This window comes from Alligator mississippiensis, chromosome 4 (genome assembly GCF_030867095.1).
Source record: "Alligator mississippiensis isolate rAllMis1 chromosome 4, rAllMis1, whole genome shotgun sequence".
NCBI classification, from domain to species: Eukaryota; Metazoa; Chordata; order Crocodylia; family Alligatoridae; genus Alligator; species Alligator mississippiensis.
The window spans coordinates 90,444,083-90,515,912 of NC_081827.1; the positions used below are offsets into that span (position 1 = coordinate 90,444,083).

Here is a 71,830-nt window from a genome sequence, read left to right on the forward strand (position 1 = left end):
ATCTCAGCATTAGAAAATGTTTCCCCTGATGTTCAGACAATTTGCTTAATTTTATTCCATCATATTGGCTATATCCACTTTGATTATAGATTTCTGAGGTTTCCAACCTTGCCTTTCCTTTCTTATCTCCTCTCCTTGATTATGATCACTTCCAGGTACTTCATGATGCTTGTTCTGATTTCATTAGTCCAGTGATTCCCAAACTTTCTTAGGCAGTTGGCCATCATTATCCCTCAACATTTTTTGCAGACCACCATCAAGCCTTATCAAGCTTGTTATTGAAAAGAAAGGGGTAGGACACTGGGCTGTTGCCATGTGTGGACCAGTTGAAGACCACAGGTTGTGACTTTGGGGACTGCACTAGACATCTCTTCTGCCACCCTCCGTGGATCAAGCCCCACTATTACATTCAGTCCATCACCAGTGTGTGCAATCTAATTTGAAAGGTTTCCTTCATGATGTTGAGTAGCTGATCAGCAGTTCATCTTTCTGGTGGGCAGTGGAGTGGATTTTGAGGTCTATATTAAACTGTGTATTTGGCAGACAGGACCTGACATATTTCAGAGACGGACTTGAGTACCTGTCTTCCTTGATTGGATAACTGCCTTTTTCCCCCTGCAGCCCTCCTGTTTATACACTGCCTTTGAGCCCTTACTATTGCTGTCAGGGTGGCTTGAGTGTTTGATTTAACTGCTGTATTGACAATCTACTGAGAAGCAGCTTGTCAAGGCGCATGGGTGAAACAGCCTCCCTCATTTTGAAGTCTCACTTCCTTCAAGCCCTTTCCCTCCAAAAGTCTGAAAAAACACATATTCAGATCACTATTACAGACTCTGCATTGCCTTGCCTCCACATACAACTGTACTGTAAATCTTTTAGCAGTAATTCTTTCATTCAACTCTGGGTGGTGAGTGCCTGTTGTAAGATGCTGAGTATCCTCTACTTCTGGTTATCTTGGTCAGACTTGCAAAGAACTCTGTCACTCATAAAGGGTGCTCTGTATCTCATGGGATGGAACTTTGTTTGTTTAACTAATTTGCATCTATTTGTGCACTGAGTGCTTGCTTACTGCAGTATGGAAACAATTTCATAATGTTGACTATAGACAGACATTGCACTGCTGTGGGACCAGTTATGCCGCAACTTCTCCTACAATGGAGAAGTCTTGGGACATGGCATGTCCACACATTGCCCTTCCAATTGGGTTTAGAGTGGTTGAATGCACTGCAACCCTTCTGCCAGTAGGTGGCTAGATAGCACACATCCCAGCATGCCTTGCACTGGTAGAGTCTCTGCAGGTTCCCCTGACTTTGTCAGCTCTGTTCAGAGCACTCACTGAATGTTCACATTATGCGTAGTGAAATTTGTATGGGATTTTGGTATGTATCAACGGGCAGCTAATGCTTCTAACCACCTGCCTGAATTTCAGCTGCATTTGTGTGGCCATTACTGACTGTGCCCCGTAGCTTCCATGACCATCAGTCTTTCTGGACCTGGATGTGGCTGTCAACTTGTGGCAGAGATGTAGTGAGCTCCTTCAGCACCTGGGATGGGTGAGAGGGAGGGGATTATACAGACCACTGAAGGTGGGGGAGGACGGACAGGGTCTTACCTGCCCCTGCTCTCTGCACCCAAGTGGCAGCTGCTAATGCTGTGGATGCTGCTATAGCAGCATGTGCACTTGGGCTGCTACTGCTGAGGGACAGGCTCACTGCACACCAGCTTCAGAAGCCCCCTGGTGCAGTACTCTGGTGCCCTGTATGCTCCCCCTTCTGGCTCAGATATGCCACAGAGCATAGATCTGCCATGTCAAAGACTGAGATGATCTAGTTGGGAATGGTCCTGCACTGAGCAGGGGGTTGGATTAGATGACCTAACGTCCCTTCCAACCCTCATTTTCTATGATTCTATTATTCTGTGACTCAGTGGTGGGGGCAGGGATGTCAGTCTGTTTGCCTCCTTGCCTCCCAGATGCACTACTTCATGACCGTCTGTGCCTTCCTGACTCCTATGGACAGGTGGCTGTTCCTGAGTGGCAAAGATTCTGGGGGTGAGAGGGATGAGTAATTTTGGTGCCCCTTCTAAGATGGTGCCTGGGGGCTGGTACCCTGCTCACCCCACACAGTTATGCTACCAATCTGTGGACCTTGCTGGTCCAAGATCATAAACTCATAAGCAAGACTTATTGGAAAAGGAGATATTGGCACACTTTGGCTGCCATGATTTGTTCCATTCACTCCAAGGGTGTCAAAGCAGTACTTGCAGGTGAGAAATTCACATGTATACTTGGTGCCAAACAATAAGCAGTCTCTATCTACATCTGGCTCCTAATCCACAGGAGCAGCTACTACTGTGAAGATATTTTGACCGCAGGTCAGCACATTGTGTTTAGGCAGAGTTGGGAGTGGTTCCAAACTGGGGAGTGGTGTTTCTGGGTCAATGCAACTGATGGGAGTGATCATCATAGTCACTTTGGATGATGAGCAGTGTCACATGAACTTCTGTGTGTCCAGGAATATCTTCATGAAGATCTATACTACTCCTGTCCCATACATATGGTGGCAGACAATGGCAATGCCAGTACCGTGGAGGATTGCGTTGCCATCTCTATATGAAAGCTCATGCCCCTGGACAGCCTCCAGTCTGTGACAAACCATTTTAGCAAGTTGACAGCTGGAGAGGCAGTGCAGGAGATAGGTCTGGCAATTCATTGGGTGATGGCACCACGTGTGATAGCCTCACCGCCCTGGAAGGTCATGAATGGATTTGGCAGCCTTGAGTTCCCCAACTATGTGGGGCCATTGATGGTGCACACATAGCTATTCTTTTCCCCATGTACTGTGACCTTGAATTCATCAACTGGAAGGGCTATTTCTTGGTTGTGACTTATGCAGTGACTTATGTGGACCACCATGGCCATTTTACACATATAAATGCCAGTTGGTTGGCTGGGGTTCACCATTCCCTCCTCCCTGAGCTTATGGAGTGGAAGAAGTTTGCCCCTGGTGTGCTGGGCATCCAGATTGAGGGAGTGACTATATCTTTGATACTAACTGAGAACTTTGCCTACCCACTGCACCCCTGGCTGATGATACCCTTCACTGGATGCCCAGAAGCAGCTGTTTAACTGCCAGCTCAGCAGCTGCAGAATGCATGTAGAGTGTGCTTTTTGCTGTCTTAAGGCTCACTGGAGAGCACACAAATGGATGCCAGCCAGTACAACATACCCCAGTCCGCAGTCTGTGCATGTGCTGCACAGTATCTTCAAGGCCAAAGGAGAGACCCTACCCAAGCCCCTGCCAGTCAAAGTGGCATGGTCCCCAACTCCTTCAGGTGCTGTGCCTGCGAATGCTCAAATGGAGGCTGGTTGTCTGGCACTGCGTGCGCAAGATGCACTGGCAGATCACTTTGCCAGTCTCTGGGCAGAGGATCAGAACAGTGAATCGTAGAATGATGTAGTGTATACAATTAAATACTGTCAACAAACTCATGCCCCAGCATGGACAGAGGAGCATTGTGAAGAGGGGGTGTACATGGGAGGAACATTCAACCAGATGCTGAGCCATGCTTTTGCGGATATAGAAGTGAAGGAGCAAAGGAAGGGCATGAAAGCTTCGACTCTGCAAGATGGTGGGCTCCTTTGGACTTGGATGGAGGGAAGGGGGAGAGAAAGAGATGGGGAATGAGGAACAGCTTGGGCTTGCTGTGCATGGCTCCTCCCTGCCCTGCTTTTTTAATTGATTCTGGGCTGCCAAAGCAGCTCCTGGGTGGGAGGGAGGGAATGAGGAAAACAGCTGGTGCTGGGACAGGCAGGTGGCAGCACACTGAACAGCTGTTTTTTATTATTTTATTATTTTATTTATTGGCACTTTTCCTGCCCCCGAGCACTCCTGCCCCTACGTACGGTGAGTGCCACAGTCATAGGTTGACAACAGGCAGCTCTTTTATTAAACAGCACAACAGAAATGTGAAAAGAGGAGGTCACCAGACCAGCAAACAAATGCAATGAAAAAAAACCCCAATAACCCTATAAACCTACAGAGGCAAAACCCATCACTTATGCCCCCATGCCCCCATGAATGTGAGCATACCTTGAGTCTAGCACAGCCATAGCATGAGCAGAGCTATGTCCCCAGATGGTGGCAGCTGCCTCTGGACACCTGTTCAGATCATGGGTTACGCATGCCTGATGCCTGGGGGTGCTCCTTTCCTACCCAGGGAGACCCCTGTGGGACACTGAAACCAGGTAGCAGCAAGCTTGTTGCTTGTTTTATTGCACCATTAATTGGTTGTTTCTGTAGCTAGGTTACAACTTAATGCAGAGTGGCCAGAATTACTCACCCTAGGAGCCACATCCAATCCTCCACTGTTCAAGAGCTGGAGAGCTGGGTGAGAGGGGCTCTGAGCAACCCAGAGTGGAGGTGACCCCCCCTCTCCCCTGCACTGCCAAGCTGCTCCGGCTTTCCCCATGGGGAGTGTGCCCTGGGGTAAGCGGTGTGGCTGCAGCCCCCACCCTGGCAGCTAGGCATCTGGGCAGGCAGTCCTGGAGGGAGAGAAGGAGGGACAAGGGTAGGCCCAAGGCATGCTCTCCATGGGGAAAGCCAGGGCAGCAGGATGTACTGAGCTGTGCTGTCCTCCACAGCTGCCTCAGGGAGAAGTGGGCGAGACTTCAGCCAATTTCTGGAGAACCATAAGTACCGTGCCGGTGAGCTGCATGCAGCTCCTGAGCTGCAGTTTGGCCACTGTGGACTTAAGGTATGATTAGCTGGTCAGTCACACCTTAAGTGTAGTGTGCAGATAGGGCTTTAGGCTATTAAGCATATTCTGTTGCCTTGGGACCTCCTAATGCCCCTTGTCTATAAGCACAGGATGCGGGCATCTGGGCCAGTGTCACTCTGATCCATGTTACCCCGCAGGAGAGGCAGAACAGAGGTCTTTGCTACTCAACATCATGAAGGAAACCTTTCAAATTAGATTGCACACAGTGGTGATGGACTGAATGTAATAGTGGGGCTTGATCCACGGAGAGTGGCAGAAGAGATGTCTAGTGCAGTCCCCAAGGTCACAACGTGTGGTCTTCAACTGGTCCACACATGGCAACAGCCCAGTGTCCTACCACTTCCTTTTCAATAACAAGCTTGATAAGGCTTGATGGTGGTCTGCAAAAAATGTTGAGGGATAATGATGGCCAACTGTCTAAGAAAGTTTGGGAACCACTGGACTAATGAGATCAGAACAAACATCATGAAGTACCTGGAAGTGATCATAATCAAGGAGAGGAGATAAGAAAGGAAAGGCTAGGTTGGACACCTCAGAAATCTAGAAGTATACTGCAAGAGAGGGTGGTGTGTGGTAACTTTGATTATAGAGAGGGCAGAAATATTCCAGTAGTAATTGCCCTGCGTGTTTGGCTCTTCTTTGGAATGTCAGGGAATGCCTGGTGGTGTATCTAACTACCCGATACTACCATCTTGCATGGTCCAGTGCTAAAGGGGTGTGAACGATCTCTCTCTAGCTTAACTGTCAGCCAATAACTCACAAAGGCTGCAGACAAGCAGTCACTGCATTGCTCAAAATGCACAGCTTGACCATGCAAAGGGAGCAAGTATGCCCCCTTCCCTGCCTACTCTTGCTTTGAGGGGATGGGCCAACCACTTCTATGAAGAGCCCACAAACTTGCAAGTTGTATGTAGTGTGCTGAAGGATCGTGGTAGAAAGGGCCCATAAACCTTTTAGCAGTGGGGGGTCTGCTGCTTCATGTGAGTCACAACACCTCCTTCCTGCCTCCCCCTCACCCACTGTGAGTGGACACAGGAGCTCCCCAGCCAACCCCTTGTCTTACATCTCCTTCTGTGAAATGGCCCTGGATTGCACAAACTGAGGTTGTTAGGTTGGGAAACCAGAGGGAGCTTGGACTGACTTCTGGGGCAAACATCAGCATTTAGAAGAGCCCAGGACAGTACAACCAATGAGTGGCCACATACAGGGGAACCTAAATTGCCATGGTTATCTGCACTGACCAACCAAATGACTAACCTGTTAATTTAAAAGCTACTTGTTTTCTCCTTTCTCCTTCCTTAGTTTGCAATGCAGTGCTTGTAATAAAGTGCCTTTATCTATCCCTGATGAATTGTTTGAATGGGGGTGAAGGTCACTGCAGCAACTTTCTCAGGGTGGGATCTAGGATGAAAAGTTGAAGGTGCTGGCAAAGGTTGGAAGCAGGGGAGTACTGAATCAGCTTAACATCTGAGCATGAAGCCAGGACTAGTGCCTTATCTTGAGCTGTGGATGTGAGGTCAGGTGCAGCAGGGAGGGTCCCTATTGCTGTACATCAGTCTATGGTGGTTTTGCTAGGGCAGAGGTTTTTAGACTTTTTGAGCTGTGCCCCACTTCGAGTTACAGTTTTGTTCATGTCACCCCCCTCACCCCAAAGAAGCAGTGCAGCCAGGCACAGGCTGCCTCTTATCTTAGGAGCCAGCATGGCTCAGCTTGGCAGGGCAGGCTCCACCTGCCATGGCTCCAGTGCTCCGCTGCAGGTCTAGGCTACACGCCCACCACATTGGACTCCTGGAGGTGCAACAGTTTGCTGGCGAAGCCTGCCTGGGGTTCCCTGCCCCTGCATGCCCCTGCAAGGCTGCAGCAGCTCCAGCTCCTTGCAAACTTGCCTGCACCCCACTGCACTGAGCCTGCCCAGTGTTCCTTCACACCCCACCCCCTAAGGGGGTGCACCACATAGTTTGAAAACCACTGTGCTAGGGGGATGGATGAGGCGTTAAGTGGAAATTCACTTAAATGGCATCAGTCATTGTCTCCCTAAACTAGGACCCACAACACGGTGATGGATCAGTGACCATTATGAATGCACCTCCAAAAGACCATGGTAGTTCTATTAATAGCCCACTTTGACTAAAGTGGTACCTATTAGCACACCATACTTGCATGAGGGAAGGGAGGCATAGCAGGGCAGTCTGTAAGTGTGGCCACAGATCCACACCACAGTTCTGCAAGGCACAAGGACTTGTTCACAGTGCAGCATTTAGATTGAGGGGCCATGGTGGAGGGAGGATGGCTGGAGCCGGCTGGTTAGGAAGATGGAGGACCCCAGTGGTTGGTGTTTGCAGTGCAGGCTGCAATGCTGATCTCAGGTGGCTGGCAAGCACAAAATGATTGGCAGGTCATCATACAGGGCAATTAATAGGTGGGGATAGCTACTTGGGGCCTGTCACCTCTAGGCTGTAGAATCCTTTAATTAGGGTCACAATGGCTGCACAGAGTTCAAGAGGGCTCAGGATTGAGGCCAAATGGCTCATTGTGGGATGCCCTGAGGACTGACCCGCTCAGAGGTGCCAAGTAAGTGGGGGCCCATGGGCCTTGGCCCCCCTCGGAGAGAGGGTAGTCTCCTGAAACACATATAATGTTCCAATGTCCATCATCTTAGCTCCACCCCCCGCACCCCTCCCCAGCAAAAACAGAAGTTGGCACCTATGGACCAGCTTGCTTGTCACAGGAAAATCATTCAGATGTTCTTCATAGTAGAGTGGGACAAACAGTTAATACTTCTTATCCTGTGAACTTGTTTGAGTTTTGTCTTGCAACAAGGAGATCTGAATGCTTGCAGTGTACTCAACGTTAAGTACTTTCCACAAACCTTAAAAATTCTCTGTCTGCTTGATGACAGTATAAGTGGGCATTTAGCCTGCAGTAATATCATAGAGGCAACTGAAAGCCACTTTGCTAAGTGTAAAAATCCTCAGTTGTGGAATTGTATTAAAAATGTTGTTTCTCATGCTGCCTAATGAAATTGAGAAATTGTATTTTTGGGATAAAATTGAGCCAAGAACCCCCCAAGTTTGACTCCCATCCAAACCCCAAGTCCTGAATATGAGCCAAGTAGATCAGATCAGTTGATTTTTATCATCTTGTAAATCAGTTGTAATGAGCACGTTCCAGAATCTCACTTGAGGCAGATGTTTGCTGGGGAAACTTTTTCCTCATGGATTGATCTCCCTTCTTTCCTCTCCCTTCTCACAGATATCCTTATCCACATGCAAAGCTCATAAAACTTAGAGCAGTTGTACAAGAAGGCAGCCGTTTACAACCACATAGAGTAGGTTGAAGAGGAAAGCAAGCCATTTTGTAAGCACTGTAACAAATGGCAAGATATATTTAGACCAGATACCCACAGACCTTGGGATGCTTCTGCAACATAGAATTTGTTGTACTGCATGAGATCACTGGTGCATCCTGGTATCATGTCTTTAACAAAATCTGGGAAGCTGAACAACCCACAGGAATGGAACTTGCCAATTGTGTAGTACTCAAAAAAGGTGTGGGAGTAGCATACCTTTCTGATTCTTCTGGCAATCACCCTGCACCCTGACTGCTTCTATTATCTTAGCTGGCATGGCTGCCTATGTAAATGGTAATAAGATTATGGAACCTGCTTTAAAAAACCCATGCAGGTACAGTATATACCTCTAACACTTATGGAAATGCATTCCAGAGACTGGGTGTGCTTTGCATGGAGTGATATTTCATTTCTTCCTGTTCTACTTTGTCTCCTCTGAGTGATCCTAGAGTTAAACTGAGCCCAGTTGTCATTCCACTGGAGAGTGGAGTTACTCTAAGGATGAATCTGGCCCTTAACCTTTAAATCCCTTCCCATACAGCAGCCCTTTTGCCTTCCATCATTTGTACTGCCCTTTCCTGCCCCTTTTCTAGTTTTGCTGTTATCTTGTCTATGAGGTGAGTGAAATTTGCTCGTGGTAATATAGTGAACACAGACCAACATCTTATGTAAGGGCACTGTCCTATTTTCTGTGTTATTTTCAATCCCTTGCCTAATACAGCTTAGCATCTGAGGGGTTTTGGGGACTGCCACAGCACATTGAGCAGGCATCTTTAATCGACCTGTCAACAGTGGCCCCTGGATCTCTTCTGTGATAATTTACAAATAATTCAGAACCCATCAGCATGTATAAGCACTAGGAATTATTTCTTCCCAAGTGCTTTCCCTGACATGCATTGAGGAGGGATGTCATTTGCTACTGTTCTCTGCTTAGCTACAGCTCATTTTTAGATCTTCTTGTAGCTTCTCACAATCTTTCCTATTGTCAACTAATTAAATACTTCTTGGTCTCTCTGCCTTGAACTTAATACAGATAATGAAACATAATGATCATTGTACTGATCCCCAGGAAGGCCCATCAGGCTTAGTTTTTTCCATTCTGAGAATTTGGATTGTTTGTCCCTACTTGTTCCTGACTAGCTCTCACATCAATTTTCAATCCACAAGAGGGCTTCACTCTAGTCCCTTTGTGAGATGTTATCAGAAGAACTGCAGAATGACACATGATTGTCATTCCCTCTGGCTGATTTATTGCAATTTGGTATCTTGAATTAGTACTTCATTTTTCTTATTAAATACCTCCATCTTCTAGAAATGCCTCACTTTTACTTCCTGTAGATTTTGTTTCAAATGTTTGTGTAAGGGATGTTCCTTCATCTTCTGCAGGGAAATCTGAAGAAAATAAATCACTTTGCCTGTTCTCCATCTCCTTATTCTCTTTGATTGCCTCATAGCAATTTACCAATATCCTTGGGTCTTCCTTTCTCTGTTTTAAAAGTTATCCTATTATTTGTCCTGGTACGCTTAGCTTTTAAGGCTGATTTTGTGTTAGCTCCTCTTAAGGCCTGTTTCTAAGCCTACTGAAATCAATGGAAGAACTCACATTGACTTTTGGTGGGCTTTTATATTTTGTATTAACTTCCCTTGGGGATTGATTCTCATTTAAGACAGGTTGCTTTTGTAGACTACATGCAGTCTTGATTGCTTCTTACCTTTTAAGCTTCCTTTTCTGAGTGTACAAGGTGCATTATACCTAATCAGTATTCAGGGAGGGCCTTTCCTTTTGGGTCTTAATTTCCTAAACATAGTAGGACCAAAGGCAAAATAATAAGAGTTCATCAGGGGGTCAGGTGTTCTGAATGCAGATCATCCCTTCTAGACAGGGTTATATTGTGCTGTCTTTGGTTTAAACCAAATCAACACTGTTTGGCCAAAGCTATACCTACCTGCATTTGGTCTGCTGCCTGAGAAACAATAAATTCAGAAATAGAGTCCAAACAGTACTATTTTCTGTTACCTCCTATCTAGTCTTCTAAGCAATAAAACACCCTGCCTGTCTCTCTCTTCTTCCTTCTCACTAACTCACCCAGTTGTCTTGAAAGTTCAAACAAATTCATTTGAAAGAGTTAACTCACAGCTGGAAGAGATTCCTGAGATGTCTCTGAACCTTAGCTGGAAATTAATTTCAGAACTTTCAGCTGTTTTATAGTTTGGCACGGGATACTAGTAGGAGAAGGCACAACAAGGCTTCAAGGACCTTTCCAGGAACAGGAAAAGACCATGCCCATCTTGTCACATTGCATGCATTTCACCAAGTTGTTTCTAAGACCTTGCTGTGATGTCTCAGCTACTTTATAGTTGGGTAGTTGAAGTCATACGCCATTAAAGTTTAGTATTGTGCTGCTGTCTGTTGATAAGGTTTTTCAAAGTACCCCTGCTGAGAGTGTGGGATTTTAATTTCATGGCTAATTTGATTGGCAACATTTTCTATCAAACTGACTACCCACGGCCCGGATCCTGAATGTTAGTGTGAGTCAAGAGTGGCTGTCACCTCGCAGGGTCATGTTTCATGTTTTCTGTAACTCATCCTCTAGGTCCTTATCTTACCTTCTAATAAATCAAAGAAGTTTAAGGTAGAAAAACCTTGTCAGTTATCTGACCAAACTCATAAATTAAAGATGTAAGGTTATATCTTCACAATGTTGGCACTGGGAGTTTGATCCCACTGACGCATATGGCTAGACTCAGGCATATGCAGAGTGGGAATTTGTCCTGAACCAAGCTCCTGGAGTCATGTGATTGTCATAATTTTGGGAAGTAAAGTGTGAAAATTGAAAGGGAACCTAACTATAGTGTTGGTATCAGCCTGAGCTTGCAGAAAGCCTGACATGATATCCCTGAAAGTAATCCTACTCATGCCCCAAAGAGAAAGCTTATATATAGACCATCAAAACCATCTGGTAAAGTGAACCATCTCAAATACTTAAAAACATCAAACCAAAAATCTGTATTATAAATGGAATTGGTGTGTATTTTTATATCCCTAAACTTAGAAACATTTATTTCAAAATATTTACAATTAGTGTATATGCAATAAACTTAGTATGTTATAGAAACAGAATACAGTACTAAAATATGTCCATCAAATTGACAAAGCCTTGGTAGAAAAAGAATGAAAAGAATGTAACAAAGAAATAGCAAGAGAAAATACTGTTGTTGCTAAATCTGCATCCATAAATTCTTGATGTTTCCTAACTTTTATTTGTGGGCATCACCAAAGTGAACCTTGACCTCTTGACACTCTTGTAAATAGACCATGGAGTTTATTTTTTTAGAAAAGGACAGAAATATGTGGATTGGATACCTTGATGTAGTATGGCATAAAAGTGGTTTACATTTCCTTGCAGACTTTAATGTGGGGATCTCAGTTTACTAACATTGATTTATAAAGCTACTCAATACCTCTGTTTGGTAAATGTTTTTATGTATATGCCTACTTTTAGGAAATCATAGGTGCAAAAGTGTGAAGTGGCTGAGACTATGTCTACATTGTAAATGTTCCATGCCCATCAGCGGTGTCCTCAAACACACCATACTGCTCCATGCACACTGCCATCCAGAGCAGAAGTACTTTAGCTGCATCTACCTGGTGCTCAGGACAGGCTAATTAATGCTTCTGAGTGATAATTTTTGAGGATGTTACTGCCTACAAGTGCCTTGACTTGCCAGGGTCACACAGCTGGTGACAGCACTGGAACAGAATTTAGGAGTCCTGACTGGCATGATTTCTGCTCTTATCACAAAATGTCTTTCTATGAAGAGATCAGTGGGTTGTTGATAAATACCTCATCTTGTGCTACAAATGAAAATAAAATTGATAACCTACAGATTGTTATAATGGCGAAAAGATGAAATTCCGTGAGCCTAAGGTCGTTTCTTCAGTGATCTGAGTGGAAAGCCTTTTCTGTCCTATTGAGTATATAGCATGTGCATTTCAGTTTTAGCAGGATGGGGCTACAAGGGGGGGGGGGGGGGCTCCCTGAGGCCTTCATATAGATGCTATTTTATAAAGTTACACAGAAAAGGATAATGGACACATTTATGTGACTCCTTGGGATGTATACTATTGAGCTATAACTGCATCCTCTGTAATTAAAAGCTTTGCCTGACTCCTTTCTCCCTTCTCTTTCTTTTCCCCTCACGTCCTATATGTTTTCATCCCCCACACTACCTCTTATCCCAATGTGTCTCTGAATCATTCATGAGAATTACAGTCTTTATCTTAATGAGGAAACAGGAAGTTGATGAAATTGCTGTTTAAATTTTTTTTAAACTTGAATTTTGTCTAATTTCAGTTAGCCTACTCTCAGAAATGTCTCTCTTATTTAAATTTTTTAAATAAAAAATGTAACAAAAGGCCTGTGCCAGTGTTTCCATGGGAAAAGAAGTCTTAAACCTCACCATTCCACCCACAATTCACACTAAGAAGTAACAGGAAGGGGACTGAGAAGGGGAAAAGATGCAGCATTCATTTTCTTGGTATCCTACAGAGTCAGTGATGCAGTCTGATGGTTCCTTAAAGTTCAGCATGACTTTGCGAGCAAGGATAACAGTGGCTGGTTACTTGCTGTTCATCTGTAGCTTTATGACCAAGGAATCCACGATGCACTGGGCAGACCAGAGCTGTTTTTCTCTCTAGTGGATTAATTTCTGTGATTTTCTTTTATTTTGATTGCAGTAGCTGTTTTGTCATTGTTTTATTGGCCAAACAGTTCTCCCAGCAGAGTGACTTCTTCTCCTCCCCATCCCTAATTTCCAGCCCACCACCCTTAGCTCGTGTCATCCTTATTTCTTCCTAAGGACAAGGTAGAGGATGCCAATGATGAAGCTGAAGCAAAAGCAGATCCAGGCCAAGATGAAGCAGTAGCCGTGATGAGACGACACGTAATAGCCTGAGTACTGGGAAGTGAAGATGGAGGCTCCAATCAAAATGCACAGCCCTGTGGGGTGGAAAAAAGAAGGAAATGGAAGATGCTTTAAAAACTGCAGGACATCTGAATACTATATTGAGAAGTGCTAGAGCTACCTGGTTAGATGTTAGTCCATGTTTCCTATGAAACGGCTGCCTGCATATTTCATAGGAAAGTTCTGAGACATTTTTTCTGTGTCCAAGTAGATCACAGGCTGATTTGAAATTGTGAGGCTACTCAAGAATACTGAACTCTGTATGCAAGTATTTCTGTTTGTACTGACTCTTGGATAACACAGGCCACACCCTATATCACCGAGCTGGCAATCCTATTCCATCTTGCTAAACCATTACTAGGAGAGGTGGGTGGATCTGTGTCCTCATGACTTTTTGTAACTTGTCATATGGTGAAGGCATTTTGCAGAAGTAGATGTTTTCAGTATTTTAGCAGGGGTATGAGCAGGGTCAAATAAGTAGATACCTCACAGGTGGATTAGGATCTGGTGCCAACAGCTGACAAGAGGAATTTATTAATTTACAATGGGGGGCTCTGGACAACTAACAACTCCAATATTTGGCTTTGCTTGTACAGTCTTATGTAACAAGAATCTGATACAGAGCCAACTGAGTCATAGAAGAGATTCCTGTTACTTTAACAGGTTTTGGACTAGAGATCATCTTTTGCTTATGATTTATATATGGTAGGGCAGGTCTGCATAACTTCCTGGAGTAATAAGTCCATCTGATATTTGTAATCAACATGTACAACTGTACACATTTACATACACAACGTAGGTATTTAAAGTTGGTTTGGAAATGGTATTTTCTATTTAAATAAAGAATTGACCCCCCCCCCGCATTTCATGAAAATCTTTAAACCTTTTCATTTTAGAAAAAACTAAGCGTTTTTAATTTGAGAAATAAATATGTATTTTAATTTTTTTTTAGCCTAAAACTAAATTTCAAATGAAGTGGACATCTGCCCCCCTCCCCACAAACAACGAATCTTATCAAAATATGTCACTTTCTATTGAAAAAAATCAGAACATTTCTGATGAGAAAAATGTTCTGATCTGATCTGCTCTGAAGGATGTATATGGACTGCCTACAGGCTCCATTTTCTCTTTACCGTTGCTGTGCAATGCAGTAGCTGATGCTCTGCATTATTCACAATCACTGCCCAGCTGTCTTAAGTCAGTAAAGTAGATAGGTACATGTGGCAGGGCACTGGTTGTGCTGCCACTTTAAGGTCCTGGAGCTGGCAGCTGGCAGGTGCCTGATGGGAGCAGGCATTTTGAGATCCGGTGCTGCCCATATAAACAGGGCAGCTCTGCTACTGGAGGCCAGGCAACAACATCGCCTGGCTGGAGGGCTGCTAGTGTCATCTGGAGGTAAGGGAGGAGCTGTAGGGGATGGTCAGGAGGCTCCTGGTCCTGGGCATGACCTAAAACTGCACCCTGCCAGGAGTGGATGGCCTGGTGGGGCTCTCAGTGGTGCGGGACCCCCAGGAAATGCCAGGCCAGTGACCACCCTGGTGAAAGGCGGGTCGGGGTGCCTTAACCCCTAGCCCCCACCACTGGGTGGGTTACCCCTTTGTTTGTAGGGCCCAGAGGGCAGACCCCAGGGGAGAGAGAGGGGCTAGAGACTCAGACCTGATTGAGAGAGTACCCCTGACTGGCCCATGCTGGGGCCAGGGCCAGAAGGCTCACAGGGCCAGGGGCCCACCGTGAGGGACACCCAGAGCTGAGGGCCTGGGGTTCCGACTGGCCTGGAGGTGGGCCAGGGCTAGTAGCCAAAGGTCCTGGAGGGGACCACACCCGAGAGGGAAAAATAGTTTCAGGGAGCTAGATAGCCTGAATGAAGGTGGGGTAGGCCACCTGAATGCAGGGATCTTGGAGGGGTCCTGATAGGAGGATTCTGGGGCCCAGTGTGGGGCCAGTGATGATGAGAACAGCTAGATGCCATCTGCGAGGCTTGGGCTGCGGTGTGGGGAGGACAGGAGCTACAGATAGCGCCCCCTGGCATCAGGGCAGGAAATGGGCAGCCTCCTGCTTATTAACATCCATTAATTAATTCTATCATCAAGGCGTGACGGGTGAGAAGGCGGGCGGTTCCCACAGGAACAGGTGGGCAGGCCACAGCGAGAGCGGCCCTGAGCAGGCCCCCTGTTACAGTATAGATTCTCAACAATCTTTGATCGCTTAATTTCTGTTTATTTTAGTGAAGATGAAGTGTCTAAATACCTCTTGAGAACATGGTTCCAGTTTTAGTTCACTGATATCCTTTTGGTCAGATAAGACACCCAAAATAACTGAAGAAACAAGCTAGAGACTAAGGCAGGATTAATTATGTCATATGGTGAGAGGGTGTGCATGCATACACATACACACACATTCATTTTTAAATGTTTATGTAATCTGATGCGGAGAGAATGAAGTGGACTTACAGCAAACCAGCATGGTGGCTCCAGCGATGTAGAAGCGTTTCCCTTTCTCCAGGGTGAAGAGCTGCACAACGAACATGACCAGCGAGACAAAGGAGAAGATAATGGCCAAGATCATGAAGGCTTGCACTGCTTTCATGGAGTCTATCAATGCATAAAGAAGAAATCATGAGCATTTTAGGGCACTTTCAGTGTCATGATGGACCAAAGTTCTTCAAATAATACAGGTCATATCAAGACCCAAGGAAAATGTCTCTTGTGCCTACATACCCTGAGTATGGATCACATTTTGCATGCAGTGCCCATGCATGCATTGTAGCCAGAGTCCCACTGTCCCATTGTCTTTTACTGAACTGACCAGCCAGACCTGAAAGAACAAAAAAGCTGTCAGATTCATCACTCTTGCTGCACTGACCACAATTGCTACAGTCTTACCAGGTTCAAAAATAAGGTACAATGGTTACCAGAGACTCTGTTAGATATTGAGAGGGCATCTGGGAAATGTTACAATGCCCTGTAAGTAGGACATTTAATCAGTAATGGAGCTGCTCTGCATGAATTGGAATGAGTGGACCAATTAATGTTGGAAGAGTTAATTAAATCATGCCACATAGTGGCTTCCATTGTCACAATAAAGCTGTGATGTGGTTGGCATTGGTATGCCCTCCCTTTGAAGTGCTACGGTTCTATGGATGCATGTGTGCCAACCTCTTTTTGGTAGTGGCCCTCTGTCACTGTTTCGAAGTAGGACAGTACACAGCTTTATAGTTCTGCCGATACAGAAATGTGTGGCATACCCTCTAGAGCAGTGGTTCTTAGCCTTCAGACCAGGCCTGAAGTCTCCACATGGGCCCAGAAATTTGGCAGCAGGGGAGCAGCGACAGCATTAATTGCTTCTCCCCTTCTGCCAAATTTCTGGGCCTCTGTGGGGGACCTATGGGTCAAATGATGTGGCCCTGTGTGCTAGTTCGCATCAGCATATGGTTGGGCCAGTGTGTGGAGCCTCTCCATAGTTGTGTCTGATGTGCAGGTTTGGACTGATGCACTACATCACACCCACACACTGACCTTATGCTGGATCCAGCTGGTGGACCAACCACTGACACTCATCTGGTTTGTGGATTGGCCCTGTGTCACTAATCCAGCCTGGGAGGCCAGATGCCTGAACACCACTGATCTAGGCACTGGGCTGCAGGGTGAACTGAGAACTTGTGGTGGAGTCTTGTGATATTTTAGCTGTGTTTTCCTTTTGTTCTAGGTTTTGGGGTCAGCCCCTAAATATGACTTGGGGCTGTTAGTGAAGACTATTCACTCAGTTGTGAGTTGCCACCAGGGGTCAGCATAGCCAAAGTCATAGAGCTGCTCTGTGTTACCTAAATGTGTTGCACAGCTTGTGTAGACAATGTTTTCAAAAGACCAGAGACTTCATCAGACTCATTGGTTTGGAATTTTAAAATGGAGGCCTGTGGCTTTGCCTCCTGTTTGCTGTAAAATGCACCAGGGCCAGCAATTCACACTGCACAGTACGCTAACAACAGACTTTTGCTTAACTACAGATGAACCTGTCTGTAAATTGTAAGCCTGTTGGGCAGGGACACATTTTACTGTATGTCTGCAGTGGGTAGCATAAAATGTCCTCAGTTTAGCCGAAACCTACAGGTACTAATGGACTCCACTGGTGATTAAATGTTTCAGTGGTATGGAATAGGATTGTATTCTAAGGATTATACATGTTTTTTAGGGTCTGGCTTGTTATGAGAGAGTGTCAGGAAGAAATTTTTTATATGGTACAGTATTGTAGAGTGACTTCATGGATTCTTCCGGGCATCTAGAATTAATAATTAACAGTATATCCAACTAGATGATATCCTGGGCTGACTCAAGAGGGCAGACAGCAAATTACTTGGTTCAAGGAACTGTTGGGTTGTGATATGCAAGGAATTTGATTACTAAACAAAATCACATGCTGATTTATGCCACACAGACAGAATTTGTTCTTTATCCAAGTCTCTTATTTTCACCCAAATGAATATAGTTTGTTTTCCTTTGCAGCTTGGTTAGCAAGAGCACATTGGAAATAAACACCTACCGGCCAGCATGTCAGCACAGTGAGATTTTCTGTCAGATATTTCCAACACGCAACATGCTCTGCTATCAATCCTATAGTATTTGTGCTGCTTTGAGTTACTTCCACCTTGGCGCAACCATTTATAGTCCTGAATGCATAGCAATGCTTGTTCTTTCTGTGTCACAGGTGCTCTTGGACCACATGCACTCTAAGGGATTCTGAATGCTTAGTTACTAGCTGCTTTGAAGCAGGTAGGAGTTAAATTGCATGATGATGCACATAACTAATCTTTTAACCTAGACTGGCAATAATCTTCATTTTGACCTATCCTTCTCATGTTGGGTATGTATATGCCTTGCCCTATAATTAACTGATAGAATTCTGTCCTCAGCAGTATCCACCAACCTCATTGATTTCATGGACTTTCATGAAGGGGTGGGAGATCAAAATTTGGTCAAGAAATATGCCTCTTCCTTAGATATGGGTGGTAAAATTAATCATGGATCATCTATAAGTGCTTTAGCTGGTCAGACCATGAGTCTGGACATCCTTTGGAAGTGCTGTAAGACCTTATTTGGGCAGGCATTTAGCAAACATAAGTAGGTTGGGATATTGTTTAGGGGATTTCTGTCATGTTTGTATTCTTGTTGCCTTCTAAGTTATTTTGTTCTCTTGTTGGTTCTCCTGTTTTATAAATTATTCTCTTCTCTTTGTAAGTTACCCTGAGCATTTGTTGGAAAGGTCATTGTATAAATTGAATGAATGAATATCCAGATTCTCTCTCTTTTTTTTTTTTTAAATGAGTTGTCGTTTTGTGTAGTGGTATGTACAATGACCTCATGTGGCCTGTTTTCCATATTTGTGGGGATAGGTTTTGGAAAGTGGAACCTTATAGTAAGTTTATAGGTCTTTTATATACATCTCACACTGTAAAGTATTTTCTGCCTGGCAGGGAGCAGTCCTTATTTGGGTTGTGCACAGGGTCTTAACAAATAGATGATAATTAATTGTACCAAGAAGTATATTTACTCTTGCCAAAACAACTCCTGAGAGCACTCTATCATTCCTGAAACAGACAAACATGGGAGACCTTATATAATTGTATAGCAGACTGTCTGCTAGATGGGGTGATAAATACCACCTCAAACTATCATCCATTAATTTCACTTGCTCAGCTAGTTCCTGAGTGGAGAGTGTTACAGGTGTTGCCTATTCTAAGACATGGGGAGTAGAAACCTCACCTTGAAGCTACCTTGTTTCAGTTCAAGGGTAGGAAATCCTATTCTTATGGTGATACTTAAATACTTTCAGAAGTAGGAACCTGAAGCTAACACTTAAAGCAAAGTGGCTTGATTATTCCCCCCCCCCCAGGATGTATTTATTTCATTAGTATAAAATTGGAGCAAGCCCATGGTAAATCAGGCTCCTTATGTTTTCTGACTACCATCTCTCCCCTGTTGTGGTTGTTAACCTTCTGAGAGGTTGTGTCCTAAGACTATGGGTCTTGCTACACAAAGGATGACCCATTTCAATGGTATATGGAGATATGGAGTTATGACTATGGAAGGACTGAGTTCAGAGCCTGACAGTTTTGTTCAGAGGCGGAATTACTTACGTTGGAGATAGTAGAGACAAAGAGCATGATCACAGTGGCAATATGGATCACAAAGATACCAGCCAGTAATACCAACATCTTGGCTCCTTGCTGTGTGTGTGGACTGTCTTAAGAAGATTCTAGAGGGGAAAATGTATTGGAGTTAAAAATAAAGGTAGGTGCTGGATCACAGTACATTAATACAATAAATAACCCCTACGTGCAAGAAAACTGTCAAATTTGTCATAAAATCATCTGGGAGTATGGTGGCAGAAAAAAAATCTAAAAATACTATTGAATCCTGTAAATGAATTGCCAAGTGTAGATATTGTAGTTGGGGTAACTGGTTTCAGAGGAAAAATAAAGCACTTGACACCAAAACTAGGTTGAATGTACATGTTACCATTACTAAGGTTTGTAGCTATATACTAGTAAGTTAAAATGATATATTCTAGTCTCTCACTTCAGAAAAGTGAGTTATTTGTCTATTGCAACCATAGAAGCAGGACAGATTTCCTCTTCCTCAGCCCCTAGTATATAATTCAGCCTTTCCCAGTTGGTCTTATGTATTCTGGGTGGTTTGAGTTGAGGGATTTGTCCTCGTCTGATCTATCAGATGTTGGGCAGGGCTGTAGATGGCCTGCATGACTATACAGACTAATGGTCTGTTTCTCTATGTTGAGAGACCATGTCACACTGGAAGGGTCACTGGGATGTTTCAGGGAAGTGGAAAATAATACTACATTGGTTTGTGGTGAGAGGTACCCTGGTTTCTTTTTTAAATGCAGCTCAGTTTATTACTACATTAAGACGCTGCTACTTGTTTCTCTGCTTCTATCCATCTTGCTTCTATGGTTGCAATAGACCAGCTTTATTCCTGTCTGTGCAGGAGAACTTTCTTTCCTGGAGAGTTTCTTGTCATTAATGGGCATAATTGTAAAAGTAAAGATATTTTAGGGACTTTCATTGGGTGGCTTTGATCCTACTACTAAACAAAACATTCTATTTTTTCTGAAATAATGAAGTATGAGGATCTGAGGCCTTGTGTTGACTTGCTCCCACAAGTCTGGGGACTGAAAAGCATTAGGGTTTTAGCTCTCAGCTACCAAGAGGACACTTACCAGCATGTAGAAATAAGAATCACGGAAATTAGATGGAATAAATTAGACAAACCTGACAGTCTCTATTTCCCCTGGCCACTAATAGCCTGCTCTTTTGGGTGTATAGGTGATTAAAGAATTGAGCAAAATAAATTTCTTGTCATCAGTGTCGCTGATGGTTGAGGAACACAGTGAAACACCTGGATTTATTTTTGTTGGTTATTTTAGGTCAGGTAAATTAGGTGCAGAATGCAGCTGGTGAATGGCACCAATGCAACATAATGCTAGAATTATAAGGTGTGTGTAGAAGTGCTTCATGCACATTTTTATAGAGCTGTAATGTAGAGCACTTTTTATAGCACTATAAAGTTACAGTGCTCTTAAACATTGCAGAACTGCAGTGTTCGCTAGGCGGGTGGTGAGCTCGGAGTCTCCCTGCAGTTTCCAGCCTCAGCAGCAGGGTGCGCTCTGCAACCTCCTGGGGCTTCTCCCCTGGTCATAAATGTGACCAGCATACAGCAATTATTTAAAGCACGGTAGGTTGCTAAAATGCTGTAAAATACAGTGCTTCAAATTTAATATGTTATTCAACAAGGGTTAATTTAAAGCACTGTACCCATTTTAAAGTACTGTCATGACTTAACAGAAGTATATGGCTTTACAATAAAGCACTTTAAAATGGTGAAAAAAGCAACTTCTGTACAGACGTGTATTTAGTAATATCTTTTATGCAAACTGTAACAAAAGGCTTTTTTTAGTCATGCAAATGGCATATGTTACTCATTTACCACCTTCTCCTCCCCTTTCCCTTCTCCTAATTGCAACTCTTTGTGTGAAAGAGCTGCCTTTAAAGTCTTCTAGCTGTTGGTAGAAGGCTGCCAGGATTTCCCACTGGCTTGCTGTTTGGCTGAAGCCAGTGTTCGCTGATCACCAAAAAAACATTTCTGAATTAAGACAACAGAGGAGACAGTCACACATTATTGTTCTTTAAGGGCGCTTGTACATGTGACAGTGATAGTTTTCTTTGGGACTTTGTGCTGTGCAGTCTCCAAGAACTAAGTCACTTCTAGAATTGGAGGGTTTGAAGGGACTTAAAAGATCTAGCTTAACCTCCTAAATAGGTACAGGTTTGCTGTTCCTAAACCATCCCACACACATGTCTATCCAGCCTTTTCTTGAAAATCTCTAGGAAAGACTATTCTACAACTTCCTTGAGCAGAAATAGAACTCAGGCCCCTTTGTTCCCAGTTGGTACCATAGCCATGGGACTATACTGAGTTAAAGTACAACCACTCCCCCCCCCCCCCCCAATCTCTAGGGAATGCTTCTGAATAGCTGAGGGGTGGAGAATGGCATTCCATTTTGACTGAACTACCTGCTTTTCTAACCCTTTCAATAGAACAGAAAGTGCCTTGATAGAAAAGAAAATGCTCTTTCTATTTTTTCAGGTGAGACGTGCATTCACATTTCTAGGCTGGTGTCATATTATAGGAGCAACAGAACATACTGCATGCAAATTTCTTGCTGTTTTCCCAATCTGGTTGCAACTGAGATTGAAGTTCTTTAGGGTTTTTATTGGACCATGATTCTGTCCCAGCCTTCCTAAGACTACCAGTTTTTCCACTGATGGAAAATCATTCAAAACTCTAATTATATTTAACCATACAGTTGTTCAATACAGCTTGTCCTTTTCAGGGCTTCCTATCACTAGTCATTGGAGGGGGGCAGCATGTCCAATAACCAGGGGTTGTGGAAAGTTCAGGGAGCTCCAGCAGAGACCACTGTTGGCCTTATTTATTTATTGATTGAGTGATTGATTTATTAAGGAAATTTCAATCTCTGAGCCAAGATAACCGGACTGAATAGAGGAACTCTTTCAAGATACCAACCTTGCAGGTGAGGGGAAGTGAACTTATCTGTTTGCTAATCATCTTGAGTAGCTTGAGATGGAAAAGGGGCTGAGTAGCTTGAGATGCAAAAGGGAGCCTCCCTCTACAAGGGTCATCAATGCCCAGGAATAATAGCTAAAGCACCTTTCATCAGAGAAAGTGCTAATGAAGCATTTGAGGACCTATCTATTCAGGGACCACTTCACCTACTGCTGAAATTCAGCCAGTTCAGGGGGAGAACACAACTGCAAATCAGTAACATGTAGTACACTCAAGTTCAAGACAGGAATACGTACAATTGAACCTACAGGCCATGTTTATATAGTCAGAATGTAACTGCCCAATACATCCTCTGTAGTGTAAATAATCACATAATATGCTTTGGGATCCTTCTGGATGAAAAATAATAGAGAGGAGTCAATCATTACCTTTGGTCTAGTTTTAGCATAGCCTTCTATATCAAATGTATAGTACTACATAAAAATATGGTATAGAGAAAATGAATGATATGATAATGTAGTAGTTTTATATGATTCATATCAGGTAGGTTTTTTTAATAGTTCCTTCTGTCTTAACTATGCATATAATTGATTGAGAAGGGCTAAGAGTGTGACCACTGGAGATGGTTAGAAAATATTTTGAGGTTTCCCTACCCTTTTCTTTGCAGAAATTTGAGGTGGTTTGGTAGAAAAAAATTAGTTGGAACTATTTCAGCCAAAACCTGAAAGTTTTCTATTTTGAACTGCTGCAGCTGTGCCTTGTGGGAGTTGCAGTTTTGTTGGTTTTATATGTCCTCTCTGAGCTGGATATCTGGTTTAGGGCTGTTCCTCGAATAACATGCCACATCTCTAGGTAGGTTCATTATGGGAGACAGTTTGACTGTGAAGCCTGGGTTATAGAGGAAGATTCAACATTACAGTTAGCATAGATCAAGAGCTCTGACTTCAGCAAATCAATAGCACCAGAAAATAGGTGGTCTAAAAAGTTAAAAACACTAAATGACACCCAGTGCCATGGCAAGGGGAAAAGTGATCAGGGCGACTGCCCCAGGCACCGAAGCAAAGGGGCACCAACAGGTGCTGCCCAGCCAGGGTGGGGGGGCAGGACGTGGGATGGAGCCGCAAGATGGAGCCACAAGTGGCTTGTTTGGGTGGGGCATGGGGACAGGGGGAGGGCAGCTCCTGCCGCTGCGGACGCTCCTGGGCAAGCATGGGGGGGGGGGGGGGGGCTGTGCCCCTCAGATCTGTGTATGGGGTGAGGGCAGACTGCCACTGCAGGCTTTGCCCTGGGTGCTAAACTTCCTTGCCACGGCACTGATGACACCAGAGACCTGTGGTCTGCCTGTTGTTTCGGATCCATCTTGGGACTTAGAGGCCTTATTGACTCCGGGAGTTTTGAAGCCATTGTGGTCAGGCAGTATGGCCCAAAACCTTAAGCTTGTGCTCTTGTCTCAGTTTACCAATGAGGTGCTTTTTATAAAGATGTGGGTGAACAGTAACTCTTGGATATCTCTTGGGAGTGTGACTTTTGCATGTGTGTGAATGTGAAGAGACTTTTGGAATCTTTGAATTATGGAAGTAATTCAAAGGACTTCATACACGTGCACGTTGTGCATACGACTGCTAGAAGGGATATACCAACCATCTACAGATAACTGATGGATGAAAACATACAGGAAGACAAGGCATTGTATAGACTAGCTGGAAGTAATGGAATGAAACTGAGCAAATGAAACACTTTGTCTGAAGATCAGGAAACATTTTTTCTTCCTCACAAAGGAAGAGGTGGAAGCCCTATGGCTTGAGTCACTTTTTACTGGACTTGACACATTACTGCAGAATGTTCTCTAGGGAGCAATTCTTTACTGGCTTGGGTGAAAGGAGAAACGGAAAAGATGACCCAGTAGAGTTTTCCAGATTTAATAACTATATGATTCATCTGAGTGGCAAATCTTACATCACTGAAGGCAAAGGCTGGGAAACTGTCATTTTTTTCAGGAAGAAACAGCCTTGGAGTGCTTTGGTAATTCATGTGACAAGATCAACAAAAATTCCAAAGCTCTCTTGGTAGTAGGAAGGGGCAAAAGCAGCTGCCTGAGGTTTGGCAGCCTGCCAAAAGCTACTGCTGGAAGAACATAGCATATCTTCTTGCACTTCAGACATGCAAAGGGGAGGGGGCTGAGCATCTACTGATGGAATGAGAGAGGTGGAGGAAAAGGAGAAACTAGAGTGAATGGGAGTCTCAGAAATGTTGCCATGGTTTACTGTATGTATATATGTATGTGTGTGCATGTCTATCTGTACACACATGCATACCATATAAATGTTTGGGTGCTCCTGGAATTCCCATTGAAATAACAAAAAAGAAATATTTGATTAAGAGTGGAAAAAAAGTGTGGTTAGAAATGAAAGGCCAATATGCTGATGACTAGAAGGAGCCAACCAACTTATTGGTGTGCATATGAACTACATAACTCTACATATGTAGCACTGGGAGCTTTTTTATGTGCAAAAATGTTGGACAAAATGTTTTCATGAATAGGAAATTTGCTATGTAGGTTGGACAGGCCCAAATTATTCATGAGTTTGGATCAAATTTAATTAACAGTTTTGGCTGGAAAAAGCATGGGGGAAATAGTCTGGAAAATGTCAAATGACATTGTAAAGTGAAATGCTCATTTTCAGAAATGGCAAAACATTTTGCTTCAGCATTGCTAGGAAACCTTTTTATTTTTTTGGAATGGCCTTATTTGTTTGTAATTGATCTAAATTGAAAGAAAAAATGTTAGAAGATTTGAATAATCCCAAATTTGAGTTTGGGTTGACTTAAAAAAAAATCTTTTTATTTTCACCGAGGGAGGGGGAAGAGGGGAGAAAATTTTCTATTTTGGTTTAACCAGAATGGATTTATTTTTTCTCCAGTTGAACTGAAAAATTCCTTGTTTGCTCTGGTTTGTTTTGCTTATTTGTAGGTCTGCAGGACTTCTGTGTGGGTGATATTGCTTGTTTTTGTATGCATAAGTGTCTTCGGGATTTGCCTCTGTCATTGCACATACACAGAAAATTGTTTAAAATCACAACCATGGTCCTCCTGAGACATCTTTTTCACAGTCTTTGACAAGCAAGTTCCTGCCTCCAGACACAACAACTTCCCTAAGATTTTCCATTTCTGTGGCAACCTGAACTCAAAAATAAACACATGGGTCCAGATCAAGTGACCTTTCCTTTTCCCCCTAAAATTTCTTCAGTAAACTTGCCAGGATAGACATTGTGCCTCCCAAAGGATCCTCAGGTTTGAAAACCAGCTAAGAACAGATTGTGCAAATTTAAGTGGTTGGTTTGTTTTTTTTAATACCATGCCATAATACAAGAATAAAGCAGATACAATTAAAAGAATGGCTATTGAATTAAGAACAGAACAGAGTGGATTCTGTCTGTGCAGGGCGTAGTTCTACTGTGCTTCTCACTGCTGAGGGAGGACCATCAAGTGTACTGCCCTGGGATTTACCAGGGCAGGGCAGATTTCTAATTATGAGTAGTATATCAAGTTATGTTAGATAAGGGTAATTAAATCTCATGTTAAAGGGCATGAATTGATATACACACAGGTCAGGAAATAACTTGTTTACATGTGCTGCTATAGCAGTGCATGGCTAGCGGCTGCTAGATTCAAGGTACCAGTCAGGATGGCTCAGTGGTTTGTTTGGGCAAAGCTAAAACTCTACTCTCGGATATTTAGTTTAAAATCCAGATAGCAAAATGGATTATTTCAGCAACGTGTGGCGATGGCTGCAGTTCCACCTCAGCAAATCCTTGACCCGCCTGCATATTTAGCTTGCAATCCATTCCTTTTTCTCAATTGCTTTCCTCCTCCAAGAGGCTTATCCTGTCCCTTAGGAGAAAGATAGCCCGTTGTTGACAAGTGCTTGGACATTGGAATCTAAACTTGTTGCATTAACAACACCCAAGCAGACTCTGGCCCTTGTGAGCAACAGAGGGAAGCAAAGAGGCTTGTCCTGGGTTTCTGCTAAACAGAAGGTATGTCCTTAATGCTAAAATACCTGCAAAATGGGCCTCCAACAAGCCATAACTAGAGCTCGAAATTAAAAGAGGGCACAGCCAGTGGATTGTAGAACAATCCTTAGAAACACTGATGTAACTGAAGACTGAAGTAATGATGTTGAGGAAGTTAAAGTCCATTGGTTTTGTAGTAATTCGGCATATTATGGTTCACAGTCTTTGACAAGCAAGTTCCTGCCTCCAAAATAAGATTTGGGTGTAGAGTGGGAAAGGAGGTTAGGAGACTGAATTCTCTTGACCTGTGTATAAACCCAACCCACCATGGGTGTGCCAGATGTTGCCTTATAAAGGCAGCTGATTCCGGATGCCCTTTACTAAAGTGCTGCAGCTTGCTCCAGGGAATCACAATGACTAGAGCAATTGTGGCCAGGATTTCTCATATGCTGGTTAGCAATTTGCATATTGGTTTGTTATAATAAATGAAATGAAGCACCTACCAGCATGTCTTACTGCATTTTGTAGAAACCCTCCCTGAAGCTGCTGTCTTATCTGTTTGTGTTCTTTGTGGTGGCAGTCACAGCAGAAAACATTGTGGAATTCTCTGTGCCCTAGTGGGGACTGTCAGGTAGGTAGCCTTGGTGGTGATGTGCATCAGGAAAAGGCCAGTTAGCGCTCTTTATTTGTCTATCTGAGCACTTGACTTGTGTGAAAGTTTTGTGGAGAAAATTAGGAATCTATCTTGAAATGTTGAGATGGGAAGTACCTGCCTAACTTCTGGCAGTGGTAAGTGAATCACTTGATTTCCCGCCCCCCCGTTCATCTTGTTGATATCAAACTGGGAAAGCAAGAAACTAGTTCCTTTAGTCTTCTTTGCATTAGTCACTGCATGACAGCAGAAGCAAGAAAGGAGGTAGGAAATTAACACCCCCCCCCCCCCCAAGATTTATCCTGTTGCCTTAGAATAATCTTAAAATTGAGTAATAAAGACAATTTGACCTAAAGCCAACAGGCACCATGAAGGAAGAGGATAGGGTTGGGGAGACAGTGTTGTCACAGGAGCCACTACCTCTTGGTCTGGGGAAATATGGGCATGCTAGCATTGAAGATCTGGCTGTGTGTCAGGCTATGCTGCAGGAAGCCGGGCAGAACTTGGAGTAGGCATGGCAAAACTGGAAACAGCACTTTAGTTCTGAATTTCCCTGCATTTAGTCAGTTAAATGAAGATCCCTGTGGTGTGTGCTTCATCAAGATCCCAAAGAATATCTAGTAATATCAGTGAAAGTTTGAAAAATAGTCCTAAACACAACCAAGGTACCATGTCAAACCAGCCAACAGCGACAGACCTTTATCATCATGCAGTCCTGTCATTTAGGAATGGGCAACCAAAGCCCCCAGATTTAGACCCCTTCCATGCACAGCTTTGACTGCCTCCGAAGTGGTAGTTTCAGCCATCTGTGTAGTGTACCCTCCCTTGCCTTCCCCTCCAATTTGGAGGATTCTCTCTGGAGCGTACAAATGTCCACCCTTGGTTGTTCAAGGCCTTTCAATAGGTGGGATTCAAGCACTTTCTTATGGGTTTTTGTGTGAACAAAACCTGAGGACTATTTCCTAATCGCACACAACTGGTATGGTTTTGTCAGGGAGAAACTGCACCAAGTACCTGAAGGACCTCTGACACAGCGAAGGCCAAACTGACTACAACAGGGTTGTTTGTGTGAATGAAGCAAGTGGGATTCATTCCTCTGTCCCTGATTTTTCCCTTCTTTCAAGTTTCTTAGTTTTAGAGGCACACTGCCCCAGTGAAAAGGAAGCAGAACAAAGACGTTTGAGACTCTACTTCCAACTCTGCCTGTGACTTTGGGCAAGTCACTTCCCCATCTTTGCCTCTGTTTCCCTGGTCTCCTTTTGCCTGTTCAGACTGTAAACTCTGTGGGGAGTGGGCTCTCTCTGACTATATGTATACATAATGCCCACCATAATGGCCCTTCAGTCCTGCCTGGGGTCCTAGGAACTGCAACAATAATGACAGCCCCTCTGAGACATCACAGCTTAGTGTTGTACTGCTGCGCCAACTGGGCCATTACTCTGGGGTAGGACAGTAGGAAAGAGGAGGGTGCATTAAATATAGCAAGGCTGTTCTGCATTAGAGGTTATTTGGAAATAAGCTGAATATAAGCACAAGAAAGCAGTCTGCAGCTCCAGGATTAATGTGCCCCACCCTCTGGCATTTGTACAAGGAGCTGGGTAGGGCACAGAGGGGAAATCCAGTCAGTGTAAAACCCTATTTTTTATATGTCTTGAATGTCTGTGTGGGGGGCACCTAATTTGATTGAGACAAACCCTCCTGCCACTGAAGACTTAACTTTTTCTATTTTGTTTTTTTAAACCAATATAAAATCAGAGCTTTGACACACCCCAAATCATGAGGGAGATTTGAAAACCACAGTCAAGTATCTTATCTGAGGTAAGCTTGTATAAGCTAATGCAAAGCTGAAATGCTAGTGCTGATTTCATAGAGAAAAGCTGCAGCTCACAGACAGTCTCGCATAAGAAAAAATGTAGCAGCTCCCTTAGTTCAAATTGCCTGGGTGGGGTTCCACTGTCTCTCTCACATTTTTCCATGCTTGAGGCAAGAATATAATAGTGGTGTAGCAAGCAGTGTGCAGTTGGAGCCAAACCCTGCAGCTCCTTCTAATACAGTCTCTGCCCTAAGCATAGCAGAATTTCAATGCAAAATGTAAAAAAGGATAAGTATCTATTGTTAGTGAGCTCCATAATTCATATTCTGAAATAGAGGGTATTGTAGAAATTAAAAAAAGGGAAAGGCAGAGCTACTAGGTCAAAAGAATGAATCTTATTGAATAGAAAAAGCAGTTGCTGAAGATTTTCAGAATTCTTACCCTGGTAGAGGAGGCTGGCTCTTTTGAAGCAGGACCTTGCTTTGCTGTAGCCTAGTCTGGTCGCATGAAACAGCAGTAAAGAGAGTTCCCTGCTTGCTGGGTTATAAGTTTCCAGTGGTAGTGTGTCAGGACGTGTGGTGGGGTGGTGTCTTCTCACTGACTTTTAAAGGAGTTTCTATGAATCAGCCTAACTTTAAAGAAAAAAAAATTAATAAGCTACGCCCTGTTTTCTTGGCAGCAAGTCAAAAGTTACTGGGAGGAAACCAGCAATTCAAAGAGATCGCTTGTAGGATTCTGTCTGACTCAGTGCAGTACAGAGACCACAGCCTGGAAAAAAGAATGACACTAATCCAGTTGAGTAATAGGAGGCCCATAAACAGCATCTGTTTATAAAACTGACATCTAGTTACCATTAAAAAAAAAGTATAGTTACAATGTAGCAACAAAGCTTAAACAATACAAGTCTCTCAAACAAACAATCAAATGCCCCGGTATAGGCCGTGGTGATGGTGGTATGAGTCATATTGCACACCCCAAACTTCCACCAGACTCTGGGGAAGGAGACATTATCCATAGAATTGGGGGGGGAAGGATTTTGGTTTGTTCCTGTGAAATGGACTGGATGAGCCTTGCAGGAAGGTACCCTACAGCAGAGATCCCTTCAGCGGTTACTCTGCTGGTGATGGCTGTCTCCAGATGAAACAGACAGAGCAGATGGGAAGGAGAAATGAAGTCAAGAGACACGGAGATTAACTGTATTGGGAGGTCAATAGTCCTGTCATTTTGAAGACATCTAAAAAGTCAGAGATAGTTCGCTTTCCCATAAAACCAGCTGTTGTAGCTGCCTTGTGGTATAACTGGCTGCTACACAGTCAGGATTGGAAAAGGGTGTGCCCTGCCTGATGGTGAAGGAGAAAGAGTAGGAAACTCAACCAATTGCTTTATTACAATGGGCTCCACATTGTGGGGGGGGGGGGGGGGGAAACGGGACCCTTTTCTTCAGGGACCATTTTGGCATCTGCAGAGAGTAGAAAGGTGAGGCATAGACACAGACAAGATAAGGCCTGTGTACACTGTATTATTATTTTTTGTAAAAGGAAAACTGGTACTCTTTGATCTGAGGACATGAAAAAGATCTTGCTGTTTGTCAGACTGGTCCCTTTGTCTGGTGATTTTGTCTTGTTTATGGACAAGTTTTGGAGCAAAACACCCTGCTTAATCTGGGCAGCACTTAGAAGAGAAAACTATTTACATGTTCTCAGTACAGTTCTGTTCCAATCGAAATCCCTTGGACAATTCCCGTTAGCTTCAATGAAGACAGGATTTTGATTTCTAGCTACAGAATAAGATATTTGCCGGTGCTTAGGCATCTGCCATGAAGCAGCTTGATCATGTGCTCATCCCATGATTTCTCTAAGACACGTGTTGAAACAGTTTGCCTAAAATACACAGCAGTAGTGAAGAAGTGGTTCATGAGCAATAGTGGGCAGAGAGATGTGTAATGTACAAAACATTATTTGCACAGATAAACTGCTTTGGTATCATATAAATTTCCGTGTCAGCTCGGTCCATCTGACCATCCCATCCAGTGTCCTGTGTCAGCATGTGGCTAGTACCAGATGCTTCAGAAGAAGAAATAATTCCTTCATAGCAGGTAATTATGGAATAACCTTGACACAGGAGAAAGTTTTCTTCCTTCCCCTTGAGTTTCTTCCTTCCCTTTGAGTTGGACATCTTGAAATGTGGCTACCAGAATAGAGAAATTTAATCAGACAGGCAATGAGTAGTACATCATGGGATGAGGGTTATTTGAGCCAGTGAGGTAATTATCTTGGCAATCCCTCACAATCAAGAATGGTTGTCTTCCATGATTGTCTTATCGTGTGTCCAAAGATGGCTGATGAGGCCTATCTGGGATCGATAGACTCTACTGCAGCTTAGACATGTGTTTCTGTCTGGGGTGGGTGATGCTGGATTCTTTATTTGGTCCAAGAGGGTAGTTCCCTCAGTGATTGCAATCTTCATTGGCATTGCACCTGTCATAATAGACCTGAGGATGGGCATTGTGGTGGTTAGGCTAGCTTATAGCAAGTCCAATCTGAACAGTCATGTGAGCGACTTTGTGGTATTGGGAGTGGTTTTGTATGTGAACACACTGATGTTCCAGACAAGTCAGGAGGTCTGCATTGTGGTTGGCAAATCTCATGAATGCAGACAGTATTGAGTTTTTACTGAGAGGAAGTGGCAATTTCTTTTCAGATGTATCCATTGATAGGTTGGCTTGTCTTTCTAAACTGGGAAAATAAGAGGAAAAAAAATTCCTTCTTCCAGACTAGATTAAAAAGCAACATAACATTTTAAGACTATGAAATAATATGTGTTTTTAAACTTGTTAATAATGTATGCAATTCACTGCTGCAGGTTATTAACTTAATACATGTTATATATGTGTGGGTGGGTATAAGTAAATAGTAATAGTTTATGTAACAATACTAGCATTTACAGTGAAATTAGCTAGGATAAATATTAAGATTTGGCCAGCCTAACTAAAAAAGAGAAATTGATTATTAGGGGTGGAGAGCAGATGACTAATTATGCCTCCATAGGGTTGGAAGGAGAAAGGAATGTTCAAACTCTGTGAAGCATCCAAAACTGGTTGGTTGTGAAGGGTGAGATACTAACTAGACTATATAGACTGAAGGGATATTTTAATGTGTTCTTATGGTGAAAGGTTCTATTTTGAACACAGGTTTATATTTGAGGTACATATATCCAAACCACATGCTAAAATTTATCAGACCTCACTGTGACAGAAATTCAGCAGGTAAAATATGGGGAGCTTGGGTGTACTGCTTTTATTGACAAAAACATGTATTGGGTATATATTAATTAGGTTTGTATCACTTACTACCATTGTGTATCCAATCATTCTCTCTTATACATATTCACAAATCACAGTTTGTTGCATCACGATATATTGCTGTGGGAGGTATAAGAGATCAGCAAAACAATTAACTCCAGGCAATTTACTATACTTTACAATACTTGCCATTGCTTGGTGTGGGTGGAGTCTAGCCTGACTTTGGGTGTTGATTTTTTTTTTTTTAATGTTTCATACTATTGTTGATGTATATGTACACCCTGGGGAAATGCATGTGACATGATAATTTGTAGAAGCATATGATGCATTTCAGAACCATGTGATAAACTGCATGTCATTCATGGCCCTTCAGGCCTTGGAATAAGAGCTTTCATTTATGCCACTGAAAATTATAGAGTCCCCATTTTCCTGTGGAAAATGATGAGCACTTTTTATAGCTCTGCCTGGTTCCAAAGTATCAAGTATTTGTTACCATGAGTGTGTTATGGTATTTTAGGTAGCATTAATTGCTTTCTCAAATACAGTAGTAGTAATCTTCCTTTCTACCAGAGGCCTATGCAATTTGACTCCTGGCGCTATGGCAGCTTGACTTTACAGTGTGAGGCCTATGAAAAGAAATAATAGCACATACCATCCTTTCGTAATGTGTTCTATTTTTACTTCTTTATATAGCATCAGTGATGCAACATGTGTTTTCAAGACATTAAGCAATAGATGGCCCCAGGTTCTCATGAGCCATGAGTATTTCCTTAAGCTACATGTGGGGTAAAATCTTTACATATGCCTATGTCCCATTTTCAAATATAATTTAACACTTAGGATTCTAAGTCCTGCTGACCTTTTAAAAATGGGACTTAGGTGCTTTTGAGACCGTCACCTGACATTTATAGAATTCTTGTGGGTGTAGTATGGTATGAGGCATTTACTGACATGACCAGCACTCACTTATGACTTCATCGCTCATAAAATACGGCCATGCCAGACTCAGGCCAAAACTCCTAAAAAGGAAAATAGGTCGCCAATAAGTAGATCCTGTCCTCAGTCATTCTGAGAGTTGTCAGAATTTGAAAACTTCCCAGAATGTGAAAACTCATGCTCCTTTATCCTGGTATCTGAAGGGGGCATTATAATTCCTCCATTAGACTGGGAGGATTGACATCTTGCACTGCCTTGGAGAATGGTGACTCTCTCACATTAGGTTGGTTTTCTTGTGGTGTTGATATTAGCCGGTGTATTATGGTTTGGAATCAGACTGGTGGATTTTGACAGCCTGACATCAGATAGGGTAAATTCTAATGCTTTCATGTCTGACTTTTAGGGATTAGACTCAACTCATAATATTGGGCCATTATAAATCACAAACACTGAACTCAGGATGATGATCCTCCTCAACGGGCTGAGACATTGCTAGATTGGAGGAGTACAGTGCTCTCAGATGGAGATTTTTGACTCTGGGACTGGCAGATTAAGTGCTTGTGATAATGAAGGTGTAACAAAATGATGTCTGAATAGGCACATTGCAGCTTTTCCCATTGCACTGCTTAAAACTGATTGAAAAAGTGGGAAGGTCACCAGGGTGAGGTGTGGTAGGATACTGAATCACTCCCAAATGTCAGTGCTCTCCCTCTGTGCCCCTATCTACTTCTCTGCTACTTGGTTCTCTCTTTTGAGCTCATCCTTTTGACACTGAAAACTTCCCATTTGAAGAACCTCAGTAGGTGTGCTCCAGAGACAGCATTTGCATTGACTCTTGCATGTAGACCAACACTCTCTCAGAATGTCACATCCCCACTATCAAAGGGATAGGGGATAGAGTCTGTCCTTCCTCTTGCTGGAGCCCTTCTCTCCCCTGTTTTTTGCAGAAAAGCTTGGTTCTCCTCACTGCTTTGTCCTGGCCTTAAAAATGTTTCTGCCTGTGCTGATTTACCCTCTTCCTGGATGCTGTATTTTTCAGTGCATGCTTATGAATGTGTTAAAGATAACTGACAATATACTTACGTCTAAAGAGATGTCTTTTGAATTATACCAGTTTTGGGACTGCTGCCTAAAAATGAGCTTCTACATGTGTCTTCCAGCTCTTGTTATTGCTGGTGCCTTGGGAAGGCAAGCAGAGGCTCTACTGCATTCCAGAGGGTGTGGTACTCATCGTTTACATCAAAGCATTGTCCTCCCTTTTTTCTTGGAAGCTTTACAGAGGCAGAATTGCTGTCTTGTGAGAAAAACAGGCAAGAGTTGTTCTCAGTGATGTCAAGTCAAGTAGCAACATGGTTTCTGAATGTTAGTGCTTGAATGTTAAATTTAGGCAAAGAGCTTTAGAAGCATTAATCCCTAGGAAACCCAAGGAAGGGTGCTGTAATACCTGAAAGCCTGCCTGTGTCTATACCAACCTGGCAGTTGGTTCAATAAAAGATATCACCCATGAGCATTCTTGCCTTTTGCATAAGTATTAATGGGCAGCCTAATGCACAACCTGAAGCAAGGTCAGTGACTTGCCCAAGGCCTGAGAAGAATGTTCCTTTAAAGTAGGGGTGGGCAATTATTTTGAGCAGAGGACCACTTACTGAGTTTTTGCAAGCCATTGAGGGCTGTGTGACAGGCAGCCCAGGGCAGAGAAATAGTAATTTTCTAAAATTTTTAGGGGCCCTGTGGGCCAGATAGAATGGCCTGGCGGGCCGCATCTGGCCCCCGGGCCGCATTTTGCCCACCCCTGCTCTAAAGCAATAGGATCAGTGCTCTGGAGCCACACAGATTTTAGGCTTATGCTCAAGCCACCATTTTACTTGCACATTAATATAGCTTTATCTCCCTGCACCCTGTGCCCCCCTGAAAAGATATGTTTGACTGGTGGGCCTTTCCTTCACCAACCCAATTCCAGCCAGGTGTTTTGAAGGGAAAAGGATAGTGATAAAGAAGAACACATTCTACTTCTCAAGGGCAGGCCACTGTCTGAGGCTGAATAATAGACTAGGTGGATGTACAGTTTGTTCTTGTATTGATAAATTTAATCAGTACTGTATGTTCTCAGGCTAATGGGCACTGCATCTGAAAGAACTAGGAGATTTAGAGCTTGAGAGAGTCCAGAGAAGAGCCACGCGCATGATCAGGGGTCAGGGAAGCAGACCCTACGATGACAGGCTGAGAGCCCTGGGGCTCTTTAGCCTGGAAAAGCGCAGGCTCAGGGGTGATCTGATGGCCACCTACAAGTTTATCAGGGGTGATCACCAGTATCTGGGGGAACGTTTGTTCACCAGAGCGCCCCAAGGGATGACGAGGACGAATGGTCACAAACTACTACAAGATCGTTTCAGGCTGGACATAAGGAAGAATTTCTTTACTGTCCGAGCCCCCAAGATCTGGAACAGCCTGCCGCCGGAGGTTGTTCAAGCGCCTTCATTGAACACCTTCAAGATGAAACTGGATGCTTATCTTGCTGGGATCCTATGACCCCAGCTGACGTCCTGCCCTTTGGGCGGGGGGCTGGACTCGATGATCTTCCGAGGTCCCTTCCAGCCCTAATGTCTATGAAATCTATGAAATTTAGTGTGAATTGTCCATCATTATTTTCCTTTCATCTGATAATTGCTAATGGTATAGAAACCCCACTGTGGGTTGTGATCTTGTTTTGTACATGAAGATGACAGGGATAGACCCTGGCCTCCACATAAACTGATGTGGACTTACTAGATGCCATTCTTCCTTCTGAGCTGGTTCTGCTCCAGTAAGTTACTGGTTGGTGTGTCTTTGTCAGCTGTAACCTTGACATCTTGGGGATCTGTAAGTTTAAAATTTAGCCCTGTACTTGTAGAGAGAAATCTAGAGGTAGTCCATGAGAATAAACTGCACTTGGCTCTCCTTCGCTGAACATTTTCCCTTTTAGCCACAGGCTCATTTACACTGAGAAACATCCAGGTGTCAGGGGCTCTACAAACATGTTGGAAGATATGATCCTGATCTACAAAGAAAACAGGCGAATGGCGGGAAAAAAGGATATGGCATACAGGCAAACTGAACAAGCTGATCATAGCTACATATCCAGTTAGTTCTATGCCTAGTTTTGTTATAATATATTAAGGAAGAGTTAAGGATTTTGTTGTGGTGGTTATTGTTTGGTCACCTTTGCTTTGGGGGTTAGTGATTTGGACTGAAGTCATGGGAGGGCAGAGAATGCTAGGGAAGAAAAGAGATGTGTGAATGGGACAGGTATAGGGGAAAGGAGTAGGAAGGGAGAAGGAGAATAGCAACAGACATAATGGGGCGGAAGAGTAGAGTAGGGCCTCTTGAAAGGCTGTGCTGGAGGAGTGGGCAAAGTAGGTGGAATGACCAATAGCAGTACAGTAACTGGGGAGGGGGACTGAATCCAGTCTAAATTTTAATGCTGAGTGAACTATGGTGGCAAGAGAATGGGAAGGCTCTTCTTTGCTGTTCCAGCTCACCACATGGCAGGAGAGGGAGATCTCAGTTGCCATGTAATTGTTTTAAAATAGAGATGGGGGGGAGAGAATGAATGTTTGAAATATATATAGATGCTGTCCTCTTCAAGATGAAAACATCACCATATAACACACTATGGACCAAGTTCTGACTTCATTCACATTGGTGCAAGTCTGGAAAAAAATTGCCTCGAGTTCAGTGAAGTAGCTGTAGTTTTACATTAGCATTCGCACAAGCACCTCTTTTTCAGACTCTCCCCCCCTGCCCCCCCCCCCCACAAAAGTTGGGAGGGATTGGGGGTGGGGGAGATGATTTTCAATACCTTCCAAAAATGGAGTGAGGGCTGGGTTCTTAGGTTAGTATCTCTCCCCTTTGTAGCTCCCCCCTTCTCTGCCTGCCGCTCCTGCCCTCCCTCCTATGTCAAAAATACCAGATGTCTTTTCTCTGTTATGCATGTATGCATGTGTGTATGTACACACACACACACACACACACACACACACACATGTACACACTCTTCATGTTTCAAATATTTCTCCCTTTGCAATCTGCTGTCACCATATTCATGGCTCCCTGGGCTTTTAGGCAGGATATGGGCGGGAAATAACAACATAAGATCGAACTGGAAAAATGCAACCATATGATCTGGGGGAAAATGAACCAAAATTCAGCTATTTAATGCAAGAGAGACTCTGGAACTTGAAAAACAGTAAAGCAGACAGACTTATGGAGATAATAGACATGAAATTGGATATAAGCTTGCAATGTGATAAAGCAGTTAGATGGGGGGAAAAAGCCAATGTAATTTTAAGTTGTTGATGCCGTACATCAGCAAACTCCATGGACATATTTTGCCACCAGGGAAGCCTCATCATTGGTAGCAGCTGGAAACAATGCAGATCTCCATCACTGGGGAGTCCTACTTCAAAATCAATGTCATGGTATGGTGTGAAGTAATACTCTAATCAGTGCTGTGAGAGTGATGGCTCCTGCCTTGGGCTGTGACATCTCCAGATGAGGTCATACTTTTAAACTTTATAAACATAATTCACCCACACAGCTCCAGTAGGGGTGGTAATAGTTGAAACTGGAGTATAGACTTAGTGAGGGGGCTATTACCATGTTGTCCAGCTTTGCTTTGAGAAAGGTTAGATGAAATGGTGGCTATACAGTCTGAGCTTTGCCTACATTATGGCTTCTGCTGGAGCCAACAGTGATCAAACTTCTCTGATGGGACCTGAAGTCTATGGAAAAACTCATTTAATATCACAGGGAAGCAACAAAATCATGGGGACAAAGGGAACCAAGTTATGAAAAAAGATGAAAAGAAGTGTACATGTGTAATTTTGCCATGTGATGAGAACCCCAGGGGAGTAGGAGAGCCTACTTAGGATAGTCCAAAGAAATATTCACCAATGCGTGGATGTGAAACGAGAATTTTAAAGCAACGCTGTCGAAATGACAGCCTGTGGGCCACATGCAGCCTGTGAAGAGTTAAGTTGCACCCCTCAGGCTTCTGCAATACCAGCCAGTCTCCAGGTTCTCCCTCTGTCCTCTGTCTATGGCTTCCTGCCTCTTTCCCAGGGGGTGGGGCTGGGCAACATAGATTCATAGATGTTAGGGTCGGAAGGGACCTCAATAGATCATCGAGTCCAACCCCCTGCATAGGCAGGAAAGAGTGCTGGGTTTAGATGACCCCAGCTAGATGCCTATCTAACCTCCTCTTGAAGACCCCCAGGGTAGGGGAGAGCACCACCTCCCTTGGGAGCCCATTCCAGACTTTGGCCACTCTAACTGTGAAGAAGTTCATCCTAATGCCTAGTCTAAATCTGCTCTCTGCTAGCTTATGACCATTATTTCTTGTAACCCCCAGGGGCGCCTTGGTGAGTAAAGCCTCACCAATTCCCTTCTGTGCCCCCATGATGAACTTATAGGCAGCCACAAGGTTGCCTATATGGGAACATGGGAAGCTGAGGGTGAGCCTGGGGCTGCACATGGGGTGGGGGATCATGCCCACACAGTGCAGTGGTGGGGCACCTGGTACAGTGGTGGGGAAGGGGACATCTGTGCAGGTGTGTGGGTTTGGGAGTAGCATCTGCATAGCATGCAGCCTGGTGGCTTGCGAATTACCTAGTGCAGCCCATGTAGTACATGGCCCCTGTAGCCTTAGGAGTTGGGCAGCCCTGTTTTAAAGCATGCCCTGACTTTTTAGAATATTACTGGACCAGGCAAAGGGTAACAAACTGTAGGGAACAATCCTACATTGCCTATGTAGGTACATCAGGGTGCTGCAGGGATGGTGACAAGATGGTCTTCCAGGCCACTGGTACATCCAGTTTCTATCATAAGGACAAAAGGATCCTGCTCACAAACAGATGTTTGGACCCCACAGTCAAGGACTGTGTTAAAATGGGACTAAGTGAAATGTACTGGTACTACAGAAAGATAGAAGAGGACGACGGGAAAGAAATGGCAGACTTCATCTGGTGGAGAGGGGGCTGGCATAGACTTTTTCAGGGTTAGCCTCTCTGAAGAGGGCAGTGGGTGGGGGTATGAGTAGGTGGGGTTTTGCAAAAAAGAAAAAAAAAGACAAAAGGATCCCATGCAAGTGCCACAGTTCCCTATTGGGATAGTTGCTAGAGGGACTGTGTGGTTTAAGCACTTTTGTGTCAGGAGGGCAGCTTGTAGAAGGGCTATTCCTGAACTTATCTGTGGAGTTCCTTTGTCTTATAGAGCAACCACCTCAAAGAAAGGAAGGCGGGGGGAGCGGGGGGCAGGAATTCATGCCCAGCTCCTCTTGGATGACTCCATGCACTAGGAACCACTGCCTGACTCTGGCTGAGGGTCTTTTGAGGGACACAGGATCTGTTCATGCTGGACAGACACAGATGGTGGATACGTTGTGCTGTGGTGGAACACGTGTGCTGTCACCAATGCAGGGTGGTGACCAAAGCTCTTTACTTGTGCCAACTCGTCTCTGCTTTGTTGCATCCACCTGGAATCTTTTGATTTACTTTTAGACTGCAAGGTCCTCAAAGCAGGGAGTGCCTTTGCTTTGTGCTTGTGCAGTGGCTGCCACAGTGAGACCCTGATTGATGACTGTGAGGCCCCTAGCTGTACAGCTAATAAAATAAATGGTAATAATAGACAGAGAAAAGAGAGAGGCAGGGAACTGCTTTTCTGCCTGCAGGGCACACAGCGGCATTTTAGCTGTCTTACCAGTAGACTGTTGCTGAGTGGTTTTCCTGCTGTTTCTGCCATCTCCATTCAGGGTAAACAGAAACTGTGTGAATATTTTTGTAAATAAAAATGCCCAAAAGCTGCATCTCTAGCCTCCTCCTTTCTGGGAAGCTGATCCATGCATAGCTCCAAAACCAGCAGAGTTTGGCAGAGTGGCTGTGCTGTGGTCTCAGGATTCCCACTGGAGGCTACTGCTGTCCCACTCAAACTCGGCAGCTGCAAGTGGTTTGCATGCACTCTTGGGTGCAGTCCCTGGGAGTACACAACATCCTCCCAAAACACATGGGAAGATAGTGGTGGCTGATTTATCAGCACAAGAAAATTCATAGGAGTAGTTCTCTGAGGATTCAAGCCAGGACTTTACAGCAGTTTTTGAGGTAGGCTGCTGATCTGCCCATCCTTCACCAAGGACTGTGTGTAACATGTACAGTCTAGCCCTTAGTGTGAGATTAGCTTCAGTGAGTTCCAGTTCTGATTTAAACTCTCTGCTGTATTGAGGGAGGGAGTGGAAGGGAGCCAACATACAGTTCTGGATAACGGGAGCCTTTGAGGCAGAGACAAAGGAGCTCTTGTTTTCTGTCACTTCCTGGTGACTGGTGCACTGTTGATTGCACAATTTCAGTGGCAGAGAAAAAAAGACCTCCAAATTCCGCTTCTCCCAGAAATGTAAAAGGCATTTTAGGTGAAGTGTCTCTATGATGACCTGACAAGCTGGCATGTGAGCAAACAGGTTGGTGAAAGCACTGTAGGGAGGGATCTGGCTGTGTGCCCAGAGGGGGATGAGTGAATTTATTTGGCAAATTGACATAGGGCACAGACAGAAATGACAATTTTCACCTGATCTAGCCACAGAAAGCAATTTATAGCCATGACCAAACACAAGTGAACCCGTTAGAATATGGCCAGTCTGGTGAAAATCTGATCCCTCATTGCATGAGGGGCCAGATGAAGACATTTCAGACCATCTTCTGTAACTTCTGTCTGTGCTGCCTACCAGCGCCCAGCTCTTTTCAGAATGGGAGGGGGGAAAGGGAGCAGAGGGATTTCTGTCTAGGGGTTTTTCAGCCCTTGCTGGAGGGTGAGGTGGGTGTATTGGAGTTCCCTCCCCTCCAAGGTGGGGTGGTCCAATTCACCCATCCCCCAGAGCCAGCTAGGGAACCCCTAGAACGAGCTACCTCTGCTCCTTCCCCCCTCCCATTCCGAAAACTCTGTAACCTTTCAGGGAGGAGGGGGCATTGCTAGGGAAAATTGGCTACAGGCTTGCAGCCAGCGGCTAGATTCCCCTCCCCCTGGAACCAACATAGATTTCATAGATACAGTAGTTGTTATAGGAGATCAGTGTAAATCAGAATGCTCCCTGCAAAGTGTTCTCAGTTACAGTGGGGAGCTTCGCTTCTGTCTGCACTCACAGGGTGTGTCCAGATGAGCATGGTCATGTAGTATGTGGCGCTACAGACACGTTTGCAGTGTCACATACTGCACAGTCTGGTGTTCTCTCCGCTGCTCTATTTTTTTTCTGCGAGTTTTTTGACCCCTGGATAAAAAACATGGTTGGGGGGGGGGGGGGGGGGGGGGACAGAGCAGTACACGCTTGGGCAATATGCGCTGCTGAAAAGTGGAGCCGGGCTGCCCAGGACCCCAGGTAAGGCTGGTGGGGCCAGCATTGTGCTGGCCCCAGCCTTTCCTACCGCTCTTGAGGTAAGTTGCCATGCACCAAAGTGGCTGTGGCATGGGCATTCCCCAGGGACAAGTAGCTGTGGTGCAAGGTGCACCACTGCTACTTGTCCCCAGGGAACCAAATATCCATGCACATCTGGACGTGCCCATAGTGGCCAGGTACAGACATTACATGTCTACTGGTTTAAGTGATCAGAAACTGGTTTACACCCATACCAGAACAGAAGTTTGGCACACAGACTGGTTTAAAAATGGTGGAACCTGGTCTAAGATTTGCCCTTGCCCCTGCCAAAGGGCAAATGTGTGTTATGTTCATTACCGATCTAAACTATGCTGCTTACAGAAAACCGTGTGACTTGGATTGATTTCACCTTGGGCTTTTTGAACATCTGTACCTAGCCAGTGCATCCTAGGTTTCTATTTCGGGGTGTACTTGATACTTTTGTGGTTAAGTCATTAATTTGTTTATCACCATTTCAGGATTTAGCTTCATGGAGAGGCTAGGAATGCAAGAGGGTGTGAGAGAAACTCCTGCCCAAGAAATGTAGAGGTATTTGAATTCCTGCAATACTTTCCTGTTTGCTGCACCTTGGTGTGGCAACTTCTCACCTTGGAGAAGGTGTTTTGCCTGAAGTTCTAGGTTGTGTGATGTAATCGCAGTGGTTATTCACAATTGCAAAATAAAAGGGAGAATGCCTCACTCTTATCCTTGGTCCAAATTCCAGCAGGAGGAGTTTGGGGGACTAAATATGGTGGAGATGCAATGTCTTTGAAAAACTCAATGCAACTTGCCCAGTAAAGTTTCTTTACAATTCAACTAGCTCTCCTGGACTCCTTTCTCCCTCAGACTGGCTTCCCAGGGGATCCTGCTAGGGCAGCACGAAGCACCATTGTTTCATTTCAACATCCATTCCACCGTTTTGAAGGGACAGTGTTTTGTTTTGTCGGGGAGTGCAGTGCGCAAGGGGGCTGCAGCTGGGTGGGGAGGTGAGCGGGGGGCACCAGTTCCAGGTGGGACAAGGAGGCTGAGCTTCTTCTTACCAGGGCGAATATCCGGGGGCTCGCACCCCTGGGAGGACTGCTGGGCTGTGCCAGACTCCTCCCAGGGGTGTGAGCCCCCGTATCTCTGCCAGATGACAGAAGGCTCAGACTGCCACCTGGAACTGGAGCTGGGTGCAGCCTGCATCCAGTGCCAGGGAAGATTGCTGCTGCCGCTGGTCCCAGGTGGCAGCGACAACCTCCTGTCATCCTGCACAGATCCGGGGGCTTGCAATCCTGGGAGGAGTCTGGCACATTACTACAGCCCTCCTGGTGGTGCAGGCCCCTAGATCTGCATGCCAGATGATGGGAGGCTGCTGCTGCCACCTGGGACAGGCGCTGAAGTCAAGTAAGCCCTGCTTCGAAACTCAAAATGTTTCAAAACTTTCAAAACATTTCAAGTGCCCTTGTTTTGTTTCAAAACTGTTTCGAAGCCTTTTGTTTTGTTTTGATTTTGCTGTTTTGAGCTTGAAATGCATTGAAACAACTTTGAAATGAAACACGCGGTGAAATTTTGCACAGCCCTACTGCCCATCAGTTCCCTGAGGGAATCAAAATCTGCTTTCTGAAGTCCAAGGTCCTTACTGTGCTGCTCTCCTTTCTTCCTTTTGTCAGGATCCTGAAATCAATCATCTTGTGGTCATTACTGCCCAAGTTGCCATCCACTTCTACGTCCCCCAAGAATACCACAATACGAGTGTCTTAATGACATATGAATGGGGCATGTTAGTGAAGATGAGGAAATACTGTGCCACAAGTCTTAAAATTAGAGAGGAAAAAACCAAAACACTTGTGGCATTTCTTGTTTAGATCTTCAGTGAAAGTGATGGCGTTAGCACTTCCCAAAATGGAACAGGGCTAGATTCTGTTCTTATAAAACATGAACAATTTTCTTGAGAAACTTGATTCTCAGCATGCATGCACAGAAATATAGCCTATTAGCTACACGTCATGTCCAGGCAAAACAACTTGGATTTTGATTATGGAATGCTCAGAATAAACTGTAGACTGGATTATTCACAGACTTAATTTGGAATGAAATTTGTCCCTGGGAGATTTAAGTGGTACCTGGATCTGGTCCTAGCTCTCTGCCCAGGGCTAAATTATTTGGTGAACAATCTTAGATTCTGAATGATATAAACTATTTCCAGACCATTTCTGCAGAGCAGAAGAATATTGGCTACAAAATATGCAGTGAGCTGTACTAGCTACAAGCCTACATAAACACCATTGTTGTTGCTTAACACAGTTTCAGTTATAATGTGGTCACAGTCATATCCGCCTGAGAAGTATCTCGGGGGGGATTTCAGAACGTAGGATTTGATTTAGAGGTACTGGTTATTGGGGGCATGAACTTTCCGTAAGGAAAATTCCTTCCTTGTTGCTCCCCTGGCTTACTGGGCCCAGCCCATTTTTAATTTTTGAGGTTGAATTTCTGATGTCTGATGTGCAATTTAACATACTAATCAACACACAAGGGAATATTATTTTAAAGACAAAACTCATCCTGAATGATTTAGCTCTAGTGCTGCTATTCTTTTGGTTCCTATCTCTCCTTTAGTCTCTATTCTGTCTGCTCCCACTCCCTCTCTTCTTGGTGAACAATGTTTTTCCATGTCTTTTATGAGACACACACATGGCATTTTTCAACCCCCACTCCCCCACTGGAGAAGAGTCCACATCTGCAGGCTATTTGCATCTGGAAGAAGAGCTCTTTTGACATTCCAGTGCTTTGTAATCCAATCTCCTCAGCTTTCTGTCCAACTAAACTGACTAGAAAAAGGCATGTTGAAAGCATTCAGGAAAGAATTCTTGTCCTAGGAGTGATCAGCAGAAATTATAGTACCTGTAATTCTTGTACTTCATCTTTATTTCCCCTGTGCAGCTCTTTGTGTGTTAGTTCTAAGTGCTCAACCCACGTGTTCTGAAAGATTTATATGATAACTCCTCTACCCCCCGCCCCCAAAAACAATGGATATGGCTGTCCCATGTGGTTGTGCAGCAGGCATTTGTTATACAGGTGCAAGCTGAATCAAACTCTCTCAGATATTGTTTGCAGCTACACCCATGAAAGCTGTGTAGGTTATAAACTCTTTAGAACACAGACTTCTCCTTGCCATGACCTTTTGTGCAAGATCTTGGTCAGATAACTTTTGGTCTGTAATTGGCACCCCTTGATGTTAATGCAATACAAGTAATAATTGACCCTGTGATAAGCAATAGTATCAGGACTAGTTGATTCTTGGGCCTTCCTCAGTTGTGGGGCATGCATGACCTTCCAAAAACTGAAGTATGGTTAAGGGCAGATTATCCATGTAAGCCTGATCCTGCATCACAATCCTTTCATGCTACAAACTTGTTCCTATGTACAATACAGTTAGCTTCAAGGTTCTGATATAACTAGCAGTTTTCCAGTTTGCATAATAGCAACCTTTCCTATCTAAACTGGTTGCCATTGCTGTGGGCAATCTGCTAAGTTGTGAGCCTCTGGAATCCATCAGTCTAGGGCTGTACCAGTATCACCATCGAGTAAATGATGCTATTGATGCTGAATTTCTACCATGCTAAATGGCTGCTGCTCACATGGCAAACTTTTGTGAATTTGGTGGTTTACCACATTCTGCACTGGTATAATTTTGGAGTATTCCCTCCTTAACTACCTTTTCTCTAGAAGAAAGTTTTATTATGAAAAAGAACCTCAAATGTCTGTATCAAACATGAAAAAGTAAGCATTCAGAAGTACAGGCCTTTGATAGAGTAAGACATTGTCCTCTCTCCCTTTTCGAGGCAATGACATGATACAGTCTGCAGATCTAACATGCTATGGCAGTAAATAAGGTACCTGGTCTCTCTGGCATGTGGCCCCATCATTGCTAAATCTTTATATACCAAAAACAAGATCTTCTATAATTGTTGTGGTGAAATTTTATCAGAGTTCAGAGGGCTGGCATGGTTGTACCCACTTTGAGTCCTATTCTGTGAGGTTGAGCCATCAAGTGAGCACTCTTAATATTTGTATTATGATCCTAAAAACCAGGACTCCATTATGCCACACACTGGCATATTATACAATACAGAGAATCTCTGCTGCAAATATATTACAATCTGATGTGCAGCAGTTTGCATTAGCTGGAATATGCAACGCCAGCCCCCATTGCAATAGTCTAGTTTGGCAGTTGTTGAAATTTGGATCATGGCATAGAATTATGATAGAATTAGGATTATAGAGACACAGTGTAATAGTTCACATGACTAGAGGTACTGCCATAGATGGGTATAGTTTGATCAGGAATGATAGGTGGGGGGGGGAGGGGAGGAGGAGGTATTGCCCTGTATTTACAGGCAACGTACACATATTCAGAAATGCAGTATGAAGTGGAAGGTGGGCCTGTTGAAAGGTTCTAGGTATAGGTCAGAGAAGAGTGCAGCAGGAGGTATGTTATGGTGGGCATCTACTACAGGTTTCCCTTGCTTTATGTGGGTTTTGTATGTGTAAATTCGCTCTTATGCAATGACCTTTTTATACCAAAAATTCATTATATGTGAGGTAAATGCACTCGTATGTAGTTGGTGTTTTGGAAGCCCTTAGTCAGCTGTTTTGTGAGGTGCACTGTGGGAATGACATGCACCAAAATATAGTCTCCTGTGTGACTATCTGTGCTCCCCGCTCGTTGTCTGTGACATGTGTTTCTGTAGTTGCCATCCCTATTGTGGTAGTGCCCTGTACTTGTGTGTCCTGTCTGCTGTTGATGCATACCAAAATAGTCTTGTAAAAGTGGTAGAAATGGGTCTGGGGCCAGTACAGTCATGGTCTTGGAATGTATCCCTATTTGTTACACTGTAAAGTGGGTTCCCAAGTGGGTTCCCTTTATGCAAATTTGAGTTATGCACCATTTTCCAGGAATGCATGTGCAGCATAAAGCGAGGGAAACCTGTATAGTCCTCCAAAGCAGGAGGAGGAGGTAGATGAAGCTTTCTTTAAACAGTTGACAAGCTTTCAAATCACAGGACTTAATTTTCATAGATGACCAATTATCAGGATATCTGCTGAAGGGAAGCACAGCAGTGCACAAGCAGTTCAGCAGATTCTTGGAGTATGTTGGGGATATTTTTCCTCCAACATACAGATGGTGTACAGGCCAACTAGGTGGGAAGCTCTTCTTGACTTTCTGCTCAGAAACAGGGAGGAATTGGTTGAGCATGTGAAGATGGAAGATAACTTGGGTGGCACTGACTATGAAATGATAGACTTCAAAAACCTAAGGAAAGGAAGAAAAGAGAGAAGTGAAACAAGAACACTGGACTTCATAAAAGCAGACTTTAACAAACTCAGGGAACTGGTGGGCAGGATCCCATGGGAGGCAACTCCGAGGAGAAAGGCATCCAGGTGACCTAGTTGTACATTAAGGAGGCCCTCTTAAGGGCACAAGAGCAAACTACCCTGATACAACAGAAGAATGGGAAGTCCAATGAGAGATCAGCCTAGCTAGAAAGCAATCTCTTCAATGAGCTGAAACTCAAAAAGGAATCCTGTAAAAATGTAAAGTGGGTCATAGTATTAGGGAAGAATGTAAGGGTATTGTATGGGCATGTGGAGAGAAAATTAGGAAGGCCAAGGCATGATTTGAGCTCCAGCTAGCAAGAGACATAAAAGGCAATAAAAAGGAACCTGCAAGTATGTCAAAAGTAAGAGGAAGACCAGAGAAACTATAGGTCCCTTATGGAATGTGGAAGGAAATCTAGTTATGGATGATGCAGTGAAGGTTGATGCCTTCTTTTCTTAATGTTACTTAAGTTTTCACAAGTAGGGGTAGCTACCAGATGATGAGTAGGGCTTCCAGCAAAGATAAGGAAAGAGACAAGCAGCCTAGAGTACTGGCAGAACAGGTTAGGGATTACTTAGAGAAACTAGACACTTCCAAGTTGGCAGGCCCGGATGGGATGCACCTAGGGTACAGAAGAAACCAGTGGAAGTAATTTTGGAGCTATTGGCTATCCTTTTTGAGAACTCATGGAAGTCAGCTGAGGTCTTGGATGACTGGAAAAGGGCAAATATAGAGCCCATCCTTAAGAAAGGGAAGAAGGAGGATCTGGGGAACCATAGACCAATCAGCCTGATCTCTCTACCTAGAAAGACCATGGAGTAGGTACTCCAGAAATTCATTGTAAAGCACCTAGAGGAAAATAAGGTGCTTGGGAACAGTCACCATGGATTCACCAAGAGCAAGTTGTGCCCTATCAACCTTATTTCCTTCTATGATAAAGTGGTGGTGATGGGGTGATAAGCAGTGGACAACTTCTGTGGATGGGGGAGAGGATGTGATATAACTTGACTTTAGGAAGGCTTTTGACACTGTCTCTCACAACATTTTAACTAACAAGCTAAGCAAATACAGACTAGATGAAAGTACTATAAGGTGGATACATAAATGGTTGAATCATCAAACTGAGTGAGCAGTCATCAGTGGCTCAATGTCCCTTTGGGAGGATGTATCAAGTGAGTTTCCCCAGGGGTCTGTCCTGGATCTGGTATTGTTGAATATCTTCATTAATGATTTGGCTGGTGGGATCAAGTGCACACTTAGCAAATTTATAGATGACACCAAGTTGAAAGGAGTTGCAGATACTCTGTAAAGTAGAACTAGGAACCAGTATGACCTGGATAAACTGGAGAAATGGTCTGAGATTCAACAAGGACTAGTGCTAAGTCCTGCTCTTGGGATGGAATAATTGAATCACAGATATAGACTGGGGAATGAATGGCTAGGCTGCATACTGCAGAAAAGGACCTGGGTGTTACAGTAGACTGTGAGCTAGATATGAGCCAACCATGTGCTCTTGCTGGGAAAAAAAAAAAAAAAAAAGCTAATAACCACATCCTGGGTGGTATTAACAGGAATGGTACTTGCAAATCAAGGGAATTGATTCTTCTGCTCTATTCAGCACTAGTGAGGCTTCAACTGGAATCTGTGACCAGTTTTGGGCTCTACACTTCAAGAAAGATGCATACAGCTTGGAAAGAGTCCTTTTCAGAGCAGTTAAAATGGTTAGGGGCCTGGGAGGCAAGACTTATACAGAAATATTGAAAGACCTAGTGTTATTTAGCCAGGAAGGAGAAGGCTTGGGTAGGGGGAGATGGGGGGCAGGGAGCGAGTGGCAATTTGATAACAGACCTCAAATACCTGAAGGACAATTATAGAGAGCATGGAGATGGGCTTTTCTTTGTGGTTGTAGGGGATATGACTAGGAGCAATAGCTCCAAGTGCAGTGGAGGAAATTTAGGTTGGAGATGAGGAGGAACTTCTGACTATGAGAGTGGTCAACAATTGGAACAGGCTACTTAGAGAAATTGTGGAATCTCCATCCTTGGAAGCTTTGAAGAGTAAGTTAGACAGACACTTGCCTAGGATGGTTTTAGGGATGTTTCCTTGAGCAGGGGACTGGACTAGATGACCTCAGGAGGTTCCTTCCGGCCCTACTTTCTATGATTCCTATGATCCTATAGCACAAAATAAATGAGAGAAACTAAACCAGGGAAAGTCATTTAGAATGTTCATATTCTTCTGTATGAATGATTTAGGAGTTCTTGTAAGTGTGTGATTACTGATCTTCACATCAGAGGCTTAGTTATCCTATCAGATTAAAGTAAATGGAAATGGTATTTGCCTGGATCTGCTGTATTTACCAGACCTCTCTAGACTATGCACTTTTGCTTCAGTATATAGACACTTGGGGCATGTCAACGTTGTGCGGGCTGGGGGCGAGCCGGGCCCGTCTTTGCGCACACGGGCTGCGGCCAGCAGCCCAGGCATGCGGGGCCGGAGAGGACCGTGCGGCAGCAAGGCACGCGCGGGCTAGAATTAGTCACAGAGGCGTAGTGGTTGATTTAAAGATTATTTACTTACACCCAAGATGGTCGTGGTGCAGGCAGGAAAACTTGCTTAAGTTACAGTTGCAGATAGAAAAGAAGAGAGGCGGACTAGAGTTCCTTCCCGTGAACACTCTTCTAGTCCATCCAGTTGGAGGCTCTAAACCGCGAGCCCGTCGCGCCAACCGAAGAAAGTACTCGAAACAAAGAGCTCTGAATACACTCACACGAAGTTTGCTAGGCTCCGTGGATCCTTTTTGCATGCAGGGAAGAAGGATATGTCGGGATTGCGCTCAGTGACGGGGAGAGGCTAGAGGCTGATCAGACCTCTGTTGCCTGCTTGAAACGCGTTGGGTCCGTAAGGATCCGCAGCGCTTAGAGATCTTCACGCAGCGTGAAGTCTCCTCCTTCTGGTGTTCGTGGAGTCCTCCAACTTGGGCGGAAACCACTCAAGCTTTTTATACGGCTAGCAAGCCAATCGCTAGCCGCCACGTGTGCATAATTTAGAACTAGCCAATGGTGGGGCACAAATTTGAATACGAATGGTGGGAACTCCTTGCAGCGAGCATTTCTGTGCTGCAAAGAAGAAATGCACACTGCAAAGAAAGCTACAAAACAGCGGGAACTTCTTTTGCACCTGGGGTTCTCCTCTGCAGCGGAAAACTCCACCGTGCAAAGAAGCTGCAATTTGGCAGGAAATAATTCAGTGGTGCCAAAGCACACACAAAACAAAAATCACAACTTTGGGTTGTGACAAATGTATGCAGGGGTGTGTGCTTGCAGCATCACAAATAGCAGTGGAACAAATTTGTGCCAGGATTTGTACCTCAGTGCACGTGCCTGAACATGCACTTTGCTGCAGGATAAATTGTGCCAGTTTGGGCAAACTGCCCTTGTCCAGTTCCTCCCAGCCCTTCAGCCAGGGGAAACTGGAAGTGGGAGGCCAGTACCTGTGCTTGCCTCAGTAATATAAAAAAGGTGTCCTGGTGAGTAGCTCAGAGTTATTTGCCTTCAGGAGCTTCTCAGCCCTGGCCAATTGGTATCTGGGGACACTAGCCCCCTGTGTGAGCTGGACTGCTGCAGCAGCCCTGGCCTAGAGTGGACCCTGCACCCTGTAGCCACTGCAGCAGGTTGGCAGTGGAGACTGCCACCTGGCTGAGACCCACTGCCACCTGCAACAGCATCCTTTCTCCTGAACCTGTGTCCCCATGGCTGCATGTCTGCTGAACCCAGACGAGGACCACACAGCCACCTGGGCTGTGGTATGGGCACTGCAGCAGACCCACATGAACCTCTGAGCCAGCTCTCTGTGAGCTGTGGCTGCACAGCAGCATCACTCCCCACTCCCAGGACTGAGGGGGGGCATGGGCCTTCGCCCCAGGGATCCAGGACCTGATCATGGGGGACATGATCCAGTGCTATTCCACCAGTGATTGTGGAGGATGTTGCATATCTGTTCCTCCTCTGGCTGATGCACCCCTTCCTGGGGACCCTGGATGCTTAGCAAGAGCACTACAATGAGGCCCTTGCCTGCTGTCGTCAATGCCTGATTGAGCAGGCATTTGGTCGACTGAAGGGTGCTGTTGGAGCCTCACCACCCACCTGAAGGCTGTGCCACATCATATACCCTGCATCATCACTGTGGCATGTGTCCTGTATAATGTGGGAGAGTCCTTGGGAGAGGTCTTTGAGCCCCAGTGGATGTAGGAGGCTCACTGTGTCTCAGTGTTTTCAGCGATGGCTGGCTGGCTCTGCTGCAGCTAGGAACAGTGCTGCAGGCAAGGATCGTATCCTCTGAGAGCAGCATGCAGAAGACAGAGTGCATGAGGCTGTCACCATCCACCTGCAGGCCCACCCTCCTGAGTAGGACACCGGCCTCTCACCACTTGCACCAGGCCACTTATGCAGGGGCCTCTATCCCCACCCACTGCCTGGACTGCAACAACAAAGGCCAGGAGTGGACAATTATTTCAGGCGGAAGGCCACTTACTGAGTTTTGGCAAGCCATTGAGGGGCACATGACAGGTAGCCAGGGCAGATAAATATAAATTTTCTAAATTTTTTAGGGGCCAGATAGAATGGCTTGGCAGGCTGTATCTGGCCTGCAGGCCACATTTTGCCTGCCCCTGACATAGGCAGTGTGGCTGCAGTGAAAATAAAATCAACTTTATTTCCCCTCTCTCTCCCCAAGTCTTCCCCAACACCAACAATGCAGCATTCCCACAGTACCCCCCATGCAACCCTCTACCACCCTGTTATCATTCACCCAGGCCTTCCCCATGCACAGATCCATTCAAAACCAGAAAAACATAGAAACTATTTACATGAGCACCAGTAGAAAGAGAGAGGGTCCTTAGGGGCAGGGTAAACAGCAGGGGAGGAGGCACAGGGAGGAGGGAATCGGGGGTTGGCAGCCCCTCGGCCCTGAGCCTGGCCTCAGCCCTATGTGCAGGGGCCGTGCCAACATGGCCGGGGCCCCAGTTGCTCTGGGGAGGAGGACAGGCACTCCTCAGGGGCACCCACTGCAGGGAAGCCTGGGTCTAGGAAGGGGACAGGCAGTCATCAAGGGACTCCGCTCCTGTGATGGACCCCTGGGGCCTGCAGGGAAGCCAGCAGCCAGCCAATGTGCTCCCAGCTGGGTCCTGACCCTGATGGTAGAGGTGCAGGTTGGCCATGGGGGATAGGCACCTGTGCTGAGGCTGGCATGGGCTGGGGCACAGTGCCAGGAGTAGCCAGACTGTGGATAGCCAGGAGCTGTGGTTGGCAGCATTAGTGGAGGCTTGAAATATGAAGGAGCAGTACACTTCACTTCAAAATGAGTTTAGCAACCCAGGAGGGTGTCTTGAGACCCTCTGGGTTAAAATACGGGGGGAGTATGGGGAAGGGGATATAAATGTAGGAGTCTATTTTAGATCTCCCAACCAAGAAGAGGAGTTTGATCAAGAATTCAATAGGGAACTGGCTGAAGTTGCACGCTCCCAATGCTTGGTCATCATGAGGAACTTTAACCTCCCTGACATCTCAGGGGAAGAGCACTCGGCCAAATCTGACTGGTCACGTTGCTTCCCCGCTTGTATTGATGAGCTCTATCTAGCGCAAGAGGTCTATGGACTGACTAGGGGAGAGGCACTGCTGCATGTGGTTCTGGCCAAAGGGGATAATTTGGTGAGCAATCTGAGGATCGAGGGGAAGCTCAGTGACAGCGACCATGAACTGATCACTTTCTCTGTCAAATGCAGGGTGGGCAAATATCTCAGTAAAACAGAAATTCTCAATTGAGAAGGCTGACTTTCAGAAGCTCAGGAGACTGGCCAGCCAGGCACTAACAGACCACAGTCTCTTAGAAAGGGGAGTCCACTCGGAATGTTTGTTCCTTAAGAGCACAATCCTCAAAGCACAAGGAAAGTCCATTTCGTCTCACAGGAAGCGGAGTCACTGGACTGGGGAGCCCCTTTGGCCAAATAGAGAAATTTTGGACCTCCTGAAACTAAAAAGATAAGCCTACACCAGATGGAAAATGGGAATCATCGCCAAGGAGGACTACACAGCACTAGCTTGCACCTGTAGAGCGGACCAGAAAAGCCAAGGCAGAAAGTGAACTCAGGCTAGCCACAGGAATCAAGGACAACAAAAAGTTCTTCAGCTATGTGGGAAATTGGAGGAAAAACAAAGGCAACATTGGACCCCTGCTAACTCAAATGGGGCAGCTGACGTCTGACACTCATGAAAAGGCCCATCTCCTAAACAATTACTTTGCATCAGTCTTCCACCCATCCAAAGGGGTCACCCTGTCAGATAGGATGCAAAACATCCAGGGGGAAGGAGATGAACCCACAACTGACGTAGATCAAGTAAGGGAACACCTCAAGAGGCTTGACATCCAAGAGTCCTGAAGTAACTGGCGGACATCATAGCAAAGATGTTTCAAAACTCGTGGCGCTTGGGAGAGGTACCAGAGGACTGGAAAAGAGCCAATGTAGTCCCAATCTTTCAAGAAAGGAAGGAAGCAAGACCCAGGGAATTACAGACCAATCAGTCTGACATTCATCCTTGGAAAGTTCCTGGAGAAAATTACCAAGACTTCCATCAGTAGCAAGTTAATGGAAGGCAACTTTGAGTGCCAGCCAACATGGCTTTGTTGCTGGAAGGTCCTGCCTGACCAACCTCGTCTTCTTCTATGACTAGATGATGCATTGCCTGGACAAGGGAAACAAGGTTGATGTCATATATCTGGATTTCAAGAAGGCCTTTGACTTGGTCTCCCATGATGTCCTCATGGCTAAGAACCATGGAGAACCGTGGCCTCAACTCTTTCACGGTCCAATGGCTGGGGAACTGACTCTGGAGTTGGACCCAAAGAGTATTGGTTGATGGGAGCAAATCAACTTGGAGCAAGGTGATCAGTGCTGTCCCTCAGGACTCAGGACTCAGGCCAGTACTCTTCAACATCTTTCTTCATAAACGATCTGGATTTGAATGTCAGATGCAGACTAGCAAAGTTCGCGGATGACACTAAACTATGGGGGAAGGTGGTCACACTGGAGGACAGGCTGGGATGTGGATAAGCTTGAGAGAGTCCAAGGGAGAGCCACCCTCATGATCAAAGGCCAAGAGAGCAAGCCTTATGAGGAGAGGCTGAGGGACATGTGACTCTTCAGCCTGGAGAAGAGAAGGCTCAGGGGGGGACTTGGTGGCAGATAAGTATACAAGGGGGGTGCACCAGGATCTGGGAGAACGGTTGTTCACCAGGGCTCCCCAAGGGATCTAGCTCTAATGGCCACAAACTTCTGGAAGGCCGATTTAGACTGGACATAAGGAAAAACTTCTTTACAGTCTGAGTGTGCAGGGTCTGGAACAGACTCCCCCCAGAGGTGGTGCAAGAACCTACTCTGGACTTATTCAAAAGGCATTCAGATACAGATCTTGCTGGGATCATTTGACACCAGCAGAGTTTTTTCCTATGGCAGGGGGGCTGGACTCGATGATCGTGCAAGGTCTCTTCCATCCCCTAATGTCTAGGAAATGTATGAAATTGCTACAGCGCTGCTGTTCCTCACTGATTGCCACCACCAGCTGTTGCAGGGCCACCCTCCTGGCCTGTACCTCCTCCTGGGCAAGGGCCTGGTCTTGGCAAAAGCGGTGGAACTTAACCAGGATGTTGCTGGTGGAAGGCCTGGGCCTCGTGGAGGCACACCTGCTCCACCTGGAGCAGCTCCTCATGAATGTGGTCCCACTGTGCGCATCACTCCTGGTGCAGGCAGTGCATCCAGATGGCCCCCTAAATGTGTGACAAAGGGCAGGCGGCTTCTGGGCACTGCATGGTGGCCCCTCCCCTGGCAGGTGAGCTGTCTGTAGAAAGAGCAAATGGAGGGCCATCTTCAGCTATAGCAACATGGCATGGGGCAAGAACAGGCCTCAGCAAGGGTCCCCAGGGAGTAACCTCACTCTTGGGCATGGAGCCAGGCAGCCAGCTCCCAAGCCAGAGCTATGTGGGGTCAGCACCTGGCATCTGCCCGTCCCCTCCCACTGTGTGTCTGGGTGGCTGCTGCCCAAAGAGGGCACCCCACTTTGTGGCCTCCACAGGACCCTGCCTGGAGGGATCCTTCAGGGAACAAGTTTCACAGCCAGCCCAGCCTGCAGCACCCAGCATCTTCCCCGACTCAGATAGATGAGGCATCCCACGAGCCCTGCACCTTCAGCCACCAACACCAGTGGGTGCAGAGCTGTGGCCTGATGGGCACGCAGCCCTGGCGATGCCACCACCTGTCCCCTGCCCTCATGGCTCAGACCAGCTCCCTCTGGCTGGGAGCGCTAGCAAGCAGGGGAGGTTGCCCTGTCCCTGCTGGGAAGGGGGCCCCTGCACAGCAGAAGAGTGGGGGTCAGGAGAGGAGGGAGGTGGCAGAGACGGGCTTGGGGTATATGCAGGGCCCAAGGAGGAGTGGCCCAGGGGAGAAGGGATGGTTGGGGAGTGGCATGGAGAGGATCCCAGTGCCCTATGTCCTGCATTGGACTGCCCAGGCCTCAGCAGCAGGCGGCTGACTCAGCTGAGTTCCTGGGCCCTGGGTTGAGAGGTAGACTTGGAGCTGGACCAGGCTTCCGATGGGGGTGAGGCTGCCAGGGTCTGGCCTCCGCCGCCCTGGCCAATACCCCGGGCTGCTCCTCGGGCTCCTCTCTGCTCCTGCTGCTGTCCTGCAGGAGGCAGGGGACCTGTTGCTCTGGGCTTGCCTCTGGCCTAGCTGTGGCACCAAGCCTGGCCTGCAGCATCTGTCCCTCGCTACTCTCGCTCCAGGCACGGCCGGGCACAGGTGGAGCAGCAAGCCTGGAGGAGGGCCGTGCCTCCGGGGACTCTGGCTGGGTCACTGGACTGGCTGCCAGCGGCTGCACTCTTTTCCTGGTGGTGAAGGAGGCTCAGTGGCTATGAGCCCCAGGATGCAGGCCAGCACCTCATAGTGGGGCATGGTGGTTTGCTTCATCCCCTAGCACTGGTTGGCATCATGGACAGCATGAAACTGCCACCACAATGCCTTTGCCTTCATCTGGCGCTGCTGCCAGGTTTTGCAGTGCCTCCTCTCTACCATGCGGGCAGCAGTCGTCTGGTATGTGTGTTTGTTGTGGTGAGCCACGTTGAACTGCTGCTCAGTGTCCTCCTCGCCTCAAATGCCCAGGCACCTCATTGTCAGGCACCTCATTGGCCCTCCAGCTTGGTTCCCAGTGTTGGGCCTGAGCAGCCTCCTCTGACTGGGTCCCCACACTTTCCTCACTGTGCTCGGCCCTGGTCCCCACCACGGCCTCCAGGGCCTCCTGCCGCTGTGTCTGGGCTGCAGCTGAGGCCTGGGTGGCTTAGCCCTGGGGCCATGGGCATAGCAGCCCATGTGCCCAGCTGTAAGGCAGCCCAGCTGGCTCTGGATGCCTTGCTCCAGCATCACAGGCAGCATGCTGCAGGAGCAGGGGCACTCAGCAACCACAAAGGTGCTCTGGCCAGCAGCCAGAACATCTCCCTGGAGGATCAGGCCTCCATTTTCAGTATTACCAGCCCCACTGTGTCAAAAATCATAAGACAAACTCTTAAAAATCAAGAGATTTGGAATGTAAATCTTTTTTGAAGTGTGTGTGTGTGGGGGGGGGGGTTATTTGTGAAGGTGTGGAGGGCTGTGGGTATGTGTGTGGAGTTTGGAGCCCAGGAAGTGGGGGTCCCTGCGCGCATGCATGCGCACACACACGCACACACACACACACACACGGCTCTGTTGCATTACTCATCCTGGGCCCCAGGGCCCCATGTCACCCCAGTCCCTGCCCCACTCCCTCCCTCACCATGGGGGCCTTGATCTGCCCCATTCCCAGCCTCCACCCCCCGCCCTCTTCTATCTTCCCTTGCCCCTTCCCCTCCACAGAATTACCAGCTTGGAGCTCTCTACATGCACCAAAGAAAAAATACTGAGATTTGATGTCTCTATCAGGAGATCATGAGTCAGAATTAACTTGACTTGAAAATCAGGAATCTCGTGATTTTTTTCAGGAGTGTTGGCATTACTGCACTTGCTCCAGTGCATGCTTCTGGAGCATGCTTTGTCCCACTTTTTTTTAAGCAGTTTATTTTGTTACCGGGAAATCCTGGCATCAAATTTTGGCACTGCACTGAAAATTTGTAATGTGACGCATAGTTGCACATGCGCTGCATGCAGTTTGTGGTTTAAGGCACTGCACACCACATATGTGCGTTCGTTTGGACATGCCCTTAAGGGCTGACTTCCAAAGATGCTCAGCACCCACAGTTCCTATTAAGTTAAGCTAGATTTTAAGTTTTTCAGTACTTCTAAAAATGAGCCTGCTGGCTCTTAGGGATACAAACTTTCCTTTTTCTTAGGTAACTTAGCCGATGATGACAAAGAAGGGGGCAGTCTTTCTAAAAAAGCTTGTTTCTTTCTCTTTGCACTTAAACTTGGAAGGGTAAAGGAATGTAGGATACACTGTTTAGTTTAGATGTTCCAGAAAGCTATAGCTAGAAGTAATGGAAAGAAATAGAGCAAAAGGAAACTTTCCGCTAGATAGTAGGAAACACTCCTGACGGAGAATCTTGACAATAGCTAGAATAGTTTCCAAAAAGGAGCTCAGAAATCAAAGCCTACTCACCTCAATATTTTAAAACTGGATTGAATAGTGGGGAGAGTACCACTGAATAGTGGGAAAGTCAGGAAACAATTTTCCGTTGGCTAAGTTAAATGCGGTGTGTATGATCCGGTTCCATCCAAACACATGGGATCTTTGGCAGTGATTTTATTGAACAGTTTTTCCCTTTGCAAATTGTAATTGTCCATCTCTGTCTCCTGAAGTGTGGAGATGGTCTCCTTTCAATGAACTTTTGGGCTCAGCCACTAGCTGGGGAAGTTCAGTTAAAGCTAGAACTTTCAAATTCAGTTCCACTTCTCTTTCCTTAAGTGTCAGTTGGAAGCAGAAATTGCAATTACACAAAAGGCTCAGGAACAGAGTGCTTTCCTGCTTTCTGCAGTCAGGGAAAGGAGAAGACACACCCTTCCTGCTTGGCTACGTTAGTCCTCAAGAGCTAAAAATTCAATTAACTGGAATACAGTCCTCCCACCAAGTCTGCCAAATTCTTGTAGGTTTCCTCTCTGCCAACACTTTTTCTGAAATGCAGAGCTCAGTTTGCCTGTCTATAATACACCCTTCTCTTCTCTTCTCTGTTAGGATCCCAGAAGCTTGTCCTGCAGAGTCCCTTGATGTGTTTTATATTCCTGTTGTGGTAACTTACCTCAGGGGCATGCTTTCATACCTTGCCATGCAGAGGTAAATTTGTGCATGGCTCAAGGAAACAGTACCAATGCCATTCCTTCTAATCCTTTCTGGTATTCCTCAGGCACTCTGCTGCACTAAAGTGTATTTGTGCTTTGAGTGCAAAGCAGTAGAAAAGGGGTGGAGACAAATACCTCTGGTTTTTTTTAAACTAAAGAATTTATTTGAGCAACAGTAACCTCTCCACCCAGGTAATTTTGCTGTGCAAATGTTCTGCATGCCAAAGGTATTCCTGCAGATAAGAGCTAGCACAATAAATCCTTTTCATCTAGCAGTGAATAGTAGTTTGCTCTAAACTTCTGGTATTTAATACTAGTGAACTCATTAGCTCTTTCCTTGCAGACTGGAAAGAAAGACCCCTTGTCTCACCTACCAGACATAGCACTGAAATAGATGTGTTTGTTTTCCTTGTGATTTTCAGTCCTTATCACTCATGGTACATGATCCTCTTGATTTTTGAAAGGGGCTTTGGCTTAGCTTCTAAAACTGATTTCAGTTAAGTGCATAGTGGGTTTTTTGGGCACACTAATTCATGTGCAGGTTGTTGTATTTGATTTACATGTTCAAATGTGGTTTGCTAGAATAAATCTATATTTCTTCCCCTTTGGACATGCATGTGGTTAACTACAAGACGCAGTTCTAGAGGCTGCTTCCGAAAAAATTACCTTTTAATTATCCTGATATAGATTTAGGGATGACAAGTCATCACCACATTATGATGCTTGTCTAGCAAGATACTGATGGCTGTGATGAGGCATACTTGTGTCATTATAGAGGAATGAGTATGTTGAGACACGGTAATGTTTACGTTGCAAGATAGTGATATTTGCATCAGAGTGCCCTGAAATCATGAGATGCTGGTGTAGTAATATTGTGACGTTCATTCTGCTGAGGTGCTCACGTAGCTTTCATCACTGGGATCCACACAGTCAGTGATTTTTCTCTCTCAGCATCTTTGGGCAATAACCATGCCCACTTCACTGATGATGATGAATTGAGGCAAAGGGCAGATAAATTGATAGGGACACAAGAGACATCTGTAGCTGAACTGTGAGTTGTACCCTGCTCTTCCCCCCAGTCCAGTGCCTTGAAATACAAGCTGATCCTTGCACTTGTAATGCTGTTAGTTTTGCTTTATGACTGCCTGATAGTATAGTCAAGGAAATGAAATGCAAACTTCACCTTGGCATAATACATCAAAAGTCTCCTAGAGGGCAATGTGTAAAATACTGAACATGTCAACCACATACATCACTGCATCAGTAGATTATAACAGCTAGTAAACTATTAAAATAAACCATATAGCAAAACTTCCTTAAACAATATTCTAGTTTAGACTTGCCTGTTAAACACCTGCCAAATAACAAGGTTTCATAGTTGGTAGGGTCGGAAGGGACCTGAGCAGATCATCAAGTCCGACCCCCTGCCATGGCAGGAAACAATGTTGGGGTCAAACGACCCCAGCAAGGTGTCTATCTAGCCTCCTTTTAAAGACCCCCAGGGTAGGAGTGAGCACCACTTCCCTTGGAAGTTGGTTCTAGATCCTAGCCACCCTGACTGTGAAGTAGTGCCTCTTGATGTCTACTAGCTTGAATCTACTCTCCATCAACTTATGGCCAGGTTGTATGCTGCTCCTGGAAGATGCCCAGGCTATGGCCGTGGTGGGCCTCAAGGGGGAGGGAATTCCTGAGGGGCAACTAGCAAAAGTGATTTCCCACATTTTCACCAAACAAACTTGACTTGTTGGTGGTAGTTGCTGGTGGCTGCTCTTGGCTGACCTTGGGTGGTTACTTAGGTACATAGGACCCAGGGCATTTAGTGCCTTATAAGTCAAAACCAGCACCTTGACTTGTACCTGGAAAGCTAATGGGAGCCAGTGTAGACTCTGGAGCAACTGCATAAAAGGCTGCTGAAGGATCTAACAAAATCAGCAGGGCGCAGTTTCCCCTGTGGATCTCCAATTGAAAATTTGTTGACCAAGGCCACGAAAGCATTCCCCATGCTATAGCCAGGGTAAAAGGCAGACTGACAGGCAGACTGACAAGGGACCAGGAATCTGATGGCATCCAAATGTGCTTGGAGCTATCAGGAGACCAAGCATCTGTTCAATGACCTTTCGCATAAAAGGGAGGTCAGAGATGTGGCAATAGATGGCTGGGGAATCTGAGTCAAATAATGGTTTCTTTGAGCAGGGACTGAACAGTTTCAGACTTAAGAATATCCAGCATCCTGCCCTCCCAAAAGGAGACACTGACAATTCCTACTGTCACAACCCAAGGGTGTGATTTTTGTTTGTGTGTGCTTTGGCACTGCTGAATTATTTTCCCGCCATTTGAAGCTTTCTTTGCAGGGTGCATTTCTTCTTTGCAGCATAGAAATGCATGTTGCAAGGAGTTCCCGCCATTTGTATTTAAATTCGTGCCCCACTATTGGTCAGTTCTAAATTATTCCTACGTGGCGGCTAGCGATTGGCTTGCTAGCCATATAAGAGGCTTGAGTGGTTTCCGCCCAAGTTGGAGGACTCCACGAACGTCAGGAGGAGGAGACTTCACGTCTCGTGAAGATCTCTAAGCACTGCGGAGCCTATTTAACCCAGCTTGAATATCAAGAAGGCAACAGGGGTCTGATCAGCCTCTCGCCTCTCCCCGTCGCCGAGCGCAATCCTCAACATATCCCTCTTCCCTGCGCGCAAAAAGTTCCACGGAGCCTCGACAACTTCGTGTGAGTCAGAGTTTTGTCCGAGTCCTTAACATAGGGATTTAAGCGGAGCTTTACCTGGGAAACTGTCCAGCCTACCATCTACGGTGTAAGTAAACAATCTTGAATCAACCATTACGCGTCCGTGCCTAATTCTAGCGTGTCGCCTGCTTTCTCCGACCCAGCGTGTCCGGGCTGCTGGCCACAGCCCACTGCGCAAAAAAAGGACCCCGGATCGCTCCCGGCCCGCACATGGCGACGAGGATGGGATCAGGAGAAAGCACACTGGAGCTAGAATTAGTTAAGATCTGCCCTTGGCGCACTAAAAAACGCCAAGTGAAAAGTTTTATGGAACTGGAGGCGCATATTGTTTACCACCAGGCGGGCAGAACGGGTGAGAGATGTATCAGCAGATTTCTTTCGTTGAGGGGAGAAGAGGGAGCTTCCGAAGACGGAGCCCCAAGAAAGAGGGAAGTGTATTTGCACCCTGCAGCATTCGGGTGTATGATGAGCGATGAGCGGGTCCTGTTCAGGCCCCTCGATACTGTGTCCCTCGCCAAAGTCAACCCGGCGGGCGCAGTGAACCCAACCCTCACCCGGGAGTGTGCCCGTTGCCTAAGATATGCTCGGGAGAGTGAAGAACTGGTGCCGATTGGCCGGTTCTCCCCTTTTATGGTGGTGTCTAGATTAAGGGATCGCGAGCTTCCATCCGAGCTCCGCGAAGATCTGGAGACAGAGGAACGCACCACGGATGAGAGGGTGGCCCCACAGTACGACAAGGGGGGAGTGTTAACTGCAATTTTCCGTACAATAACTGATTTAATGAACAAGAATTTAAGTTTGGAGACCCAGCTGCATATGGCTGTTCAGGCGGTCAAAGAAGCGGCTGAGAAAAGGGATCCTGAAACGCCAGTCCAAGATGGCGCCGAGCAAGAGGGAGACCGCATGGAAGAACCGGAAAAGAAGGGTGGAGCTTCGGAGGAACCCGCGAGAGTTCGGTCAGCGACTCCGCCCATCGACGCAGCGTCGTCTCCGGCAACCCTGCCCACCGACACAGCGTCGCTTCTGACGACCACGCCTTCATGCTGACGAAAGGGAGAATCGAGCGGAGGAGTGCATCCACCCCTCCTGCCTGAAGCAATAACAGCAGCAATGACTCCTGCAGAAGCAGTTCAGCCTACAACAACAACTAACCGAGTTGCTACTGCCTACTATGCTCGCACCAGAACTGAACTACAGGATTTATGCAGAGAATCAAAAATCCAACCTGAAGAAACTCTAGCTGTGTGGTTGGGACGTTTGGTCGTGGAACTTGGATCCGATCTGCTGAACCAGGAAGAAGCAAGCTTCTTAGTCACACAAGCTTCATGGAGTAGAGGACATGTCACTGACATCGACATGATAGCGGTTAACGTTCACTGGCCTATTCCACTGCCAGCGCTTGTTGCAGGACTAATCGGTCAGAAAGCCCACGTATGGCATGACGGACGGCCAGAATATACCAGCGCAGAACATCTCATGCTAGCAATCATCGGAGTCTCGTACTGTGCCTGGAACCCTAGAGCATGTGCGCTGGGACTGACATCACTCCAGCGAATAAGACCATGGCCTCACCGTCACCTACGAGACCCTAGAACCGTTCCAGTAACTGTTCACAGCATAGATAGTTGTCTTGAGGTTTATGGACGAAAGAACATCGTCGTCCTCAGAATTCTGCTCAACCCAATGGTAAACCAACCTGTGAGTAACCTCCTTCGTCAGCTGTCACGACTGCGTATCCTGATGGAGCCAAGATTATCCAGTGATCGGGACCATCGACACCCGACCAGAATTCAAGGCATAAAACATCACAAATCCGATCTTCCATCATTGCCACAGAGAACACCAGAAGAGCGATACATGTTTGGATTTCTCCTACAGCATTCTGGACTCAATAAGCGGCAACTTCGGATTTTAGGGGACGCAGGCCAATGGCAACTGGCCTATGAGTTAGGTTTCCGTTACCTAGAAGAGTTAGATGACGGCTCCTCGATGATTTCATCTAGTTAAGTGTACAAGAGAGGGTAGTTTAGAATAACAAACACTAATATGGTTCCATAGAAATTTTGTAAATATATTGAGATACGTTAATCTATTTCTTTTTGAGAGTTTTGTTTACAGATCCAAAGTTCAGAATGCGTGGCGAAGAGAAGCCCCGAGAAGGATAACATCATCGAGAAGTGAGGGCTTGACGCGCGACTTCGCCATAACGCCCACTGAAGCCCTGATCATGTAGTTTTTGTTATAAATCTGATTATGTGTATTTGTGTTGGTAAATTTTGTGTTTGTTTGTTGAGTTGGCGACTCATGATAAAACTCCTGACTCCTCGAATGACGAGCGTGTAGCATAATTCAGTTATGCCTTCAGCAAAGGGGGATGTCACAACCCAAGGGTGTGATTTTTGTTTGTGTGCGCTTTGGCACCGCTGAATTATTTTCCCACCGTTTGAAGCTTTCTTTGCAGGGTGCATTTCTTCTTTGCAGCATAGAAATGCACGTTGCAAGGAGTTCCCACCATTTGTATTTAAATTCGTGCCCCACTATTGGTCAGTTCTAAATTATTCCTACGTGGCGGCTAGCGATTGGCATGCTAGCCGTATAAGAGGCTTGAGTGGTTTCCGCCCAAGTTGGAGGACTCCACGAACATCAGGAGGAGGAGACTTCACGTTTCGTGAAGATCTCTAAGCACTGCGGAGCCTATTGGACCCAGCTTGAATATCAGGAAGGCAACAGGGGTCTGATCAGCCTCTCGCCTCTCCCCGTCGCCGAGCGCAATCCTCGACATATCCCTCTTCCCTGAGCACAAAAAGTTCCACGGAGCCTCGACAACTTTGTGTGAGTCAGAGTTTTGTCTGAGTCCTTAACATAGGGATTTAAGCGGAGCTTTACCTGGGAAACTGTCCAGCCTACACCGCGACCATCTATGGTGTAAGTAAACAATCTTGAATCAACCATTACGCGTCCGTGCCTAATTCTAGCGTGTCGCTTGCTTTCTCTGACCCAGCGTGTCTGGGCTGCTGGCCACAGCCCGCGGCGCGAAAAAAGGGCCCCAGATCGCTCCCGGCCCGCACACCTACCAGCAGTAGTCTTAGTCTCCTTTGACTGACTTCTATAAGTCCAGATGGACACGGGTCTAGTCCACAACTGGTCAACCTAAGCACGTCCTTTGCGTCTGTAGGTGACTGTAATTTGACAAATCCATGTAAACCAGACAAGACACAGCCTCTCCAACTCCAAACTCTGACTGTGGCAAAAATTATGGTTCCCAAACTGGCAAAAGTGAGAGTCCCCATGCCAAATACAGGCCATCTTGTCAGCAAAGTTAGTGGCAAACCTATCACAGCAGATTGTACAAAACTCGATTTCTGGGCCTATTTTCTGTATAAAGTGTCTGTTTATTACAGGGAAGTTATAGAATCATAGAAAATGAGGGTTGGACGGGACCTCAGGAAGTTTCATAGTTTCATAGTTGGTAGGGTCGGAAGGGACCTGAATAGATCTTCAAGTCCGACCTCATCTAGTTCATCCCCTACTCAAAGCAGAACCCACCCCCAAATAGATCATCGCAGCCAAAAGTTAAGTTAATTAACCATGGGAGCAACTGAGAGAGGTTGTGGGTTCTCCAACATTTGCAGTGTTTTGAATCAAGACTGGCTATTTATCTAAATATTTGTTCTAGCTCTAACAGAATTTATGTGCTTGATGCAAGCATTACTGAAAGAGGTGCTAAGGCCTATATTATCCAGGTGATAAAACTAGATGATCAAAATGCTCCTTGAAAGCCTATGAAAGCTCTTACAGAACAGCACATTTGACTACATTACAAAGGGAGGAGCCTTTTCTGGGACAGCCTCTTTAAGAAATCTCTTAGGACTAGAAGCAGAATTATAATTTCCCAAGGTAATTACAGAAGCAAGTGCTCTGTGACACACTTCAGATGCATCAGCTCCAGGGTGGAAGGCTGAAACCATTTTTGTCTGCTGCCTGTCCCCTGGAAGGTGTTACAGCCATTCTATAATTTAAGAGCAAAGAGAAGCCATGGGGCCTTGTATAAAGGGAAGCAACACTTGCTTGGAGTAGATTTGGACATTCAAAGCAATTATTTTCTAAGAAATGACTTCATACATGGCTAGGAGCCTGAGGAAGTGAAATAACTTTCCCTGGATGTACATTTAAATTGAAGGCCAGAAGCGAAGTAGCTGAGCCTTTGAGGTTGGGCTGGGAGGTGAATGTTGCTGTGATTCTCCCACCAGTGTGGAACACAGTGAATGAAGTCGAAGGTCAAGTAAGGACCATAGTTTTCTTTAGGTCCCTCCCCTCTACCCATCAAAGTGAGAACCACCTCTAGCAACAAACTGGCTTTACCACCTTGACTGAAACAGCTCGTTGTCCCCTGCCAGCTTCAGCATGTTATCCTCAGGGAAACAGCCTCTCCATTAATAACGCACACAGAGCACTGTAGCTTCTTCTATGAGCTTTCAGAAGAACACCCTCCCATGCTCTTGACCTGAGGTAAAGCTGGTTGGGAAAGTCACTCTAAGGAACTTAAAAGAATCTCAATCCCCCTAGATTTTCATTTTGATTTAAATGGCTAAATAGAGGATTTTTACCTCTTGGTGGAAACCAGATAATGGGATACTGGAAGAGAGGCAGCTCTGATCCAGCAAAGCCTTTAAGTGTATGCTTCAGAGCTTTAGTGGATTGGGGATAGAAAGAAAACCAGTAAATCTGGTTACAGTTTTGTTGCAACTCTTGTGCCATACTATGCTACAACAATGGCTCAAATTGTGAGTAGTAGGGCTATTGTAAGTGTGAGAGAGAAACCATTATTCTGCATCAGGGCTGTCCAACTAGCAGCCTATAGGCTGCATGCTGTCCGCTTGGGGATAAACTGTGACCCCCCTCCAGGGTCCTGGTTCAGATGCTGTTACCCCCACCACTCTCCTGTTACTGCTGTCACCACCAAAATCTCTTGGTTCTCCCTCCCTCCAGCTTCCACAGCCTGCCCCTGCCCGTGATATGGTGGGAAGGGGAGCATGGAGCTAAGCACCCCTGGCCACTCAAGAGTTGGACAGTCCTGTTCTAGATTACTGTATCAGATCAAAAGAGGTGGGGGTGAGATTTGCTGGGCTGAAATCAGATGTTTTCTACAAAAAACAGTGGGCTCCATGATTTTGCCAGGCTTGCTGGAAAAATAAAACTTACCAACAAGCAGAGAAAAGGGCAGAAAGCCCTACAGCCTTGGAGCATGGGGATGGGGGGTGCTGCTTGCAGCAGGCAGCAGGAAGGCTGCAAGCAGCTGCCTCTGGGTCCCTGGAGCCCCAGCCCCACTCAGGGCACCTGTGCCTCAGGGCAGATGGTACAGAAAGGGCTGGGGCTACCCTGTCCCTGGCCCCTTTGCTGCCATCTGCCCTGAGGCACACACACAGAGTTTAATTGAATGCTTAGATGGGGGATGGCCTGAAACAGCAGCTTAATTACTTTGATTAAGCCCAGGGAAGCCATTAATCCCTATTAATAACCCAAGGGGCTGTTGGGGCCTCTCAGATAATCAGAAGCATGGAGGGGCTCTGCTGTGATCAGCCTGTGAAAATGCTGGCCGGACTTGCGATCTCCCCATGAAATTGGCTGCCTGCCTCCTTGAGTTAGGTAGATCCCTAGAAATGAGAGAGGATGCTGCATGCTACAATTCCAATTTAAGATGCATATTCGCAAAAACTTTGAAGTAGGGTTACCATATTTCCAGTATCAAACAAGAGGACCCTGGAGGGGGGAAAGGGGGTGGGGGGAAGAAAAGGGAGAGGGGCATATGACTGTGGGGGGAGGCAGTGATATGCCTGTGCCCTGCCTCTGCCCCTCACTCCTAAGCCACTGCCCACCTATCCCTGCCAGTGTCCCTCACTCCTGACCTGTAGCCCCCTGTCCTCCAGCCCTGCCAGTGCCCTGCACTCTGGACCTGCAGCACCCTGCCCCCTCAGCCCTGCTGCCCATGCAGCTCCCACGTGTGTTCTTGTGCATGCATGCGTGTGCACACACACACACACAGTGTCTCTTTACCCAGGAGTGACTTGCCAGGGCCCACGTGCCCCCCAACAGCCAATCACCTTGCCCACTGCTCCTAGCCCCAAGCATGCAAGCTGCTCGTGCCCAGGAAAGCAGAGGCAGAGCAAAAAAACCCAGACATTTCCTCCCATTTCAAAAACCCTTCCGGACATGAGGAAAGGGACCAAAAAAGCAGACATGTCAAGGAAAACCCGGACATACAGTAACCCTACTTTGAAGGTCAAGACTGAAGTGCATGGGCAGAGGTGTGTGTAAGGTGTCAGGGAACTGGGTGCACTGGCAAAGCTGTCTGATGTGTCTGGGACTGGATTAAAACAGAAGGGAGGGATCAAATTCTGCAGTCTAGATTTTAATTCAGCCTTTAAAACTGATTTTAAACTCTTTTTACTTTGAGCAAAGAGAAAAATATATTGTGCAGTTAACTAAAAACTCTTTTTTTAAGAGGATGGACTGAACTGGAACTGTGTCCACCTTCCTTTTTTTACACCTCTCCTTAGAATACACTTTGAATGACCTCACCAGGCCTAGCAATGCCCAATGTCACAGCACCTAATTATAGGTCTCTGTTCCTTGTCGCGATGCTGGTAACGTCATGGTAATTCAAAGGCTCCCTTGTATCACTCACCTTCCCATGTATCATCGAATCAGGAGCATCTCAGAGGGCAGTCACGCAGCCCTGTTGCTCCCTTACTCCTCCCTTGGGACTTCTTGTTCTCTTCAACCAGCGTTTCTCATTCCACAGCAATTACACGACTGCCTGCTTTTTCTTTTTTTGTATGTGTAAAGGACCGCACCCACCTGTGTCTCCTCTCTGTCTGTTACTATTCTCTCTTTCTCTTCTCATTGGACACTGTAGTGCATGCAACAAAGTCTCAAACCATGCCAACAGCACTAAATTAAAAAAATTCATACCACAGAAATTAAAGATGGAAAAGTCCTGTCAGGTTATCTAGCCCATCGTTCTGTGCCCAGCCCAGGCACTGCAGACTTGTTCCCTGCAGTACATTTTCCAGTGCTGTGTCCAGTCTGTTTTTATGTAGCCTAACCAATAGGGCATCTATCACTTGTCTTGGGGATTGTTCCAGAGTCTAATAGATTTCACCATTTGGAAACATTTACTGATTATTTCTTTCCATTCGGTATTACCTATTCACTTCTAACTTGGGCTTTTTGTAGCATACTAAACAGCCTCTCTCCTTCCTTGATAGTTACATCTTTCAGATGGTTATAAATATGTTTCATATTTCCTACACAGCCCTTTTTGAGCCAGAGTATTTAGCGCTCAACTTTCAAGCCTGCTAATTATAATTTTTTTCTACTTCACAGGGGTGATTCTTGTGATTAATTAGCTAATCATTGTGCAGACGTGGGGCTTGTTGCATCACCCATTATTAAGTTTACCTCACACTTCCCATTATAAAACTCTGTTTTTAGTTTTCATTGAGCTGACAGTTTTTATGCCAAGTATCTGCCACAGCCCCTTTTTCAGCCAAAGTTTTCTTTGCTGTTTCAGAGGAAGAGGCTCCAGAAAAAGTACAGTTTTATCCATGTTAAAAAGTTCTTGCAATCTGTTCTTTGAATAGCTGTCCCCTTTCTTTAAAGATGAGTCTCAGATTTGAGCTTGGGGCAGCCTTTGGGCATTTTTACACGTGTTTCAGGGCTGGGAAGCGGGAGCGGTGCTTCAATTAGAGAAGCTCTCTGGAGCTGCTCTAATTAAAATGCCCACAGTGCACACATGTATTCAGTGTCCCATGCTGCAAAATGGTGGCAGGAGCACTTTAACTAAGCTCATCGAACAAGCTTTATTTAAAGCACCCCGATGCGATTTTGAACAACAGAGACATTGAATATACAAGACTTGGAGGCTGCTGGAGCCTGCTAATTAGCAGACTTGATTAATCGAGTCTGCTAGAATATACACAGTAATTACAGTGCGTCAGAGCAGACATCCCACATGTCTACATGTACACATAATCTCTGAGAAAATCCATGCCCATTTAACAAGTTATAAACCTTTGAAAAATTTCAGCATGCACAAGCATTGTAGGAAAGATTTTCTTTTTTTTAACAGGTAGTCGCCAAAGATTCCCTCTTCACTGACCATGCTTCCTATCCACACAGCTCCTACTTCCAGATTACATGTGTACCATTCCCACAGAGAGACTGAGCATTTTCTGTCACTGGGCTACAGGAGCTCAGAAAATCTTTCTCTGCAATGGCTGCTCTGGGCTGTGGTTGAATTAGGAAGCAGAATTGACCAGGAAAACTTACCAGCAAACTTATCACCTGTCTTTTCTGTGCTATAAATTATATTCTCCCTTCTGGCACTGAGGCAACACAGAAAAAAATGTCTGATTTGTATGCAGAGGGGATAAACCCAAACCAAAGGGAAAGAAAGGAGTAGATTGGGACATAGGCAGATATGGTTCTTTGGGTAAATTTGATATATTTTATTAGACCAATTAAATAGTTTGAAAAATTGTTCTTTGCAAGCTTTCAGGCACAAACACCCTTTTTTAGGCATAGGGAGAGTTTGATGGTGTTTTGTGTTCTCCATGGTGGAATAGAAGCCAATATGCAAAATGCAGGCCTGAGAAAATATAAATGCATGGCAGTGAGGATCAGAGGCAATGGGAAGCAATAGGTGTGAGACAGGTAGGTGGGGAAGGAAAAAGTGGGGACTGTTGACCTGGTGATAGAATGTAACTGGTAAAATGTAGAGAGATTACCTGGGTTACTGAATGACAGGCAGTTTATAAGGATGGTATGTCATAACTAATTTTGTGCTATTTGAGAGGACTTTCTTTTTGTACTGCAGCAGTTCTTCATGTGGTATCCGGCTGGCTTTTTCAGAAGTATGATCTATCTCTCTGGAGGTGTGTCCTTGTTGAGTGAAAGCCCTTTTGAGATTTGCAAGGTGACAATCGCAAATGTTCTCAGTGCAAATTCAGTGGTATTAGAGGGCTTGGCTGTATATTACAGTTGTCTTGGTGTGTTTAGGGTGATTGCTGGTTCTGTGTAGATATATATGCATGTTGGTCCATAGCCTTCTTGTATATGGTGGTCTGTATTTTACCATTCTGGATGTTGATCATAGTGTCTAACAAGGAAATGTTGGTGCTGGAGTATTCAAGAAATAATCTGATGGAGGGGTGATGATTATTGAATTTGTGATGGAAATCAATCATGCAAATTTTTGGTCCAAATGATGAAAATGTCATCCATATATCTTTGGTATAGCATGGATTTGATGATGCAGTTCTTGAGGAATTCTTCTTCCATGTGGCCCATAAAAAGGTTGGCATACTGTGGGGCCATTTTGGTGCCCATAGCTGTGCCCATGGTCTGGAGGAAGTGTTGGTTATTGAAAGAGAAGTTGTGTGTGAGGATGAAGTGTATAAGTTCAGTAATATTTTTAGGTCTGTACTCTGAATTGTAAACTTACTCTTGTAGACATGTAAGGCAGGCTTAGATGCCATCCTGGTGTGGGGATGTTTGTATATAAACTGGTAACATCCGTGGTGGCTAGGAGGGTATTGCTGGGAAGGTGGTCTGTGTTTTTAAGTTTTTGTAGAAAGCCTGTTGTGTCTTGGATAATATTTGCTATTTGGGTGACAAGAGGTTTTAGGATGGATTTGATTAAATCTGGTATTTCCTAAGTTAGGATTCCATCATTGGATACTTTAGGTCTGCCTGGGTTCCCTTGTTTGTGGATTTTAGGGAGCATGTAAAAAGTCCCTGGGTTGGGTAGTGGAGGGAGGTGGGATCAAGTTCTGTAGTTTTTCTTGTAGTTCAGATAGAAATTATTTGATGGTGGTTTTGAGTTTTACAGTGAAAAAGGGAGTTGGATCTTCCTCTAGTTTTTCGTAGTCAGTGATCAGAAAGTTGTCTGTTGGCTTCTTTTATGTAGTCTTCACAGTTAAGAATAACTATAGCTCCTTTATCTGCTGGTTTTATTAGCATTTGGCGGTTGGATCGTAGAGAGTCTATGGCCCTTCCTTTTGAGAAGGAGAGGTTGTTATGGTAGTGTTTGTGGTTGATTGTTTCATCGTTCATTCTTTCACAGAAGCAGTCAGTATAGTGGTCAAGGTTTGAATTTCATTCACTGTGAGGTGTCCAATCTGATGGGGATTTTTTTTTGTTTTTTGGGGGTTCATCTTTTCCTTGATGTTGTCAAAAGATGAAGTGTTGTTGAAAGTGGATTTGTTTTGGTCGTGGAAATATTCCTTGAGATGGAAGCATCAGAAAAATTCTTCTAGTTCTTCACATTGTAGTATATTATTAGGGTATTTTGCCGGAAAGAAATTAAGGCCTTTAGAGAGGACAGATTTTTCAGCTTTGGTATGTGTGTGTGTGTGGAGAGATTTGAGGGTTGACTGGTTCTTTCAGTGTCATTGAGTATGTTATTGGAATGCTGTAAGGTGTTGGTGTTGTGAAGAAATGGATTGGACAAGGCAGAGTATGGAAAGAACAAAATCTGTCTTGGTAAAGAGCCAGGGAGATGGTGGTAGAGGACAAAGAGGTTGGAGTTGGCTGGCAATGAGTTCAGGAGGAGTGAGAAGGAGGAGAGTCTTGAGCAGTCAGCTTGGAGGTGTTGACTTAGAAGTATATCTGGCCAAGAAGACTGAGACTGAAATGAGACACCTCCTGAGTGGAGTTTGGGACTATGCTGGAACTGAGGCAAGCCAGGGGCAGGGAAGAGGCAGGACTGAATCAGACCAGCTGAAGAGGTCAAGACTGGGGAGAGAATGGGCAGAAGATTCTGAACGCATTGGAACCCGCTCTCCTCCAAAGCCTGGAATAGCAGCCTCAGTTTCTGAGTTTCACCAAACTTCTGCTATAAACATATAGATGAAAGTATTTTTCTTACTGACAAAGTATTTGTCCCATCCCTCTTTAGTTCTGGCCGAATGGCAGCTGGCATCAGTATTTGTTCCAGTTGTCAGAAGTCTCTGTCAGGGGTCTAGAGGTTCCA

At 45.4% G+C, this 71,830-nt stretch overlaps 1 protein-coding gene and 1 long non-coding RNA gene across 2 annotated transcripts in view; both read right to left on the bottom strand.

The window, feature by feature from the left end:
- Positions 1-11,138: 11,138 nt before the first annotated feature.
- EMP1 (epithelial membrane protein 1) lies at positions 11,139-29,287 on the bottom strand. Its single transcript, XM_019480840.2, has 5 exons — positions 29,111-29,287; positions 19,224-19,342; positions 15,811-15,907; positions 15,544-15,684; positions 11,139-13,128 (listed from the first exon to the last, which is right to left on the bottom strand). The coding sequence occupies exons 2-5, from the start codon at positions 19,299-19,301 to the stop codon at positions 12,974-12,976; spliced, it is 471 nt and encodes a 156-aa protein (XP_019336385.1). The 5' UTR covers positions 19,302-19,342; positions 29,111-29,287; the 3' UTR covers positions 11,139-12,973.
- A 39,991-nt stretch (positions 29,288-69,278) lies between these two features.
- LOC132250087 (uncharacterized) overlaps positions 69,279-71,830 on the bottom strand; it is a 10,832-nt gene continuing 8,280 nt past the window's right edge. Inside the window, exon 2 of the long non-coding RNA XR_009461668.1 lies at positions 69,279-71,830. This exon is cut by the window's right edge and continues 71 nt beyond it. This is a non-coding gene — a long non-coding RNA (uncharacterized LOC132250087).

Coding starts and splice junctions, on each gene's coding strand:
- EMP1 (XM_019480840.2), bottom strand. CDS start 19,301: ATGTTGGTATTACTGGCTGGTATCTTTGTGATCCATATTGCCACTGTG. Junction 15,685..15,810: donor AAATGTGATCCATACTCAGG/GTATGTAGGCAC, acceptor ATGCATTGATAG/ACTCCATGAAAGCAGTGCAA. Junction 13,129..15,543: donor AGCCACCATGCTGGTTTGCT/GTAAGTCCACTT, acceptor TCCACCCCACAG/GGCTGTGCATTTTGATTGGA.